The sequence below is a fragment of the Dendrobates tinctorius genome, unplaced genomic scaffold, assembly GCF_039654945.1.
Source record: "Dendrobates tinctorius isolate UK_male_01 unplaced genomic scaffold, ASM3965494v1 ptg000039l, whole genome shotgun sequence".
NCBI lineage: Eukaryota > Metazoa > Chordata > Amphibia > Anura > Dendrobatidae > Dendrobates > Dendrobates tinctorius.
In genome coordinates this window covers 7,204,528-7,276,616 of record NW_027361707.1, presented here as the reverse complement: position 1 = coordinate 7,276,616, position 72,089 = coordinate 7,204,528, and the positions used below count along the sequence as shown (strand labels likewise).

At 47.5% G+C, this 72,089-nt stretch overlaps 1 protein-coding gene across 1 annotated transcript; it reads right to left on the bottom strand.

Moving 5' to 3' along the window:
• Positions 1 to 13,112: 13,112 nt before the first annotated feature.
• LOC141088403 (NELL2-interacting cell ontogeny regulator 1-like) lies at positions 13,113 to 54,729 on the bottom strand. The gene is made up of 4 exons (XM_073574446.1): positions 54,558 to 54,729; positions 33,490 to 33,640; positions 23,405 to 23,493; positions 13,113 to 13,587 (listed from the first exon to the last, which is right to left on the bottom strand). Exons 2-4 carry the CDS (start codon positions 33,611 to 33,613, stop codon positions 13,516 to 13,518), a joined length of 285 nt encoding a protein of 94 aa, XP_073430547.1. The 5' UTR covers positions 33,614 to 33,640; positions 54,558 to 54,729; the 3' UTR covers positions 13,113 to 13,515.
• Positions 54,730 to 72,089: the final 17,360 nt, after the last annotated feature.

Here is a 72,089-nt window from a genome sequence, read left to right as displayed (position 1 = left end):
TCTTCGTATGCCCTTTGCATGCGCCTGGCCTTCCTAGCCTCCTGTTTGTGCCTCAGCCGTGCCCACCTGCTTGTGCCTCAGCCGTGCTCGTCAGTCAGTGACAGCTGTGTCACCTGCCATGCCTCAGCCGGGTTCACTGGAGTCTTGCCCGTCTGTCAGTGCCGCAGCCCGATTAGCTAGCCAGTGCCCCAGCCGTGCTCTCTGTGCTCCCTTGCACCTCACGCTGTTTCTGCACTGCGCTCTACGTGCTTTCTAAAGCACACGCAGGCCCTCGCCTGCTCCCTGGCATACCTCCCCATGCTTCTGTAAAAGTACGCGCAGGCCTTGCCATGTACCCTGTCGTGCCCTCTTGCACGCACAGGGCCTTAACCCTGTTCTCGCACCCTGACCCTGGCGTGCCTCCCTGCACACGCAGGACTCTGCCTTGAACCTGGCCCTGGCGTGTCTCTCTGCATGCGCAGGACTCTGCCTCGAACCTTGACCCTGGCGTGCTGCTCTGCACGCGCAGGACTCTGCCTTGAACCTGACCCTGGCATGCCTCTCTGCATGCGCAGGACTGCCTTGAACCTGACCCTGGCATGCCTTTCTGCATGCGCAGGACTCTGCCTTGAACTCTGACCTTGGCGTGTCTCTATTCACGCACCTTGTTTGTATGTTGTACCTGTCCCTGGCGTGCCCTCTGCAAGTGCAGGCCTCCGTCCTTGAATCTGACCCTGGCGTGTCTCCTAGCACGCACCCTGCCTCGTATCCTGGTTTGCCTGCCAGATTCCCGAAGCCTGCCGACTGCTGCCAGAGGTCTGGAACCAGATGACTGCGGCCTGATGTCCGGAGCTGATGTCCGCAGCCTGATGCCTGGATCCTGTCAGTCATTGCCTGTAGTCCGGAGTCCGATGCCATCGCACCCTGTCTTGGACCTTGGCGTGTCTCCTTGCACGCACTCTGCCTTGGACTCTAGCGTGTCCTAGCATGCATCCTTCCTAGGAACTCTGGTGTGACCCCCTAACACGTACCCTGCCCTGGACCCTGGTATGTTTTCTGCACGTGTTATGTCTGGAACATTTGGCGTGCCCTTGCACTCATCCTGCTGTGTTTCACTGTTTGTGCCCTGCACCTGATTCCCTGTTTATGCCTTGCACCCGTTTGCTGAAGAAACCCTGTGACTTCGCTTTATGTTTCGCATCCTGTCCGTCCTGTTGCCAGACACTCAATAGTGTCTCCCTGAGCCGGCCGTCTGGTCCAGCTGCCGTGGTGGCTCACCCCCTTGGTCTTGCCCCTGACACTCCCTGTACAGGGGGTGGGTTCTCACTAGGTCAGCTCGCCCTAGATGGGTGGGTGCCACGGCCCAGAGGGTCCACTCTAAAAAGGAAAAACGACTCAGCATAAGCTGATGCTCATCACAATTACATATCCCCTTCTTATCTGCGGATTATAGAGCAGGAGAGGCTTGACCAGATGCAGGCGTAAGGCACAGGAGAGGCAGCGACCTGGCCGTGTGCAGCACCATGCGTGCCGCAGGCATTGTGCAAATTGCAATCCACTGCAGGGGGGAGGCAAAGGTTTTTTTTCCCTTCTCAGATGCTTCCAATGGCTTCCAGCCTGGCCGCTCAATGTTTCTGAGTCTCCTTAACATAGTATTACAGGGTGGGCCATTTATATGGATACACCTAAATAAAATGGGAATGGTTGATGATATCAACTTCCTGTTTGTGGCACATTAGTATATGGGAGGGGGGAAACTTTTGAAGATGGGTGGTGACCATGGCGGCCATTTTGAAGTCGGCCATTTTGGATTCAACTTTATTTTTTTCAAAGGGAAGAGGGTCATGTGACACATCAAACGTATTGAGAATTTCTCAAGAAAAACAATGGTGTGATTGGTTTTAACGTATCTTTATTCTTTCATGAGTTATTTACGAGTTTATGACCACTTATAAAATGTGTTCAAAGTGCTGCCCATTGTGTTGGATTGTCAATGCAACCCTCTACTCCCACTCTTGACACACTGATAGCAACACCACAGAAGAAATGCTAGCACAGGCTTCCAGTATCCATTGTTTCAGATGCTGCACATCTCGTATCTTCACAGCATAGACAATTGCCTTCAGATGACCCCAAAGATAAAAGTCTAAGGGGGTCAGATCGGGAAACCTTGGCGGCCATTCAACTGGCCTACGACGACCAATCCACTTTCCAGGTAACTGTTCATGTAGGAATGCTCGGACCTGCCACCCATAATTGATGGTATGGTGTGGTATATGGGGTACAAAGATAGTGGGGCCATTCTTCATCAATGGAAACCTCAATGCCTCTGGATATCTGAAATTGCTCCATGATAATGTGTTGCCCTCTTTATGCATTGAAGATGGCATGTTCCCTGAGTGTTTCCAGCAATATGGTGCTTCACCACATTATGGGTGTCGGGTCCGAGCATTCCTACAAGGAATCTGACCCCCTTAGACTAGCATCTCTTCTGCGGTCTTGCTATCAATGTGTCAAGACGCTCAAAGTTGTCTCATATACCCATTTAAAAAATTTAAGCTTTATTACAAAAAATACAAAATTAATGACACTAAAATTAGTATTGCATCATACCCAAAGGAATGAACACCCTGGGGAGGTGCCAATCCCTACAATGGCCTGTGTGTCCCTTCCTGTCAGCGGAGGTTGGAGCCCTAGGACCTGCGCATTTGGCCCCCCCACTCCACGACGACTCTCCCTGCTACCCCTATAGGGCCCTATAGTGGCAGGGGTGTGATAAGAAGTTGAAACACTAGGGGAGAAAGAGTAAGATGGTTCAAATCAAATCTTCTTGGCTTATTTTCAAAGATACTGCTCTACTAGATTAGACTGTCAAAATTTAATAGATTCTTCTTTCTTTGACCCTATCCTAGATGAATCTTCTTAGTACCTATAGTGGTGAAGATCTAATGTATTTGATATTCTATTCAGGGACTAAGATATTGTTTGGTAAAGTCCTCCAGCAGTATAAAATTTATGGGGACAGGTATAACCTCTATTAAGAGACCAGATATAAATAAGCCAAATCTCACCAAGCATGTGGCACACAGGTCACTGACCCTAAACCCGTGAAAAAAATTCACCTGAACCGTATTGTATGTAACAGTCCAAAAAAAAAAAGAAAACAAATGTCCACAGCAATCTATAGCATATAGATATAAAGATATGATTTGTATGAGGTTACACAATTCACAACACACAAGGGTTAGGTAACCCAGTCATAAAAAATAGAAGGGGATGTTCATATAGTTCACACCACAAAAGAAAAATTAGTTTTAAAACAGATCAGCGGTAGTACTACAGATGGACTCTAGATATAAAGGTCCCATTTGTATGTAATCATGCGGTTCATGGCACAAAACAATTCAGTAGCCCACCCTTAGCTCCAGAGGTTTATCTGTAATGGCACAGTTCATTATATGAACAAATCAGTACTACAATGAGCAAGAAAACAAACATGGCTCCAAAAATAAACTCAACGCGTTTCCCCTCTTCCGAGCTTCATCAGGAGTAATAAGATGAAATGGAGTACTTAGCTTTTGTGTGTAATAATGAGAGATGCAGTGCATAAGCCTGGGACAGTCCCCTCTAATGGTATGATGCATGGAGCTTGTGATCACTGACCACCATTTTATAAAGTGCCGAGAGTGAATCAGCTGGTGTAACGTGTGTCAGCCGATTAATTAGCATACGCATCAGATGGTTATTCGCTATGTTTTGCTTCCGGTTTCGGGAGGTTGAGGGCAACACGATGTATATATCTTAAACCGGAAGTATACAAGCCGGCTTGTCGCGCATTGATCCTTCCAAGGGGAGGTGTATATACCATAGTGGTATACACTGCGTATGCGCTAAATTGTCAGCGCCATGCCACTTTGAAGTGCGCAGGACCAGAATTGCGTCCTCCCTCTGCCCATAGCAGTCTCATATGAGGACTCACTCCGCGAACTGCGCATGTCCGATACACTCTGCATAGCGCTATACAAGCCGGATCACCGCGCATTGATCCTGCCAATGGGAGATTTATATACCCTAGAGGCACCACTGCGCATGAGCTAAATTGTCAGCGTCATGCCGCTTTGAAGTGCGCAGGACCAGAATTACGTCCTCCCTATGCCCATAGCCATCTCATATGAGGACGCACTCCGCGAACTGCGCATGTCCGGTACACTCTGCATAGCGCTATCCTGACAACGGAGGTGCGCATGTTCGGACATACATCTATCCATATCCATGGCCAAAATAGAATTCACAATGTGAACTGCGCATGCCTGTCATCTCTATATCGCCTATAAACCATGCACACACAGTATTCTGATAAACCACAACAAAGAGTCATACAAATGCCCCATTGGTGCCCAGGGAAAACTAATATTTGTCTTTTGGGCGTATGTTCTATGTAGATATAATAAATATATTAAATCGAATTATAGAAATAATGCACCCCATACTCAATACCGATATTTTTGGCATTTCGTTTATTCTGATATTTTTCACAAAGATTGAGCCACAATTGGCTTAGTATTATGGTGGGGATACCTAACAGTGGGACAATTTAATACATGATTTAACTAAGTAGAAGACTCTTGTTTAGAAAATATAGCCATTCTTATAACATGAAGTCTCAAGGCAGACCAGATCACTCATTGTACTCCAAAATAACAAAAAAATTAATCCTTCCCAACATGATATCTGTGGAAACATTAGATGTAGTATACCTATAGTAAGGGCAGATATATCCATGATAGCCACTTCAGGCCGATGATCATGGGGCGGAAAACAAATATCTTAAGATCCAGTAGGGTAAGGCAACAGTGGAAGCAACAGACCTATATCAGATCGTGCATTTAAAGGAAACAGTTGAATTGTATTTGTTCATTGAGGCCCTTTGGAGATACCGTCTCCAGTCTATGGATCCACCTTAATTCCTTTTGTAGGATTTTCTTGTTCCAGTCACCACGACGTATTGATGGAGTGATCACTTCAATGACACAAAAAGAAAATGAACCCAGATTATCCAGATGTATCTCTCTGATGTGTCTGGAAATTGGGGTATCCCTGGTGTGAGTATGTCACCCACATGATCACCGATCCATCTCCTTAGTTCTCTCTTAGTTTTGCCCACATAATTAAGTGGGCATGAACATTTAAGTAGGTAAATCACCCCACTCGTCTTGCAATTGGCAAAATGTCTGTTCTGATAAACTATGCCTGTAGATATACTGCAGAATTCTTTCCCAACCTCAATAAACCTACAAAAGGAGCAGCCTCCACACCTAAAGGTTCCCACAGACCTACTATCTAACCAGGTGTTCTTTTTCGGTAATGGAGTATAGAGGCTGTGCACTAATTGATCCCCAATGGATCTACCTCTTCTGTAGGTAATGGCAGGTTTATACAGTAAAAAGTCACAGATCTCGCTATCAGCTTTCAAGATTCCCCAATATTTGCTGATTATCCTACGTACTTCCTATGAACGTCTGTCGTAGTTACCAATAATATGTGTAAATTTATTTCTCTTTTTGCTTAGGGTGTAAAAGATTGCTCCTCGTGCATGACTCTACCTCTTTAAAGGCATCCTTGAGAACCCTCTCTGGATACCCTCTTTCAAGAAACCTACTCTTCAGTTCTTTGGCTTGTCTATAAAAGCCCGATGGTTTTGAGCAGTTTCTCTTGATCCTGAGATACTGCCCTTTGGGAATGCCTTTACGTAGACTTAATGGATGGTTGCTCCCCCAATCTAACAGATTGTTGGTTGAGGATGGTTTCCTGAATATTGTGGTCTCCAATATTCCATCAACTCCTTTCTGTATGTTAATATCCAGGAAATTGATGGATCTAGAGTCAGCCTCTGAAGTGAATCTGAGACCCAGATCATTCTGGTTGAGATCTTGCAGAAAATTGTTAAAAGAGGACATATCCCCCACCCAAAAAATCAAAATGTTGTCTATGTGGCACCCCCAGAATTATATTTGGGGGCACCACCAGGCTGCCTGATCATCTGCAAAGACGACAGTGTCCTCCCACCAGCCCAGGAGCAAGTTGGCATACGTGGGCTGCTCATAGCGGTGCCCCTGAGCTGTTGGTAATACATGCCGTCAAATAGGAAGTAGTTATGTGTCAACAGAAATTCAAGCAAGGTTGTTGTGAATTTGCTTTCTGGCCTACCTCTGGTTACTTGTGAAGGTAGTGGACCTGGTTGTATTGACAGAGGGGTTGCAAGTTCTCTTTCCGGGCTCCCTCTGGTGGTTACTGGAGGTAATGGAGCTGATCTAATTAACAGAGGCCTGCCACCTGATAATGAGTAGGATGACTGGAGATCTGGAGTTTCTGACTGGATTTAAGACAGCCGACTCCCTCTATCCCTGCTGGTGATTTTTTCCTGCCTCCTGAAGTCTTAGTTTCCAGCTCAGTCCCTGCATGCTCAGCTAAGTGTTCTTTTGCTATTGTTCACCTTTGATCTGGTTTTGTCTAATTCAGTTTTGTGTGTTCAGCCAGCTCCGGCTGGGGCTGTGCTGAATTTCCATCCTTATGTTACTGCTTGTGCCAGTTTGTTTTTGTCCCTTATTAGATTGGCCTCTTTTTGCTCTGCTTTCAGAATATACCAGAGTGCTGAAAAACTAGGCAAAGTCTAGTGACTTCAGTATTTTTCTATCAGAAGTGTTGGGCATTTTTTGAACCAGGGTTTTTTGCATGTTGCAGACAGAGTCTTTCCTTTCCTGTCCTGTCTAGTTAGTGTGGGCCCCATCGCTTGCTCAGTCTATTTTCCTACCTGCGTTTGTGTTTTCATCTTGTCTCACCGACAGTATATGTTTGGGGGCCATCTATTCCTTTGGGGTCTGCTCTGGGGCAGTTTAGATTTCCCCTTTCTTGCTTTTGGCTTATTTAGTTCTCCGGCTGTGTCGAGGCATCTAGGATCATCGTAGGTACGCTCCATGGCTACTGCTAGTCGTGTGGATAGGATCAGGGGTCTGCAATCCGCTTAGTTACCAAATTCTCTGGTTTTCTGTGGCTTAGCTTGGTCTTGCTTTCCTCCTCGTTGACACAATTATAACACAAGGTGCAAATAAACTCACTATGTGCATTGCAATGTACTCCCCTGGACTTCAGGAAATATTCAACTGCTTTCAATCCCATATTGTGGGGAATACTACTGTATAAGGCCTCCACATCAATAGAGGCCAAAAGTACATTGTCATCAAGGGACCTATCTTCGATCTTGAGTAACAGATCTGGTGTCCCTAATATATGATGGTAGGGCTGTTACAAATTTGCTTAGTACTCTGTCTATATAGATACCACAATTTTGAGAAATTGAATCATTGCCTGAGACAATGGGGCGTCCTTTGAGGGGGGACAGCCCCTTATGTACTTTTGGTAAAGCATAGAAAATGGGGATGGTAGGTGTCTTTTGAAACATGAATATCTTTTCATTTTTTGAAATGATACCAGATTTTAACGCTTCATTTAATATAGCCTCAAGTTTACCATTAAATTCATCTGTAGGGTCTATCATGTAAAATCCTATTACACATCCCCTTGTAATTGTCTTGATCAAGAATAACTATATTGCCCCCCTTGTCGGATGCCTTAAAGATTAGTTCTCTATTCGATGACAAATTATCCAAGGCCTTTCTTTCTTGTCTTGACAGATTACTGTATTTATTCTGTTCACTACTGTCAAGGGCCTTCAAATCAGCTGTCACCAATTTGGAAAAAATGTCAATACTATTGTGATCCGACAATGGGGGCATCTTAGTACTTCTTGGCTTAAGGTCCGTGAAGGGTCCTAGTCCTTCCAGCCTCTGTCCCTCCTCAAATAGATCAGCAAGTACTCTCATATCTCATAACTCATCTGTGTCAATTCCGAGAGCCAAACACTGGGCTCGGTCATGTATCCTGAAAAATCTCTTCCATTTCAAATTTCTGCAAAATAAGTTAATGTCTTTGATCCATGCAAAATCATCATAGTTACTAGTGGGGAAAAATGAGAAACCTTTCGTTAGAACCTGTTTTTCACATTCATTTAATATTTGGGAGGTCAAATTGATGATTCTATTATCATCATCAATCTGTCTCCTCAATATCTGGGGTTCCCAATGCATTCTCCCAGATGATATGGGGTTCCAAAATTCCTTTCCTCTAAAAAAAATGTTGTCCAACTGAGGAGGCAGTAGAGGAAGGCCCAGATGGTGCATTGTCTGATGCATGAAAATTGGCCCCTCCCCTTCCATAACGTTTCTTTCCTCATCTCCCCTATCTTTCTCGTGATGGCCTGATGTCCCTAACGTAATGACCCCCGGATTCGCTTCTGTCACTATCCGATACGTCTGATGATGATATTTCCGTATTATCTGCTGACCTATAATTAGAGTCCTCTGTCAAATTTGGTGTAGACTTTATTATTTTTAAAATCCCAGTTGTCCCTATTGAACTGTTTCTGTTTCCTCTCTTTGATATCTGCCTGATATTTCTCAACATTAGTCTGTAAAATAGATTCTCTCCTGCCAAAATCAGGATCAGTTTTATATTTAGATATATTGTCAGTTCTGTTAGTCTTTTACTAGTTCTATCAAAGGTCACTTTTTCTTCAATAAGAAAAATTTGCATAAATCTGATAGAACTTCCCACGAGTTCTTTCCGCCAGGCTTGAATCAACTCTGGAGTTCTACTCCTTCGTGCCGGCAGAATATTAATTCGTAGTCCTTTCGGTATGATTTTATTTTTAATATAATTTTCAAAAGATTGAACCTCCCCCCAGGATTTTATATTATCCCTATGGCAGCCAGTTAACTCGTGGAAAAGTTCGCCCAGATCTGGTGATTTGACAGAGCTGCTATTCCCAGTATAATCAGAAAATACGTCTCTGGCATCCAATGCCCAAGTTTCCCTGTTACTAGGACCTGTAAGAAAGCTCACCATATAGAGCAGTGTCTTTGAAGATAAGCCAAGAAGATTTGATTTGAACCATCTTTCTCTTTCTCCCCTAGTGTTTCAACTTCTTATCACACCCCTGCCACTATAGGGCCCTATAGGAGTAGTAGGGAGAGCCGTCGTGGAGTGGGGGGGCCAATTGCGCAGGTCCTAGGGCTCCAACCTCCGCTGACAGGAAGGGACACACAGGCCATTGTAGGGACAGGCACCTCCCCAGGGTGTTCATTCCCTTGGGTATGATGCAATACTAACTTTAGTGTCATTAATTTTGTATTTTTGCAATAAAGCTTTAACTTTTTAAATGGGTATATGAGACAACTGTGAGCCTCTGGATTTTGATCTCGTACCAAAATAATTTTTTGAAAACTGTATATCGATGTGTCAAGAGTGGGAGAAGAGGGTTGCATTGACAATCCAGCACAATGGGCAGCACTTTGAACACATTTTATAAGTGGTCATAAACTTGTAAATAACTCATGAAAGAATAAGGTTACATTAAAACCAAGCACACCACTGTTTTTCTTGTGAAATTCTCAATAGGTTTGATGTGTCACATGACCCTCTTTCCATTGGAAAAAATAAAGTTGGATCCAAAAATGGCCGACTTCAAAATGGCCGCCATGGTCACCACCCATCTTGAAACGTTTCGCCCCTCCCATATACTAATGCGTCACAAACAGGAAGTTGATATCACCAACCATTCCCATTTTATTTAGGTATATCCATATAAATGGCCCACCCTGTACATTCACCATTGCCTTAAAAGAGCAATGATCTTATTTTTGTTTTACATGCAGTCAGTTATTTTCAGCAGTTATATGGTGCACTTATTATCTTGCTTTCTCTAATAATATAATTAATATACAATTATTTCCCTACCAGTGAGGTAGAGTAGACCACTCCGCCGCTATGATGTCCAAGCCAAGAGCGGTCTTGCACTGAACTGCACTCCTTGCTTTCCTTTTAGTATTATTATAAATTTCTGTTTCCTCGCAGTCGAGCAGGCGCCACATGATACCCGTACAGTTGGATCCGGTGGTAAAGAAGAGAGCCACTCTCTGTACTCTGAGCTGTAGGCATCATCCTGGTGCAGGCAGCGTGGGTTACTCAGGAGCAGGAGCGTAATGAGGTGCGCCGTGACGGATCCTGAGTGGGAGGGGGCCCGCAGACTCCAACGCCCACTTCAACTGGATGTGTGTCATCAGACGCACATTCATGTGAAATGTATTATGGCATAGAGACCGGCCGATTCCCTGCACCACAATACATGCCACCGGCCAATCAGAGGCCATTAGCTGACGTCAGCTCGCCCAACATGGACAGCACATGTCACTGACATCACATACAGCCCAAACCGGCATGACAAAGTCGGCTGCCAGCTTCTGTGCAAGCTATAGAAGAGTATGTTGTGGGAGCAGAGGAAGGTACGGTAAGAATAATATATATTTTTTTAAATTTGCTGAAGAAGTACAAGGGATATTATTACTGGAAAGGGTCCAGGATGGGGGATATTATACCAGGAAGGCGCAATGGGGGAATATTGCTATAGAAAAGGGCCCAGGGTGGTGGGGACATTGTTTTAGGATGGGGCCAGGATAAAGGGAATCATTATTATAGGGAGGAATCGTGAAGGGGACATTATTACTGGAAGGGGTCTGGACGGGGACATTAGTACTGGAAGGCGCCAAGGATGGGGGACATTATACCAGAAAGGGGCCCAGGATGTGTGACTGTTGTGAATTCTCTCTCTGGCTTCCCTCTGGTGACTACTGAAGATAGTGGAGCTGGTCAGATTGAGAGTTCTCTTTCTGGGCTCCCTCTGGTAGGTAGTGGAGCTGATCTGATTGACAGAGGCTTGCCACCTGATAATGAGGAAGACGATTGGAGATCTGGGGTTTCTGATTGGGATTTAAGACAGCTGACTCCCTCTATCCCTGCTGGTGATTTTTTTCCTGTGCCGCCTGAGGTCTGATGTCTCCTGCTCTTTCTGTTCAGCTAAGTGGTTCATTTGCTATTCTGTTTGCATTTGATCTCGTTTTGTTTACCTCTGCTTTGTGCAGGTCAGCTAGCTCTGGCTGGGGCTGTGCTGAATCACCGCCCATATGTTACTGCATGTGCCAGTTTGTTTTGTCCCCTTTTATATTGGTCTCTTTTTGCTTTGCTTTCAGAATATACCAGAGTGCTGATATAGTGGGGGGCGAAGTCGTGTGACTTCAGTGTTTTTTGCATCAGACGTGTTGGACTTTTGCAGGGTTTTTTGCGTGATTGCTGACAGTGTCTTTCCTTTCCTGTCCTGTCTAGTCAGTGTGGGCCCCATCATTTGCTCAGTCTATTTTTCTGCCTGCGTTTGTGTTTTCATTTTGTCTCACTGACAATATATGTTTGGGGGCTGTCTATTCCTTTGTGGTCTGCTCCGGGGCAGTTTAGATTTCCCCTTTCTTGCTTTAGGGTTACTTAGCTCTCCGGCTGTGCCGAGGCGTCTAGGATCATCGTAGGTACGCTCCACGACTACTGCTAGTTGTGTGGACAGGATCAGGGGTCTGCATCCACTTAGTTACCAACCTCTCTGGTTTTCTGTGGCGTAGCCTGGGCTTGCTATCCTTCTCGGTGACCCATTCACAACAGGTGACATTGTTATAGGATGGGGGGCTTTAATACAGGAAGGGACCCAAAATGGAGGACATTCATTTTGAAAGGGGCTAGGTGGGGGACATTACAGGAAAGAGACAGAACAGGGGACATTATTACATGGGGGGTGAATGCGCAACATAGAGGGGCCAGAAGACCATGGTGTCTGATTTCAAGTACTGCTCCATTGATCAGAAACACTTCACCTTCATATTAAACAGTGCAGGTTTCTGCTAGCAGTGCAGGGGTTAATCTGTTCAGTTGAGAGCTCCCCTAGCATTTCTGCTTTGATGCTCTCAGCTGTTCAGTGTTGGCCACGCCCCTCTGCTGTATATAATAATCAAGGATTGCCATTGTTAGTTTCATACTGACTAGTTCTGGTGTTGGAGGTGTTGGTTGTTTGAAGAGGCGTTTGGAGTGTTGTTCAGAAGACTGTTGCTTGGTAATTTGTCTGTGTGCATATCCTTATCCTCTCCTATTTGTTTTCTCCTTACTTAATTTCCTGGTATTCCACTCTGTTGTTTGTGAGTGCATATTTGTATGACTGGTATTTACATTTATCCCTGTACGTCTTCCCTTGTTAGTGTGGTTTTGTGTGTTCTTATATTCTACAACTCCCCACTTCCCTGGGTGGGAAAAGGGACAGATAAGGGCTGATTTAGAAGCTCAGCAAGGCATGTGGTCCCGATGTCTTCACCATCAGAAGTAGAGATGAGCGACTTTGCCTTTTTTAGGGTGGAGTCGGGTTTAAAGAAACCCGACATTTATCAAAAGTCGAGTGGAACGAAATCGGCCGACTATAGGGAAAAGTCATGAAACATGAAACCCAATGCAAGTCAATGGGGAGAAAAGTCGGCAGTGAGTGGAAGACTGTAAACAAACCTGGCATGAATTTTACCCCTAGTGGTGGCGAAATCTCTCTCTTCTCTCCCTCTCCCACTCCCGCTATGCTCCGCTTCTCTCATTGGCTGAAAAAAGTCACGTGCAAGCATTCAGCGAAACTCGACTTTGGCGCTTGGGTTGCCGACCGCATGGCTGACTTCACACTGTGGTCGGGTTTCGTTTCATGAAACCCGACTTTGGCGAAAGTCGGCGACTTTTGAATCTGACCGACCTGTTTCGCTCAACTCTAATCTGGGGAGCAGGGGTTGCTTAGGCGTCCCTAGCTTTAGGAATAAGGAAGAGCCTCTAGCCCGGAGATATCCTACAACAGCACCGTGACAGCATGTTTTTATAGGTTTCAGAACGCTACAAGGGCCCATACATCTAACCAATATACAGATGGAGGCCCAGGTCCAAAAATTGCTCAGTGGCCCATCAGACGCTAGCTACACCACTGTTCATGGGGCATTATTTGTTTTAAAATGGAACATAGGGGCCAATATTTATTATTTTAAGAAGGGATTCAGGTCACATTATTGTTAGGTCAGTGGCATAATACTAGCTTTGGCAACACACGCTTTAGTAACGTACTGGTATTTTAATATTGTAACAAATGCCCTTCAGGGCTTATAAATAAAGAGATAATATGGCTGTGTTGAGTCATTCTCCCAATGGCTGTAGGAAAATAAATTTATTTAATCATGGATAACCAGACACAAAGTGATATAAATGACGCGGGCTTGTTATTTCAATAAAATGCAAAATTAATTTAAAAAAATGTGATCACCCCCACCCCACTCCCTCAAAAAATGAGTATTATAATAAAAAAAATCCTGTGATCTTTATTGTGAATTTCTCCCAGCCATAATGTCTCCTTGCACACATGCACAGCTCAGTGTCAGGATGGGTTTGTCATGTGTAGTCATAATTCATGAGTTTAACACTTAGGCTGCCAGCGGGAACTGGGCCACGCTGCAAAGCAATGCATCGCCACACCCGAACCAGCAGCGGAAGAGTAAACGGGGGGTGCTCCTTGGGAAATGTCACTCAACTTCAGCTCAGACCCTCCATAGATAAACAGTCACAGAGGGTTCTCCGCTCCACCTTCAGTAGAAGTGTCTCCGTCTAGAAAAAAAGAAAGAAGACCGACATCATGTGTTGGTAATCACTGATATGGATAAGCTCGAAAGGGCACGAGACAATATTGCAGGATGGTCAGGACTGGGGTCAGATGCTCGGGGGCCTCATTTCCTAGACATCTCCAAGGAAGAAAACCCTACTCTGCTGTCACGTTCCAGACAAATGCTAAATCCACCCAGTATTTATTGCTGTATGGCGGTATTATTTGGATATTGAATTGCAGTATTGTGTGTCAATCATATGACATTATTATAGGAGAATGTTCAGAAATATTATCAGGGTGCTACATATTTTTTGTCAGCCTTATTATGCCAATTCATGTCAAGTATTATGTGGACACTGAATGGAAGTAATATTTCAGCATTGTTTGGCAGTATTTGTAGACACTGAATATTAGTTTCATTTTGGTAGTGAAAGGTAGTATTGTGAGGGATTTATATGACAGTATTACAAGGGAACTATATGGCAGTATTGTATAAGATTTTATGACAGTGTTATAAAGAGACTATATGGCAGTATTGTGTAGGATTTTAAGAGTGTATTGGGTCGCCCTCCCAGGGCTGTGGGGTACTCGGTACCGGGCCGGTATCAGCGGGATGTGTCACAGCAGCGGGGAACCGGTCCGTGGCCCTGGGCTCCCAAGTAATGGGGGAAATGTAATGGTTTGAATGAATAGTTCGTGACGCCACCTGTGGTGTTCGGCAAGTGAGATGTTAGGCCGACGCTGCATGCAGATCTTCTGGGGCTGGTGGTGTGTTGCAGTCATAGAATCATAGAATCATAGAATCGTAGAGTTGGAAGGGACCTCCTGGGCCATCTGGTCCAACCCCCTGCTCAAAGCAGGATTCGCTAAATCATCCCAGTCAGATGTCTGTCCAGCCTCTGTTTGAAGACTTCCATTGAAGGAGAACTCACCACTTCTCGTGGCAGCCTGTTCCACTCATTGATCACTCTAACTGTCAAAAAGTTTTTTCTAATATCTAATCTGTGTCTCCTCCCATTCAGTTTCATCCCATTGCTTCTAGTCTTTCCTTGTGCAAATGAGAATAAAGTTGATCCTTCTACAATGTGACAGCCCTTTAGATATTTGTAGACAGCTATTAAGTCTCCTCTCAGTCTTCTCTTTTGCAAACTAAACAATCCCAAATCCTGCAACCTTTCCTCATAAGACAGGGTTTGCAGACCGGTCACCATTCTGGTCGCTCTTTTCTGAACTTGCTCCAGTTTGTTGATGTCTTTTTTAAAATGTGGTGCCCAAAACTGGACACAATATTCCAGATGAGGTCTGACCAAAGAGGAGTAGAGGGAAATAATGACTTCACGTGATCTAGACTGTATGCTTCTGTTAATGCATCCTAGAATTGCATTTGCCTTTTTTGCTGCTGTATCACACTGTTGACTCATATTCAGTCTGTGATCTATTAGTATACCCAAGTCTTTTTCACATGTGCTGTCACTTAGCCCTATTCCTCCCATTCTATATATGTTTTTTCCATTTTTATTGCCCAGATGTAGTACTTTGCATTTCTCCCTGTTAAAAACCATTCTGTTAGTTGCTGCCCACTTCTCCAGTTTATTTAAATCTTTTTGAATCCTCTCTCTCTCTTCTCTAGTATTAGCTATCCCTCCTAGCTTTGTGTCATCAGCAAATTTAATCAGTTTACCCTCAATTCCTTCATCTAAATCGTTGATAAAGATGTTGAACAATACAGGGCCCAGGACAGAGCCCTGTGGTACCCCACTTGAGACATTCTTCCAACTGGATGTGCAGCCATTTACGACCACTCTTTGGGTCCGATCACTAAGCCAGTTATGAATCCACCTAACAGTTGCCTTGTCCATTCCATACTTAATCATTTTTTCAATAAGGATTGTATGAGAGACTTTGTCAAATGCTTTGCTGAAGTCAAGATAAACTATATCTACAGCATTTCCTTGATCCACCCAATCAGTGATACCGTCATAGAAGGAAATTAAGTTAGTCTGACATGACTTATTAGTTACAAACCCATGCTGACTCTGTTTAATCACTTCATTCTTATCCAGGTATTGACATACATGTTGTTTAATAATTTGTTCAAAGATCTTTCCTGGTATAGAAGTCAGACTCACCGGCCTATAGTTACCTGGGTCCACCTTCTTCCCCTTTTTGAAGATAGGAACAACATTTGCTCTTCTCCAGTCTTCTGGCACTTCTCCTGTTCTCCAAGAATTTTCAAAGATTATAGAGAGGGGTTCAAAAATTTCTTCTGCTATCTCCTTCAGTACTCTGGGGTGTAATTCATCTGGACCTGGAGACTTGAATTCATTTAGGCTAGCTAAGTGTTTCCTCACTATCTTTCTGTTTATAGATATCCTGGATTCTTCTATTCCCTTAATAGGACAGTGAATAACAGTTGATGTTACATTTCCTTTCTGAGAGAAAACAGATGCAAAATAGGAATTTAAAAGTTCAGCCTTCTCAACATCCTGTCTTACCATTTCATCATTTTCATCCTGTAAAAATCCTATAGCATCTTTGACTTTTCTTTTACTTTTGACATATCCCCAAAATCCTTTATTATTGCTTTTGACATCTCTTGCAAGCCTCAATTCATTTTCAGCTTTAGATAATCTGATTTGTGCCCTGCAGGTTCTGCAGACAGCATTATATTCTTCTTTAGATATGCCTCCCTTTTTCCATTTTATAAACATTTTTTTCTTCCTTTTTAGCATGTGCTTAAGTTCTGTGTTCATCCATCCTGGTTTCCTTAACTGCTTCCTATTCTTCCCTCTTTTCGGAATTGTTAACAACTGTGCTTTGAGAATTTCATTTTTCAAGATTTCCCATCCTTCCTGGACATTTTTGTCTTTAAGGATATCCAGCCATTGGATCCCTCCAATTCTCTTTCTGAATCCCTTAAAATCTGCCTTTCTGAAATCTAACCTTGATGTCTGAGTCTTCACAGGTCTTCCGCCTCTAGTTATCCAAAATTCTAAAATAGCATGGTCGCTACCTCCTAGGGTCCCAGCCACTTTTACCTCCTCAACCATTTCCTCCCTGTTTATAAGGATTAGATCCAAGGTAGCAGTTCCCCTTGTTTTCTCCCTTACCTTTTGGAAGATAAAGTTGTCAGCAAGAGAGGATAAGAATTTCCTTGACCTGTTAGTTTTGCCTGAGAGAGATTCCCAACAAATGTCTGGATAGTTGAAATCTCCCATGACAACTATGTCATATTTTTTGGAGAACTTGGCCATTTGATGCATAAAGAGTTCATCCATAGCTTCAGCTTGCACAGGCGGCCTGTAGTAAATGCCTACAATGGTGTCCTTTCCATTGTTCTGTCCTTGTATTCTTACCCAAACAGTTTCCACAGAACTCCCAGTCTCTGAAGCTTCAATCTCTGTGCAGATATACGCGTTTCTAACATACAATGCGACACCCCCTCCTCGTTTATCAAGTCTGTTTCTTGCAAATAAGTTGTATCCTTCTAGTCTTGTATTCCAATCATGTGTATTGTCCCACCAAGTTTCAGTGATTCCAATGACATCATATTTCTTTTCCTGTGTTAGTAGTTCCAATTCTCCTTGTTTGTTGCCCATGCTTTGTGCATTAGTATAGAAACATTTTAGTTTGTGATTGGTTTCTCTTTCTCCAATATTTTTATTAATTAGATTCTTTCGTCTTTGTTCTTCCTTTCCACTTCTAATAGCAGAGTTCTCAATAGCATTTGTCAGGTGTATGGCTTTTTCTGGTCTTTTGCTTCCCTTCCCATGTTGTTCTAGTTTAAAGCTCTCCTTACAAGTGTAGCAAGATGGTGAAGCTCCCCACAGGTGGAGCTGTAGTCCCAGGGCAGTGTAGATGTAGGGGCAGAGGAGAGGCACAAGCAGTGTAGAAGCTGGTACCAAGGTGTAGCGGGGCTGGATGCGTTGGCACAAGAATGAATGGAGGACACCAGGGCTTGCAGTTCCAAAGCTTTACTCAGTCTGTAGTACACACAGGTGCCTGCCTCGGTGCCGTGTCCTCCGGGTCAGGGACTCAGTCAACCTCCAGGCAAGATGGAATGCTCCCTTCCAACGCTCCGCCAACATATGTGCCTTTCTGAACGTCTCCTCTATAGCGCCCTTAAGTGTGAAGTACTCCCAGTACTGAGTTACACTGGAGTGCCTCCTGACAGATGTTCCCAAGAACTCTACTTGTATGGCAGACAGCTGTAGCCTGCTTCGGGGACTCCCTACTCCTGAGTCCCGGCTCACTATCCAAGTTGCTGTTGTGCCCCCAAGTCTTAGATGGGAGTAGTGCATTTACAGCGACTACTCCACCGGTGTATGCTGCATAACCATTAGTGTCCATACAACCTTGGGGACCTGGCCCCGGCCTTGCGCTTAGAACTTCTAGGCAGGGTTCTTCCTCTAACCCACGTCCTCTGTGTTCCCTTTTACTCCTTCGTTCCGTACTAATCTCTCTCTCCTATGGAAGATCAGGTTTCAGTTCAATGTCTTTCTCCTTCTTTCCTTTCCCGTGCCAGCAGACCTGGGTCACTCAGGTCTGCTGCAGCACCTCCTTCCTCCATCCCTCTAATAGGGATCTTTCCTCACTCCTCTCTGAGTGGCTTCGTCTCCCAGACTGACCTGTAATTCTAATCCTTCCCGCTCTTTTATGTATTCTAAACTCCACCCGCCTCCCAGCACGTTTCGTGTTCCAAGCAGGGAACCACCAAAGGTGCTCTGCTACTCTCTAAGCAAGGAGCCGCAATGTGGCTTTGCTGAACTACTCTGTTGTGTGGGGTGCGAGTGTTGGAGCGTGGTCAGGAGCCTCCAACTTACCTGGATGGTGGGGCACCACACCTCAGGAGGAGGTGCAGTACCTCTGTGGTGACTGAGCTTCGGGGGCACCACATACCCCCCGTTAAACACAGCACGTCCGCGGGCTGCAAGGCACACAAAGTTGACAACACAGGAACATACAAAATTTTTGTAATGCTAAACAAACATTTCTTATACTAAACTTGCCAATGTGGGAGGCACTCATTCTTGAATGTTGCAAACAATTCTGAATTAACTATCTAAAATCTTAAGTCAAAAGTGCAATTTTCAGTACAATACGTAATTCAAAGTGCTATTGTCTGTTACTCACGATCACTTCAGTATTCTTCATCAACACATTTCTTTCCATCTTTGGTGCACATTTTCTACTTTCTTTTAACTCTGAGTGACAACCGTGGTGCCTGGTTCATCACCTACATTTTCAATTCTTTATTCTTTATTCAAATCTCTCATCTCTCTACCAAAACATTCCTAATTCTATATAAAAGCCATTTCCTAGTTACCAATACTCTTATAAGACACATCATTAACAAATACTTCACATTAAACTTTCAACAATTCTTGTAAGTGCTGAACACCACTCCCAGCCGGGATCTCTTGCAGTGTCCTCTGATTGGAGTCATACTCCAGATAAGGTAGACCTTATCTTCGAAAACTGTCCATGTAAAACCAAGAGAGGGCACCTAAAGAGGTGCAACTATTTACAATAGCAGTTCTGGACCATTCAGCGTTCATGATCTCCGTAGTTCAAATGGAAAGGCTGCCAACACAACTGGGCAACACTGGAAAAACAAACAAAACTAAACCATGATGGTCAAAAATAGAACAAAAGGCACAACGGTGCAAATAAACCCTCCTGGGTAGCGAGTTATTATTTTCATTTTTTTTTTTTTTTTTAGAAACTTCTTGACTAGTGATTGTTCCCTCCTGGGGTTTCTGGACTGGAACCGCTACCAGATGAGATAAATGCATTGGCAGTCCTCAGGTATTCTTCCTCCAGTGGGGTGAAACGTGCAGCTTTCCGTACCTTTGGCTGTGGGACTGGTACGGCTCCAGCTTGGCACATGGGGCAGTGGGCGGTCTCTGCCTGTAGGTCTTGATGAGATCCTCCGGGACTCGCCTAATGTTCATAGCATACCAGCCTCTCAGGCCTTTGTGTCTGGTGAAGGTCACATGATGTCCCGGGCCCAGGTTTCTGGCAGGGTGTCCTTTTCTCAAATGAGGTTCTACGTCTCTCCGGTTGAAAAACAGATCGGAGATTCGGCTAGGGTCATGGATAAAGCCGAACCCTCTCTCATGATTCACATTCAGGACGTGGCCCCAACCTGCCGCATCTCTGGGACCGTAGTGACCGGCTCTGACCTGTTCCTTCCGGTCCAAATCTGGACCTAGTACCGCAAGCCGGCGCTGCTCCCTCTCCCGGTGTTCAGCTGCCAGTTGCCGGATGGTAGCTTGACAAATAGCCCAGTTCTCATCATCCTCCCGTTTCTCCCGGGACCGATCCAGGCTGGTTTTGCACCACTGCGCCACCGTCAGGGGTTCCTGTTTTTCCCCCCGGGGACAGGCATCCCGGTCCCAGACCAGATCTAGCACGACCTGGCCAGCCGCTGCGACCGCGGTACACCCCAGGGCCTTCCCAGGTGTAGGGGCATCAGAAGTACCTGGAGCCTCCTGGCGGTGTGGTCTCTGGTCCGGTGTAGGCGTAGTGGCGGTGGGCGCTGCCCGGTGGGACACCGGAGACGGCGGTGGAGCTAATGGCGGCTCCGGATCCGCAGGGGTCTCTGGTGGGACCTGCGCGACCGCGTCAGGTCCAGGCGGGAGCTCCTCTTCCTCTGCTTCAGCTCCCTGTGTTGTGTACAACTCCTCCGGTAGTAGCGGCAGGGAGGGAACAAGGTACGCTGCCGGTGGCATGGCAGCGATCGCAGGCTTCACAGGGTCTGCCTGGAAGAGGTCCGGTGCAGCAGCGGCAGGTACCGGTGTCACAGGTACCGCAGGTGTAGGCCCCTTCTGGGTGCGCTGCAGATTCAATGTCCATAGCACTTCCTGCCTCAGTTGCAGGCGGCGCGTCAGCTGGGCAATTTCGTCCTCCAGCTGCTGGAGGTTCATCCTAGAAACAGGGTCTGAGCCTTCAGCCATGGCGCCGGGGAGATTCACCTCCCCGCGCTCTGCAGGCCTCCTTCCCTCTTCTTCCATCATGGCGCTCTGGCGTTCTTCCTGCCTAGGCTTCCTTCCCGCCACTGGCTTCTGCCCCTCCTTCTTGGGGCAGCGTCTTCTTCCAGCGCCTCCATACCAAGCCAGTATACGAACCCCTCGGTGGGTGGGCCATGTGGCTGTCACATAGTAATTCAGGAAGGAGAGGCCCAAGACTGTTCGCAGTCTTTTCCTAGGACCTCCCATATCGTCACGCCCTTCTTCTCCGTCCAGCGGCCATTTTAATGTTCATTTTACAGTCTATTAATTGGGTCTTCTGCACATTCTCAAAAGTTTTAAGTCCAACAAATCTTAGGCACACAAAACCCGATGGCATCGGGTCTCGTCATCCTGTTCGTGACGCCAAGTTGGGTCGCCCTCCCAGGGCTGTGGGGTACTCGGTACCGGGCCGGTATCAGCGGGATGTGTCACAGCAGCGGGGACCCGGTCCGTGGCCCTGGGCACCCAAGTAATGGGGGAAATGTAATGGTTTGAATAAATAGTTTGTGACGCCACTTGTGGTGTTCGGCAAGTGAGATGTTAGGCCGACGCTGCATGCAGATCCTCTGGGGCTGGTGGTGTGTTGCAGCCAAGATGGTGAAGCTCCCCACAGGTGGAGCTGTAGCCCCAGGGCAGTGTCGATGTGGGGGCAGAGGAGAGGCACAAGCGGTGTAGAAGCTGGTACCCAGGTGTAGCGGGGCTGGATGCGTTGGTGCAAGAATGAATGGAGGACACCAGGGCTTGCAGGTCCAAAGCTTTACTCACAGTCTGTAGTACACACAGGTGCCTGCCTCCGTGCCGTGTCCTCCGGGTCAGGGACTCAGTCAACCTCCAGGCAAGATGGAATGCTCCCTTCCAACGCTCCGCCAACATGTGCCTTTCTGAAAGTCTCCTCTATAGCGCCCTTAAGTGTGAAGTACTCCCAGTACTGAGTTACACTGGAGTGCCTCCTGACAGATGTTCCCAAGAACTCTACTTGTACGGCAGACAGCTGTATCCTGCTTCGGGGACTCCCTACTCCTGAGTCCCGGCTCACTATCCAAGTTGCTGTTGTGCCCTCAAGTCTTAGATGGGAGTAGTGCATTTACAGCCCACTACTCCACCGGTGTCTGCTGCAGAACCATTAGTGTCCATACAACCTCGGGGATTGGGCCCCGGCCTTGCGCTTAGAACTAGGCAGGGTTCTTCCTCTAACCCACGTCCTCTGTTCCCTTTTACTCCTTCGTTCCGTACTAATCTCTCTCTCCTATGGAAGATCAGGTTTCAGTTCAATGTCTTTCTCCTTTCCTTTCCCGTGCCAGCAGACCCGGGTCACTCAGGTCTGCTGCAGCACCTCCTTCCTCCATCCCTCTTCCAGGGATCTTCTTTACTCACTCCTCTCTGAGTGGCTTCCTCTCCCAGACTGACCTGTAATTCTAAACCTTCCCGCTCTTTTATGCATTCTCAACTCCACCCGCCTCCCAGCACGTTTCATGTTCCAAGCAGGGAGCCGCAATGTGGCTTTGCTGAACTACTCTGTTGCGTGGGGTGCGAGTGTTGGAGCGTGGTCAGGAGCCTCCAACTTACCTGGATGGTGGGGTACCACACCACAGGAGGAGGTGCAGTACCTCTGTGGCGACTGTTCCTCGGGAGGCCACAGTATTATGTAGATATTTTATGGAAGTGTTACTATGGCATTGTTTAGTGCTATTATTTGGCTCCTGAATGGATGTACTTTATGGACCTTGTGTGGAAGCTTTATTAGGCACTGTTAAGCAGTATATGGGTATGAACAATAAGGCAGAAAGTGCTGAACTTCAAGAGAATCTGTCAGTAGGTTTTTGCTATGTAATTTAAGAGCAGCATGATATAGTTGCAGATGCCCTGATTCAGGCAATGTATTGCTTAGTTTACTGGGTGCAGCAGTTGTGAAACAATCACACCTTTCTCTGCTGTACACCTAGCAGTGCTCTAAACCCTAAGCTCTGTAGAATGAAGCCCACACCACTGATTGGCTGCTTTCTGTGTACACTGTATATTGACAGAAAGCAGCTAATCAGTAGTGGGGGGGGGGTTGGACCAGGAGGCAGGAGACACCTAGTCCTATAGTGATAATATTCTGCTGATAAAACACTGATTTTATTTTATTGAAATAGCAAAACACAGCCCTAGTAAGTGGCACATCATTAGAATCAGGTTGTCAGCCCTTACATCCTGGTACTCTCAGATTACATAGCTAAACTTGCTGACATATAACTTTGCATGCAGTGAGCTCCCTCCACTGGTGGCTGCAGGTAAGTCAGGAGTGGCATTTCTGTGCTAAGCCCTGGTAGACTAGATATCACTTCAACATAGACGTTTCTGCTGTTCAGTGTTGAAGTGGTGAGACAAGACAAAACCCACAGGTTTCAGACCCACGCATGCAATGATTAAACACCTGTGGGTCTAAAACGCGTCTGTATATCCATTTCCTCCCATGGAGTTGTGACATTCCAGATGAGCCATTTTTAGTGGAATTTAATAAAGTAAGTGATTTTATTGAGTCCCTTGGATGCTAGATTTTTTTTTTCACATGATTACAATTTCCCACGGCTCTACCGGCTTTCCGAGCACTGGGCCTTAGAGCGGGTGAGCTGACTCTTTCCTACATTTTTTATCGAAACACATAGATGTGTGATTTCCAACAATCTCCTAAGTTTTTCAGAGTGTTCTTTTATTTTATATCCTTCACAAATATGGGGATTTCCGTGCATAAATAGCTGCATAACGCAACTGGATTTTTATTAGATTAGGTACACAGGTTTTGCTTCATCCATTTGCTACATACCCGAGAGTCCAGGTTGTACGCTGTCTTTTTGAGGTCTTGCAGAGCTCTCTGCATGAATTCAAAGGCATGGCAATCCACACAGGGGCGACCTGAAAAAAATGAATCCCATATCAATAAATTCTCAATATTTGGGCTTCCTAGTTTATATGGATCCCATACTTGTGCCATTTTTTAACTCTTTTTCACAAATCAGGTATAAAAAGTTATCTGCTTCTTCTTTCTATCAGTAAGGGCACCTTTATACGTCCTGATGTTTCCGGTACCGGTTTCCAGTACCGATGATTTTTACTTCCAGGCTTAGTAATGGGGGTTGTGTGACTGACACCTCTCCATCATTAACCCCAGGGCTGATGGCAGCTGTGATTTTTGATAATTCATAGCTGTCATCAATCCCATATATTACCCCAATTGCTACCGCAGCAATCGGCAGGAGCCGGGTAAAGTGCCAGAATTGGCGCATCTAATGTGATGCGCCAATTCTGGGGCAGCTATGGGCTTCTATTTTTTGGCTGGGGATGGGCCATTAACCATGCTGCTCCAGCTCTCTGGAATGCACTTCCCCAGACGATCAGACTGATACCTAGCCCTGACCTATTCAAGCGTGCTTTGAAAACCCATCTCTTCAAACAAGCCTACCACATCAACTACTCAGCAAGCTAACTTTGCCCTGTTCCCTCCTTCCAAATATTCTGAATCTGCACCCTACTATTCATCTGTCTCCACACCCTTCATGCACATGATAACTGCCCTTGATACTTGTCTATTGCACTTAAACACACGGGCTGATGACCGGATCATGCAGCTTTATATGAAAATCCCTATTATAATTGCCAGACCTGAATTAACAAGCATTTCTCTCCAACTGTGTCCCCCCATTTCCTTGTAGATTGTAAGCTTGCGAGCAGGGACCTCACTCCTAATGTCACTGTTTGAATTGTCTTAACTTGTATTGAATTTATTGTCTGTACATGTCCCCGCTTAATTGTAAAGTGCTGCGGAATATGTTGGCGCTATATAAATAAAAATTATTATTATTATTATTATTATTATTATTATTATTATTATTATTATTCCTAGCTTGACAATAGAAGCCCTCAGCTGTCTGCTTTAACTGCTCTGGTTTTAACATATAGGGGAACCCCACGCAGATTTTTTTATTTAATTATTTATTTAACGTGCTGACTACAACTATCATCAGCATCGCCTGGTCTCGCTGATCTCAGGGAGACCAGGTGAGGATGATGACAGCTGTAGTCAGCACCCAGCGCCAGAGAACAGCGGTAGCTGTACTGCTTTCCCCAACCGCCGAAACATTTCATTTCGGTACGAGTCACACGGATGTCATCCATGTGTCATCAGTCTGCCCGTGTGCTGCACACATGCTGCTGGTAAAAAAAGGACATGTCTGTGGGATTTTTAACATGGACACACGGTCCATGCGAAAAACCTGATATGTGCGCACCACCACAGAATACAATCACTAACTTGTATTTTTAATGCAATTTTGCAAAAAATCATAATTCACACAATTTTATTTTACCAAATTATACCCATTTTTCGATACTGAATATTTGCTTACTTATATTATTTTTGGCAGCTGAGAGTTGTTATCCTGGGATTCATGGAAGAACTGTATCTCCTCCATATTTTACAGACTTCTGGTTTATGACTTTTTAGTTAAAACTCCCATTAATTTTTTTCATCCTTACCCTAAACCTAACCCCTAAATGTTAGTGTACTGTAGTGCAGTGTGATAATATGCTCACCGATGCCTTCTTCGCTGGTTTCCAGCACCGTTCTGCTCCTCTTCTCGGTGATGTCACAGCTCGGCAGACTACTCGGATCACATGTGACCCAGAAGTGGGTTTTAGGCTATGTGCACACGTAGTTTTAGGTGCTGCGGATTTTTCCCTGCGGATTTGGGAAAATCCGCAGGTAAATCCGCAGGTCAAAAGACCTGCGGTTTACCTGCGGATTAGCTTGCGGTTTAGCCCTGCGGTTTCACAGCTCTACAATGGAGAATGTGTGAAACCGCAGCGGAATCCGCACAAAGAATTGACATGCTGCGGATTTGAACCCGCAGCAAATCCGCGCGGAAAAATCTGCAGCATGTGCACAGCGTTTTTCAGTTTACCATTGAAAACAATGGTACTGTACAACGCAGCTAAATCTGCTGCGGACCCGCAGGGCCTGAAACGCTGCGGATCCGCAGCAGAATCCACAACGTGTGCACATGGCCTTACATTGTGAGTTTATAGATGCTCCATAGACTTACACTGTAAGACCGGAGTCACACTACCGTATAACACGGCCGAGTGCAATCCGATAAAACAATGCATAGCACTCAGCCCAGTGTTACTCTATTGGCAACTGGGGCAACTCAGATCTGTGATTATTTTCTGATCCCGAATTCTGGCTCACACACTGAGACAGAGCATAGAGTGACCTGGAGAGTTTTGGCTCACACACTAAGACAAAGCATAGAGTGACCCGGAGAGTTTCGGCTCACACAATGAGACAGCACGAAGTGACCTGGAGAGTTCCGGCTCACATACTAAGACAAAGAACAGAGTGACCTAGAGAGTTCCGGCTCACACACTGAGACAGAGCACGAAAGTGACCCGGAGAGTTTCGGCTCACACACTGAGACAAAGCATAGAGTGACCTGGAGAGTTCTGGCTCACACACTGAGACAGAGCATGAAAGTGACCCGGAAAGATCCGGCTCACACACTGAGACAGAGCACGAAAGTGACCCAGAGAGTTCCGGCTCACACACTGAGACAGAGCACGAAAGTGACCTGGAGAGTTCCGGCTCACACATTGAGTCAAAGCATAGAGTGACCTGGAGAGTTCCGGCTCACACATTGAGTCAAAGCATAGAGTGACCTGGAGAGTTCCGGCTCACACACTGAGACAGTGCACAGAATGACCAGGAGAGTTCCGGCTCACACACTGAGACAAAGCACAGAGTGATTCGGAGAGTTCCGGCTCACATACTGAGACAAAGCATAGAGTGACTTGGAGAGTTCCGGTTCACACACTGATACAGAACACGAAAATGACCGAGAGTTCCGGCTCACACACTGCGACAAAGCATAGAGTGACCTGGAGAGTTCCAGCTCACACACTGAGACAGTGCACAGAATGACCCGGAGAGTTCCGGCTCACACACTGAAACAAAGCACAGAGTGATTCGGAGAGTTCCGGCTCACATACTGAGACAAAGCATAGAGTGACTTGGAGAGTTCCGGGTCACACACTGATACAGAACACGAAAATAACCGAGATTTCTGGCTCACACACTGCGACAAAGCATAGAGTGACCTGGAGAGTTCCGGCTCACACACTGAGACAAAGCACAGAGTGACTTGGAGGGTTTCGGCTCACACACTGAGACAGTGAACAGAATGACCCGGAGAGTTCCGGCTCACACACGGAGACAGAGCACAAAGTGACCTGGAGAGCTCCGGCTCACACACTGAGACAAAGCATAGAGTGACCTGGAGAGTTCCGTCTCACACACTGTTAGCAACGGTGGAATGCACTAAATAAAAATAAATAATAAAGTGCGTTCGCCGCTCGGGGTCCACCGTGCAGTAGGTGTTACACCTCTGCTAGGTAATGACAGAGGAGCAATATGGCGGTATGATGCGCACGGGTTCAACTTCACTCTGAGGAAGAACCTGGTTAAGGTTCGAAACGCGTCAGGCGTGGGGGTCTGTTTTCCCCTTTATGGTTTTATCATGAAATTATGTGAATAAAACTTATCGTGGATTTTATCAAGTCTCCAGTGCCGGATCTTCCTTCTCTCTTCATGTTCACCCGGAGTGCGCAGAACGGGCTCTGTTCACACACAGAGGTGCCGCAACAAAAACATACAAAATGCTGAACCTGTTAGATACACAGGCCTCAGGTAAATGCACACACGGTATCTGGTCACAGGGGCAGGACCAAAGACAGAGGAGCTGCGTCCCTCTAGACCTACCGTGTGTGTGGCGTCGCTTCTGCGAACGCCAAGAAGGGCTGCAACTGCAGCGCGGCGTAGGACACTGCCGCTCGATGACAAAGCCAGAAAGCAAGCCCAATGTCGGACACTAGCGTAGCGGTGCGGTGTGCACAGTGGCTTAAGGCTTGCCACTGACTGGCGCTGACTAGTAAACTAATTCCATATCAAAATGCGTAATATCAGAGGAAAGGGGTTTTATAATGAGTCAGTTACCAGAGCCATACATCCATCACCATTCACACATAGCAAGTATAGTCTATACTAGCGCATGTCCGAACGGTCATGCGCGCTTTTTATAGCCGTGCAGGATCTTCCAGATCTCCGAGATGGAACAATGAGATCTGGAGCAGGACCTGGGCACATGACTCCTGATCTCCAATGGGAGATCGTCTCATGAGCATGCCCAGTATGAGCACAGAGGGACTTAGTCTCTGGAGCGGTCTGCTGCAAAGTAATCTTCTCTGCAGTAGATAGACAGCAGGAGACCGCAGAATGTGAGGCTCTGGATTCCTGCAGAGCAGATGCAGAAACCTGATGCCTAACATTACCCCCCTCCTAGGGCCCCCTCCCCTCTGAGCCTTCCAATCCACCACCTTGTGCCCATTAGAGGCATAGGCCTCAGACTCGTCCGAAGGCAAGTCTGATGTCCCGGTAGGTGACACGGAAAACCAGGACACGTGGAAGGTATCAGAGGCGGCAAGATCGCCAGGTTTAAGAAGGGTCACGTGGGAGACAACGGGCGCGGCAAAGCCGCTCGGAGCATAAGTTGAAATAGAACGCCGTAGTGTGACAGCAGACGTCTCCACTCTCTGCTTAAGGAGGCTAACCCGAGCTCATGAGGCGCATGCCTGAATATATTTTTTAATGTCCCGAGCCCTGTGCGGCCACCAATACGACCCCGCCAGGAGTTTTGTGGTCTGCATGTAGCCACAGTGACCACCCACACTGGACGCGTGTGCCGACGCGAGGACCTTCGGCCGAAGGTGGGGAGGGACAAAGGTCTTGCCCGGCGGCACAGAGTTTGGTCATTGCGGGACACTGTTGTCCTGAGAAACAGCGCGTTGACAATGGTAACCGCAAATGGTGTTTTGCGCCGGACGCGCCTCGAGAACGGTGCAAGACACCTCCATGGGCTCTGGGAGTGGAGTCTCTGGCTCGGGTGGTTCCAGAGGCTCAAAAAAGTTGGGAGCAGAGGTAACCTTCCGTTTGGATTGAGCACGCTCCAGACCGCGCTCCGAAAAACGGAGATCAATGCGGGTGGAAATGGCAATCAGCTCTTCCAAACTTGCAGGAACCTCTCTGGTAGAGAGAGCATCCTTAACATGCTCCGCCAAACCTCTCCAAAACACAGGGATGAGGGCTTTATCAGACCACTCCAGCTCGGAAGCCAGTGCCCGAAAATGAACGGCATGCTGACTAACCGAGAGGGATCCCTGAGTCAAAGAGAATAGCTGAAGAGAGGTGTCATGCGTGACCCGTGGTCCCAGGAAGACCTGCTTAATAGCTGTTAGAAACTGAGCAGCGGTCCGAACCTTTGGGTCATCACGCTCCCATAGTGGCGTAGCCCACTCCAACGATTTGCCCGACAGAAGGGAAACAATAATCCCCACCTTGGCCCGTTCCGTAGGGAATCATGCAGCCAGTAACTCCTGCTGGATAGAGCACTGGCTGACGAAACCCCTACAGGAGGCGCCACCGCCAGAAAATTTATCGGGCAACGGGAGGCGGGTAACTGTCGGGGCATGGGAGGACGTGAACATACGTGAAACCCCTCTGCGATCGCCTGTACAGCAGCCTCCGAAGACTTTGCCGCTGCGATAACACTCTCAAGAGTAGCCAACCGGCCCTCTAGCTGGCAAATGCACTGAAGGAGTTGCTGCTGATCTGCCATTACTAGCCAGACCCTGGCGCTAGTATAATGTTAGAAACGGCGGAACGCACTAAATAAAAATAAATAATAAAGTGTGTTCGCCGCTCGGGGTCCACCGTGCAGTAGGTGTTACAGAGGAGCTAGGTAATGACAGAGGAGCAATATGGCGGTATGATGCACACGGGTTCAACTTCACCCGGAGCGTGCACAGCGGGCTCTGTTCACACACAGAGGCGCCGCAACAAAAACATACAAAATGCTGAACCTGTTAGAGACACAGGCCTCAGGTAAATGCACACACGGTATCTGGTCACAGGAGCAGGACCAAAGACAGAGGAGCTGCGTTCCTCTAGACCTACCATGTGTGCGGCGTCGCTTCTGCAAACGCCAAGAAGGGCTGCAGCGCGGCGTAGGGCACGGCCGCTCGACGACAAAGCCAGAAAGCAAGCGCAATGTCGGACGCTAGCGTAGCGGTGCGGTGTGCACAGTGGCTTAAGGCTTGCCACTGACTGGCGCTGACTGCTAAACTAATTCCCTATCCACATGCGTAATATCAGAGGGAAGGGGTTTTATAATGAGTCAGTCACCAGAGCCATACATCCGTCACCATTCACACATAGCAAGTATAGTCTGTACTAGCGCATGGCCGAACGGTCATGCGCGCTTTTTATAGCCGTGCGGGACTTTCCAGATCTCCGAGATGGACCAATGAGATCTGGAGCAGGACCTGGGCACATGACTCCTGATCTCCAATGCGAATCGTCTCATGAGCATGCCCAGTATGAGCACAGAGGAACTTAGTCTCTGGAGCGGTCTGCTGCAAAGTAATCTTCTCTGCAGTAGATAGACAGCAGGAGACCGCAGAATGTGAGGCTCTGGATTCCTGCAGAGCAGATGCAGAAACCTGACGCCTAACACACACTGAGACAAAGCATAGAGTGACCCGGAGAGTTCTGGCTCACACACTGAGACAAAGCACAGAGTGGCTTGGAGAGTTCCGGCTCACACACTGAGACAAAGCATAGAGTGACCTGAAGAGTTCCGGCTCACACACTGAGACAGAGCACAGAGTGACCCGGAGAGTTCCGGCTCACATACTGAGACAAACCATAGAGTGACCTGAAGAGTTCTGGCTCACACATTGAGACAAAGCATAGAGTGACCTGAAGAGTTCCGGCTCACACATTGAGACAAAGCATTGAGTGACCTGAAGAGTTCCGGCTCACATACTGAGACAAAGCATAGAATGACCTGAAGAGTTCTGGATCACATGCTGAGACAAAGCATAGAGTGACATGGAGAGTTCCGGCTCACACACTGAGACAAAGCATAGAGTGACCTGAAGAGTTCCGGCTCACACACTGAGACAAAGCATAGAGTGACATGGAGAGTTCCGGCTCACACACTGAGACAGAGCACAGAGTGACCTGAAGAGTTCCGGCTCACACACTGAGACAAAGCATAGAGTGACCTGAAGAGTTCCGGCTCACACACTGAGACAAAGCATAGAGTGACCTGAAGAGTTCCGGCTCACACACTGAGACAAAGCATAGAGTGACCTGAAGAGTTCCGGCTCACACACTGAGGCAAAGCATAGAGTGACCTGAAGAGTTCCGGCTCACACACTGAGACAAAGCATAGAGTGACCTGAAGAGTTCCGGCTCACACACTGAGACAAAGCATAGAGTGACCTGAAGAGTTCCGGCTCACACACTGAGGCAAAGCATAGAGTGGCCTGGAGAGTCTACAGAGGAGTGATGTCACTGAGAAGAGGAGCAGGACAGCTCCTATTAATAGATATTAATTAAATATTAATACACTAACACAACTCAACACTAACATTTACACAAGTTTATGGAGTGAAAAAAAACTAACGGGATGGCTCCTTTAAATAAATAGTCATAAAATACAATTAAAATGGCACAGTAGTCTATAAAATATGAGCGGAATACAGTTATTCCATGTATCCCAGAATAACTATTCTATGCAGCCAAAAAATAGTCTGTAAATAGAAGTATAGCATATTATATTAAATGATATTAACTGCAAGAGGATGCAATAAGTCCATGAAACTTCATACACAGAAAAATACATAAATACATCCAAATTCAAAACAGGGAGTTGGACAGTAGAACACAACGTACAAACCTAATTCATGGATAGGAAAATAAAGTAACCTGGAGCCGGAGAGAACCCAATTCCCCAGGGAATTCCTTCATCAGCATTTTCACCTCTCAGTAAGTATAGCGCAAGGGTGGGCAATTACATTTCTCGAGGCCATATGAGAGGCCATGGCTGTTGGGGAGAGCTAAGCTTAATTCTGACCAATAATAATATTTCCATGTTATTTTATATTAATATTAATTTAAGCGCTTAATATAGTATGTTGGACCCCACACATGTATGATGACCCCATAACCTCCACACAGTATGATGGGTCCAGCAGCCTCCAAACTAGTATGATAGCCCAACAGCTCTCATACAGTATGATGGCCCCACAGTCCCCCCCCAAATAGTATGGTGGTCCTCACAGCCCCATACACAATATGATGCTCCCACAGCAACCCCAACCCAGTATGATATCCCCACAACCTCTCACACAGTATGATGTCCCCTGCATTCTTCACACATAGTATGAAGACTGCCACAGTTTCACACACGGTAAGGTGGTTCCACAGCACTCCACACACACACACAGCACTTTGGCCCCACAGCATCAAATAGAGTATGATACCATAGCTCCCCACACAGTCATATGATCCCTTACAGCTCCCCACACAGTATGATGGCCCCTCAACCCCCTACACACAAGCCCCCAGAAAGTATTATGTCCCCACGGATCTCTAGCAAGTGTGATCCCCCACAGACTCCCACACAGTATAATGACACCACAGCCCCCCACACACACAGTATGCTGCGTCCACAGCCTCCCACAGCATAATACCCAACAGACCCCCCCACACACTCAGTAAGATGGCCCTCACAGCACCCCATCACTGTATGATGGCCCCCACACAGTAAGAAGTGCCTACATATTCTACACAGGACTTGTTGAAGCGCAGTTAGTGCGAAACGGCTATCGTCCGTTCATCCTGCCCTCCACACTTCTCCCCGGCTCCATGTTTTTAAACATATGAATTAAAAGTCTTTTCGCAAGAACGGTGAGTGCCACCTACATTTGCTTTTCCATGAACTACATATTCCTCCCACAAGTGACAATAAAAACAGAAGTATTACTCTTATTGCCTCATTTTCCTGGTACGCTGCTCCGTTTTTTTTTTTTTTTCAGTGTGTGGACTGAGACTTTGTGCAGCAACACGTGATCTAGAGACTTCATGGCTCTTGCTGCGCTGAGTCTCAGTTACAAATTCTGAATGTGTAAAGAGGGAGCCGGCAACTCTCTCCTCCACCATTGTGATGCTGTCACCCCAGATCTGCAATATGTGAATGAGGTCAAAACTAGATGTCAACTCTGGTCTGCTCTCATCACGCTATAAAAAAAAGATGACCAAAAAAGAAAATCACCTCTATATTATGCAAAACAAGGGTGAGAGACGCTCTTCATAAGCACTCTCCGACAGATGAGGATGCAGAACGGAGGATCTCCTACTACTAAAGGCAGGGGCGGACACAGACAGAAGAGGGCCCCTGTACAAGACCACCATATGGGCCCTTTGCAGTCTGATAGCTCCGATAATGCACAATTTCACCTGCTTTGGCGGTGTTAGCGGCCCCCTTACTGATTGTCTGCAGCGCTCACGTGACATAGGGCTTGTTCAGACGTCTGATTTTCACGTACGAGCGCCATCCGTGGTTTCCACTAATCGCACTCATACCCGTGATAATCTATGGGGCCGTCCGCATGTCGGTGATTTTTCGCGGACTGATCGGTCAGCGGAAAATCGCGGCGACATGCCCTGTTTTGATCCGAGCATTGCAAGTCTGTGGCTCCATGAAAAAAAATAAGACCACACTCGAATGACATCCGAGTGCGTCCGATTTTCAAGGACCGTCAGAAAGGAGAACGTGGAGAACCTTTTTTTTCTCCCGTCCACGTTCGGAAAAAAAACGGATGACACTCAGACCAAATTCTGATCCAAACAATAATCGGTTCGTTTTTCTCGTGCGTGAAATAAACAGTAATAAAATAAATGCACCAATAAAATAATAGAAATGTACATGAAATAACCCCCGCAGGAGCACGTACTTTCTGGTGGGATGGTGGTGCCCGACAGCTCCTCGGCCAGGACGAGCCTGGAGAACGGCAGACCTATCGTTATCATCAGAAGGAACAGGGCATAGATCCGGCTTGTTGTGTTTCTATACGACATTGTGCGTTATCTGTGTTTCCTGTCCCCCTGGAATGAAGCAGAACGATTTATCTTGTTAAACACGGAGAGAAAGCGAATAAACAGAGCTGCCACCTCTGCAAAGCATGCGATTAATAATAACGTGGCTACCCGGGCTCCATTAATAATGTATCTCGTGGCCATTTGTAAGATCCGAGGCTGCGGCTGCAGATACCTGAAAGTCTATGTTAAAGTATCTCATTTTCTATGTAGGTCAGTTACGGATATTAGTAGAAAGAATGGTTGGCAAATCTGGTCTCTATGTCCTGAAAATAGCTGAATAGAATCATATCATAAGGGATGTGGACACTTTTTTTTTTTCTTAAATCCCTGTATTTTTGTAAAAAATATAAATTTTGCATTCGGGTTTCATTAAAAATTGAACATGGTTTGCCTTCTATAGCCTGTGTGTTGCGCTGTCTTGCTGGCTGCAGAATGAGTTAACTGAAAATCCATCAGTGAGCTGGTTCTGACCGGTGTCTTCACAACGCTTATTTTCTGTCTGATTTATGATCGTAAAGTGCAGCTCAGCTTTCATGTGGTCATTAATTTTCAGATAACTCATTCTGCAGCCAAGTCTGTAGGCTATAGAAGGCAACGGTTTAGGAAAGCATTGCCACCCTACATCCATTTCCAAATATATCTCACTCAGCCAACCAGTGCCCTGTTTAGTGAGGCTGTACTAGGCCATAGGCCGTAAAAGGGAGGCCGGCATGACAGGGTAGAGAGGGAAGTAGATACGGAGGTGGTTGGTGTATAGAACATTGAATAGGGGGTTAATTTTCTGGGCTGGCATGGATGGGCTGGGCTAAGTTGAGGGTCGGTCACATGGGTTGGGGGGGAGGGGGCACAGGCTGTTCGTATAAAAAGGGGAAGCCATTTTAGAGGGACAACCATTTTGGGTACACATTGGCAGCAATAGGAATCTGAGGTACCTGTCATTATGGAGATCGAGTCCGTTCTCCAGATGCTGAGGGATGCCGCGGGTTCCCGGGGCGCAGGATGGTTGCAGTCTTCTGTCCAGGATCTGCTCCAAGGGGTGGCGGGGTCCCCTCAACCCCAACTAGAGGAACGTCGGCCACGGAGATCTAGGCCTCCGGTGCGCCTTAGTCTTGAGCCCACCCCTCGGGTCCGGCGCCGTATTAGGAGCCCCTCCAGGGACCCTCCGGTACAAGCTGCGAGCTGCAGGGCTGGCGCACGCAGACAAAGAATCGGGAGGAATCCTGCTGGTCGGCGGGGCCTGCCACGGGGGGGGAGTATCGGCTCCCCCTCCTTCTCATGACACAGCAGGGAATATGGATCCGGGTCCTGGTATGGCGGGGCCTCACCATGGAACGGGCCCCGCTCTGCGTGGGAGAGGAGACACAGCGGGTCGGCGGGGGGCCTGCGGCACAGGCCTCTCGGCGTGGATCCAGCACAGGAGTGAGGAGTCGTAGCCCCGCCCACCGGCCGAGAGCACAGGCCGCCCGAGGTAATGAGACCGATGGCCGGGGCGGCGGGGCTGCAGGCTGACGCAGCGACCGCTCTGCAAACACAGCCGGAGGTACCGGGGGAACGGGGGCCAGTATCTCTGGTGCTCCACGGCGGCAGTTGTAGCTCCGCCCACCTGCTCACAGCGGGGAGCACGTCTTCGCCGGCTGCATGTCAGTTGCCAGAACCCCCGGGGGGGAGAGAGCTCCGGGGCTGTTACCATTTGGGGAGTATGGGGGGTTTAGGGGTTGGAAGTCAGCAGCCCCCTGTGCATATGGGGGAGGCTAGCAGGGATTGGAGTGACCACGGGAACGCTGGGGTGCCTGGAGTGGGCAGGCAGCACTTGGCCGTCCAAGGGGGGGGTGAACGGTACCAGGTGCAACATGACAGCTCTATAGGAGCTCAGCAGCACGGGCAGCATTTGGCTGGCCTGGGAGAGGGAGGGGAGAGAGGCTATGGTGGATGCAGCAGCTCTGGAGTAGATCAGGGGTACGGTCGGCAGCCAGCTGCCTTAGGGGGGAGGGACGCCTGGGGCAGCGCGGGGTTTTGCAGCGCAGGGGGTCCCTGGGAGTATATCCAGCAGCGGCAAGCATCTCCGTGGAGAAGAGGAAACGGGCAGCAATTAGCTGGCTCCTCGGAACTCGGTCCAGTCCATGTCGTCGCAGAGGGGTGCGTCTCGGCAGGATTCGTTGGAGGACAGCGACCGGCAAAACGAGCCAACGATCGGCCCAGGGACGGGTGCGGTCTCTTCTCGCCTGGACCATGGATCTTCGGCTGCTGGGACCACAGCACCCAGGCAGCTAGGTGAGGCGTATACTGAGCATAATGTTAACCCTTCTTTGTCTTTACGTGATAGTAGGGGTAATGTCGGCTTAGCAGGGGAAGGGAATATGGGGGCTGGGTCCTTTTTACACACCCTACGTGAGCTAGTTCGGTCTTGGGACTTGAGTAATGTGCCGGGTGGGGTTTCTCCAACGTCAGCTTGGCTGGGTGGTGATAGGGAATCGGGGAGCCAGGGTCGACCAATAGGGTCAACTTTGCCAGGCTCATTAGCGGTGGATAGCAACTCAGCAGCTATCGGCGGGGGGGTTAGGGGTGCAGAGTTCAGGGGCTACACCGTTAAACGTAGCTGAGAAAGAGAAAGATGAAGACGTACGTATCGGCGATGCGGCAAAAGGGGAAGTTTACGTTTGTTTCGAGGGCCCCCTAGGTACGCATCTGAAGCCCGAGGTTAAGGAAAAGATCTGGAAGGGTGAATACGTTGAGATATTCTCCCTGCTTCCTTTAGAACGTTTCAATCTGGATAGAGTGAGAAGGGAAGACAGTAAGAGGGAGGATGAGGATAGGAGGAGATTTCGTCTAATTCCCAGAACCTTTTCGAATTGGTTGCAAGCGTTCGCGATACTGGCTATTGTGTTAGGGGAGAAGGCCCCGGACAATTGTTCAGGCCTATTCTGTTATATGGATGCAATTGGAGAAGCGTACAGGGTTTACGGAGGGCAGGGTTGGTTGCGGTACGATGAACAGTTTCGCCAAAGGAAAGCGGTTAGACCAAGCATTCGTTGGTAGCATAAGGACATAGCTTTGTGGATGAGGGTGATGGTTCCGACTAGGGTGGGACAAAGTTATCAGGGGTTTCAAGGAGGCACCGGGGGTCCAGGACAGTCCGGACACTCGGTGTCAATGCAAAAGGGACTGTGCTTCTCCTTTAATGATGGTTCCTGCAGATTTGGAACAAAATGTAAGTTTACACATGAGTGTTCCTCGTGTGGGGGAAGTCATGGGGCATCGAAATGCTTCAAAGCTGGAAAAAACCGGGGTTCAGAAGGTACTGAAAAAAGGAGTGACTCCGGTCCGTCTGGAAGAGATGGAGCACTTTCTAAATGAGTACCCTGATAGGCCTGCAGCGTTGTTATTAAGGGATGGTTTTAGGGATGGTTTTAAGATTCCTAGCGTTGATGTTGAGTTTCAATTGTCTACCAAAAATCTGAAATCTGCACTTCAGTTTCCCGAGGTGGTGTCCGAAAAGTTATCTAAGGAAGTTTCGCTGGGTAGGATGGCAGGCCCCTTTGATTCAGTTCCGTTAGATAATCTGCGAGTTTCTCCATTGGGTGTCGTTCCAAAAAAGGAACCTAACAAGTTTAAGCTCATTCATCACCTCTCGTTTCCGAAGGGTTCTTCGGTAAACAACGGCATAGACCCGCAGCTGTGTTCGGTGGTGTATACATCCTTCGACGCTGCTTTGTATTGGGTTCGTGCTTGCGGAAAAGGTTCATGGCTGGCAAAAACGGATATTGAATCGGCTTTCCGGTTGTTGCCAGTCCACCCAGATAGTATGCACCTTCTTGGTTGTTTTTGGAATGGGGGTTTCTACGTGGATCGTTGTTTGCCTATGGGCTGGTCACTATCATGTTCTTACTTTGAGGCTTTCAGCACGTTTTTGGAGTGGACAGTAAAGGAAGTGTCGGGCCTGAAGTCATGTATTCATTATCTTGATGACTTCTTATTCATTGGCCCGGCGCAGAGTACCAACTGTTCGTTGTTGTTGCGTACCATGGAGAGTTTGGCTAACGTTTTGGAGTTCCATTGGCACAGGAAAAAACCGTAGGCCCGGCTACCTCTTTGAGTTTCCTGGGCATTGAAATTGACTCGCTAAACATGGAGTGCAGGTTGCCAGTGGAGAAGGTGGCGGAAATGAGGGCAGAGGTTCACCGGGTCAGCAGTTTCAAGAAAGCAACTTTACGGGAGGTGCAGTCCCTGCTGGGCAAGTTGAATTTTGCTTGCCGTATTATGCCCATGGGGAGGGCCTTTTGTCGCAGGTTGTCTTTGGCGACGGTTGGGGTTCGATCCCCGAACCACTATATCAGACTAAAAAAGGAAGTTCGCGATGATTTGAAAGTGTGGGCCTTGTTCCTTGATTCCTACAATGGTAGGTCCATGTGGATTGCACCGGTTGTGCCGGCCGAGGAGCTGGGTCTTTTGGTGGGCTTATCGGATGGCAATGGTTTTTGTACATTCTTCCAGGGGGAATGGCTAAGGGAAGTCTGGCCAAAAACATGGAATGAGTTGGGTTTGTCATCTAGCCAGGTGGTGCGAGAGATATTTCCCATAATTGTCGCGTTGTCACTATGGGGGTCGAGAATTCAGAACAAAAAGATTTGCTTCAGATGTGAGTCAGTGGGCACGGGTAGGGCCCTGAAATCCTTGTCTTCCTGTTAGCGCGGGTGGTCAGGAGCGGGAACTCCGAGAGTGGACCCTCTGGACCGTGGCACCGAGGGGCCCCGGGCGAGCTGCCAGGTGGAACCGACCCCTATACAGGGACCGTTAGGAGCAGGCCCAGGGGTTCGAGTACCACGGTAGCCGGTACCGAGAGGGGCGGCTCAGGATGGACCGGAGTAAGACTGAGACTGGAGTTGGACGGCAGGAGCACTGAAGACAGGACTGGAGTAGGACGGCAGGAACACAAGGCAGGGCTGGAGTAGGACGACAGGAACACTGAAGGCAGGACTGGAGTAGGTCGGCAGGAACACAAGGCAGGACTGGAGTAGGACGACAGGAACACTGAAGGCAGGAGTGGAGTAGGTTGGCAGGAACACAAGGCAGGACTGGAATAGGTCGGCAGGAACACAGGTAGCGGGACTGAGAAGCTGCTGTGAGGAGCAGCCGAGACAGGAACTGCAGCAGCAGTGTGTGCACGATGGAGCGAGGCCAGAGTGTCAGGAAACACAACGATCAGGTGCCTCCCTCAGGGGGAAGCGGCCTGATATGGCCCCGTCTGGTCAGCCATTGGTGCACAGGTGCTTCCGGGTTAGGGCACAGCCGGAGCATAAGAAGCAGGAAGGAGGCACGGCCGCGGCCTATGGCGCATGCGCATAGCATGCAGGGAAGGCATCGGTCGCGGACCTGTCTCAGGTGACCGCCGCGGCCGTCGGGTGGAGAGAGGCTGCGGCGTGGGAGCGGAGGGCGACTGCGGCGTGGGAGCGGAGGCCGGGTGAGTATGGCGGAGCGGTGTAACAGTACCCCCTCCCCTAAGCCGCCCCCCCCGGAGGTTAACAAGAAACCTCTTGAGGATACGGGGAGCATTAATATTCTCCCGAGGCTCCCAGGATCTCTCCTCAGGACCAAAGCCCTTCCAATCAACGAGAAAGAAAGTCCTACCTCTAACCCTTTTCACAGCGAGGATGTCCTGTACTTCAAAAATGTTGTCGGCCCCCACCGGCTGAGGACCAAGATCAAGCGAGGAGTGGAAACGATTCAGCACCACAGGCTTCAGGAGAGAGACGTGAAAGGTGTTCGGGATCCGGAGCGAAGCAGGCAACCTCAATTTGTAGGCAACTTCGTTAATACGTCCCAGAATTTCAAACGGACCAATGTAGCGTGGACCCAACTTGTAAGAGGGCAGTTTTAGTCGGACGAATTTGGAGGAGAGCCAGACCTTGTCGCCAACACGATACGGAGGAGAATCCAACCTCTTTTTGTCAGCATAGTTCTTCATATGATCAGCGGATCTCTTGAGTGAAGTGTTGGTCTCAGCCCAAATCTTAGAAAATTCCGAGGACAAGGCATTGGCCGCGGGTACCTCAGAGGCAGGGGTTATCGGAAGAGGAACACCAGGATGTCTGCCAAAAACAATGAAAAACGGAGACTTGGCCGAAGACTCACCAGCATGGTTGTTATAAGCGAACTCTGCCCAGGGGAGTAAGTTGACCCAATCGTTCTGGTGGGCGTTAGAGAAGTGGCGTAAGTATCCCGTAAGCGTCTGGTTGGTACGCTCTACTTGTCCGTTGGACTGTGGATGGTAGGCCGAGGAGAAGTCGAGGGAAACGTTCATGAGCTTACAAAGCGAACGCCAGAACTTGGAGGTAAACTGAACCCCTCGGTCAGACACAATGCGTCGAGGTAGACCATGAAGCCTGAAGACTTGATGAATGAAGATTTTGGCCAGCTCTGGCGCTGAGGGAAGACCCGGCAGAGGGATGAAGTGAGCCATCTTGGAAAAACGATCCACCACCACCAGGATGACTGTGCAGCCCGCAGAGCAGGGTAGATCGGTGATGAAATCCATGGCGATGTTCTCCCAAGGAACCGTAGGGACAGGCAACGGAAGCAACAAGCCGGACGGAGATCTCCGTGGCACCTTGTTTTTTGCACAGGATGGACAAGAAGCCACAAAGTCGAGTACATCTTGGCGAAGTGAGGGCCACCAGTAGTGACGTTTGATAAGGTCAAGAGTCTTCTTAGTTCTGGCATGGCCGGCCAGTTTGGAGGAGTGCCCCCATAGAAGAACCTTTTGCTTGAGATTCTCTGGCACAAGCGTCTTGCCAGGCGGAGGAGTAAGCCAGTTCACTGGAGCCACGGTGATGATCCTAGTGGGATCAATGATATGTGACGGTTCCTCCGTGGATTCGTGTGGTTGGAAGACCCTGGACAGGGCGTCGGCTTTGGAATTCTTGTTGCCGGGACGGAATCGAAGCTCGAAATCAAATCGGGCAAAAAATAAAGACCATCTGGCCTGGCGAGGGTTTAGTCTCTGGGCAGACTGGAGATAGGCCAGATTCTTGTGGTCCGAGAAGATGACAAAAGGATGTACAGCTCCTTCCAGGAGGTGGCGCCATTCCTCCAAGGCCAACTTGATAGCCAAAAGTTCCCGGTCACCGATCGAGTAGTTACACTCGGATGGAGAAAAGGCCTTCGAGAAGAAGCCACAAGGGTGCAGGCGACCGGAGACGGTTCTCTGGGACAACACCGCCCCGGCACCAGTCGAGGAAGCGTCCACCTCGAGTACAAAAGGTCGATCGCTCTCAGGGCGATGCAGGACCGGAGCCGTGGAGAAAGCCCGTTTTAGGGTCAGAAAGGCCTGCTCTGCCTCAGGAGACCAATCCTTGGAAGTAGACCCTTTACGGGTGAGCACAGAAATGGGTCTTGTGATCGCGGAGAAGTGGGAGACAAATTGCCGGTAATAGTTGGCGAATCCGAGGAATCGTTGTATCGCCTTTAATCCGACGGGGCGAGGCCATTTGAGGATGGCAGACAACTTCTCGGGGTCCATCCTTAGACCAGCGTCGGAGATAATGTATCCCAGAAATGGCAGAGAGGTCTGTTCGAAGAGACATTTCTCGATCTTTGCATACAGACGGTTCTCCCGAAGCCGCTGAAGCACCAGGCGGACACTCTTTCTGTGGGACGAGAGGTCCGGCGAGAAGACGAGGATGTCGTCTAAGTACATGACCACACAGGAGTACAAGAGGTCCCGGAAGATCTCGTTGACGAACTCTTGAAAGACTGCAGGAGCATTGCAAAGACCGAAGGGCATGACCAGGTACTCGTAATGGCCATCTCGAGTGTTGAAAGCGGTCTTCCACTCGTCACCTGCACGGATACGGACCAGATTGTAGGCTCCTCTGAGGTCCAGCTTGGTAAAGACCCGAGCCCCTCTGAGACGGTCAAACAGTTCTGGAATGAGTGGAAGAGGGTACCTGTTCTTGATGGTAATCTCATTCAAGCCCCTATAGTCAATGCATGACCGAAGAGTCCCGTTCTTCTTTTTGACGAAGAAGAACCCGGCTCCTGCGGGCGAAGAGGATTTCCGTATAAAGCCTTTGGCGAGGTTCTCTCGGACGTACTCAGACATGGCGGTGGTCTCCACGGGAGACAGAGGGTAGATTCTGCCCCTTGGAGGGGTTGAACCAGAAACAAGTTCAATTGGGCAGTCAAACGGCCGGTGTGGAGGGAGGGCCTCCGCTTCCTTCTTATCAAAAACATCGGCGTAGGAGCTGTAAGCTGGAGGAAGACCCGGGAGGTCTGGAGGTGACCGTGGAGCGGCCGCCAGGCGGACAGGAATCAGACAGCGAGCTTGGCACGGGTGCCCCCAGCGGAGTATCTCCCCAGAAGACCAGTCGAGAACAGGCTGATGAGTCCTTAACCATGGAAGACCGAGTAGAATGGCGTGAGAGAGCTTAGGTAAAACGTAAAAGGCTATCTTCTCTCGATGTAAGGCTCCGATTTGCAATTCCACCTCTTCAGTGACTAAGGTGACGGACACCTGTAGCGGTTTGCCATCCACGGTGGCAATCTGAATTGGGTTAGGTAGAGTGACTACAGGAATTCGGTATTTGTCTACCTCCTCCGGCCGAATGAAGTTACCCACTGAGCCCGAATCCACGTAGGCCACCTCGGAACCACGCCTCCCTCCTGAAACCAAAAGCACAGAAATCGTAAGGGGTTGAGAGGAATCATCATCATCACCTAGGAAGGCCTCTCTTACCTGACCTAGGTGGAGTCGTTTCCCTGTCTCTTAGGACAGGTGCGGATATAGTGTGACGAATGGCCGCAATAGAGGCACAGACCTTGTGCCCGTCTCTCTCTCTGACGTAACTTGGCCAACCTGAGATGATCTATCTGCATGGGCTCACCCGAAGAGAGGGAAGAAGATCCGACTGAACGTGAGCTGGCCGACTGAGTGAAAGGAGAAACTGACCTGGAGGAGCGCCTGTCTCTCACTGACTCCCGAGCGCGCTCCAGGAAGCGCAGGTCAATGCGGGTAGCCAGCGAGATAAGGTCCTCTAAGGTGGACGGGGTATCTCGACCTGCGAGTTCATCCTTTATTTTACTAGAAAGACCGCGCCAGAATGCCCCCACCAAAGCTGCGTTATTCCAGCCGAGCTCGGAGGAAATAGTGCGAAAGCGAATAGCGTACTGTCCGACCGTGAGAGAGCCCTGGTGTAAGTTAAAGAGTGACTCAGTGAGAGAGGCTAACCGGCCCGGCTCATCGAAAACCTTACGAAACGTATCCAGGAAAACCGGGAGACTCGAAACGACCGGGTCGTCACGTTCCCAGAGCGGGTTTACCCAAGAAAGGGCCTCTCCCTCCAGATGGGACATGACGAAGGCCACTTTGGCCCGGTCCGAGGGGTATTGCTGCAGCAGCCATTCAAAGTGGAGACTACACTGATTTAAGAACCCCCTACAGAGCTTGGGATCCCCAGTGAAACGAGGCGGCTTGGCGAGGCGGGGCGTCGGAGGAGCAGTAGACGCAGGGGGAGGTGTCGGCACTGCAGCGGCAGCCTGGAGGGCCGACAAGCGACTATCAAAGGAGGCCATGTAGGACAAAATGTGGGTTTGAGTATCTTGCTGCTGACCCAGCTCCTGTTGGAGACTGGCCAGCTGAGTGGCATTTCCAGGATCGGCCACCTGTAAGGCCGACAAACGGGTGTCCATCGACTTCATGATTGACATAATGCGCCCCTGATTCTCCCGTAGGAATAGCAACTCTTTCTGGGTAGCAGCCGTAGTACCGGCGGAGTCCATGGCCTGATCGTACTGTTAGCGCGGGTGGTCAGGAGCGGGAACTCCGAGAGTGGACCCTCTGGACCGTGGCACCGAGGGGCCCCGGGGGCGAGCTGCCAGGTGGAACCGACCCCTATACAGGGACCGTTAGGAGCAGGCCCAGGGGTTCGAGTACCACGGTAGCCGGTACCGAGAGGGGCGGCTCAGGATGGACCGGAGTAAGACTGAGACTGGAGTTGGACGGCAGGAGCACTGAAGACAGGACTGGAGTAGGACGGCAGGAACACAAGGCAGGGCTGGAGTAGGACGACAGGAACACTGAAGGCAGGACTGGAGTAGGTCGGCAGAAACACAAGGCAGGACTGGAGTAGGACGACAGGAACACTGAAGGCAGGTGTGGAGTAGGTCGGCAGGAACACAAGGCAGGACTGGAATAGGTCGGCAGGAACACAGGTAGCGGGACTGAGAAGCTGCTGTGAGGAGCAGCCGAGACAGGAACTGCAGCAGCAGTGTGTGCACGATGGAGCGAGGCCAGAGTGTCAGGAAACACAACGATCAGGCGCCTCCCTCAGGGGGAAGCGGCCTGATATGGCCCCGTCTGGTCAGCCATTGGTGCACAGGTGCTTCCGGGTTAGGGCACAGCCGGAGCATAAGAAGCAGGAAGGAGGCGCGGCCGCGGCCTATGGCGCATGCGCATAGCATGCAGGGAAGGCATCGGTCGCGGACCTGTCTCAGGAGACCGCCGCGGCCGTCGGGTGGAGAGAGGCTGCGGCGTGGGAGCGGAGGGCGACTGCGGCGTGGGAGCGGAGGCCGGGTGAGTATGGCGGAGCGGTGTAACACTTCCTCAGAAGGAGCTGTCGTGAGAATGCTCCAACATTTGGTTTGGTTAGGCTTAAGCAATAATTTGTGGATCATTTCGGAGGTTGTTTCTGAGGTCAAGTTTCCTATCCTTGATGCTCTTTTTGCTTCACAGTGGGATCGTTTTCGAGAACTGGCCCCACAATCGTCGTTAGGGGGGTTGAGGTGTCCCGCGGAGTTATGGAACCTCCCGTTGGCGCGGTAAGGGATTTGCTATCCAGATCATTGTCGGAAGGAACTTGGTCCCATTACAGGAAATCTTGGAGCATTTGGGAAGAATGGAAGTCTTCCCTGAACGATGAGATGGATGAGGAAAGTAAGCTATTGATGCTGGTGGGGCACGGTTGGGAGTCAGGTTGGTCGGTGCCAAAAATTAATAATTTCATGTCTGGCTTGGCGTTCGGCTTTAAATTTAGAGGCTTGCCGGATTTGCCGAAGAATTTTTTAGTACAACAAGCGTTAAAAGGTTGGAGGAAAGGCTGGAAGTCGGTGGATGGGAGACGGCCTGTATCGTACGAGATATTGTTAATTTTGGAAGGCCAGTTAGGTTTGGTCTGTTTTTCTCAGTGGGAAAGGGCTCTATTCAGAGCAGCGTTTTCTTTGGCCTTTTTCGGGGATTTTCGGATTGGGGAGTTGGTTAGTCCATCAAAGAAAAGGAAAGGTGGCCTTTTGAGGCATGATGTTGACGTCTATGGGGATAGATTAGTTATATTCATTCGAAGGTCAAAAACGGATAAAATGGGTAAAGGTTGCAAAACTGTTCTGTTCAAGGTTGGGGGTTCCCCCATGTGTCCGGTTACATGTGTAAAAAAAATTTTGGGCGATGTGGGCGTTCCGGATTCTCCTCTTTTGGTTCATGAGGATGGTTCGTTTTTGTCGCGCTATCAGTTTGTAACAGTTTTTCGGGCGTGCTTGGAAAAAGGGGGCATTCCGTCCAAAAACTTTAGTGGCCATTCCTTTCGCATCGGAGCGGCCACGGAAGCGGCGAAAAGAGGCTTGGGCGAAGAGGTGGTTAAGAGGATTGGGCGTTGGGAATCGGCGCGGTTTCGCTCATACGTTCGCCCTACTTTGGTGTAAACACGGCGGTGGCTTGTTGTAGTTGATACTTGTTGTTGTTTCTTTTCAGAGTCCGCACATCTCCTCTGTTGGATCATGGGGCACTCATTCGTTTTCTGGGCAGCACTGAGAGCGGCAGTTCGACCGGACGGGAGACAGCTGGGTGTGCCTCGTGATGCAGCCGTCGTGAGATGGATCGGAAAGCGGGGCATGGTCTGGAGACAGCTCCTTCCAGAATTCCACAGATTCGCAAGACTGGATCGCCACCCAGAGTTACTGGTCATACACTTAGGGGGTAACGATCTGCGAAAGCGGCCATGCCGCGAATTGATCACCGACATTAAATTTGACATGCTGCGACTGTGGGCGATGTTCCCTAGGTTACTGATAATTTGGTCGGATATTATCCCGAGAAAAGTATGGCATGGGGCTCGGTCTGTTCAAGGCATTAATAGGGCCAGAATTAAAGTGAATAGGGCGGTGGCTCGTTTTATGGCACGAAACGGTGCGATCGTGGTGCGTCATTTGGATCTGGAGTCGGGACAAGGGGAGTTCTGGAGAAAGGACGGAGTTCATCTCAATGCTGTGGGGTTGGACATGTGGTGTCTAGCGGTGCAAGAAGGCATTGAAAAAGGTTTGCAGGTGTGGAGGGACACAAATGTTTGAGGCGAGGGTCAAAACATTTGTGTTGTTGGCGCAGGGGGGGTCCTCGAAGTTGGTGAGGCTGGACGCCCTGGGGGGGGACCGGAATGGGGTCCTGGACTCCCTCCAGAGCGGGCTTAAGTGGACGACCATTTTAGGTATCCCGAGGACGGGAGAAGGATCTGGGAGAGACTAATGGTTCTGGACAGGCGGGTTGTTCTGGTGCCTCTGAGCTGGTGCTTTACGGCTGGAGGTAAAGAACTCGACCTGGGGCCATACGGGATGGTTAACATCTTGGAATTTTGGTTTCGGGCTTCGAGGACCGCCCCCTCTCGGTTGTGATTTAATGTAATGTTTGTTTTATGTTAAATAAATGGCTTGCTGTGGCCAAATTATCCAACATCCTTGGCTTGGGTCTTTATTTATTATAAGGGGGGGTAATGAGACGGTTGAGGTAAAGGGGCTGGGGTTACGGATTCAGGTATAGGATCTACGAGGAATCTCGAATACCCCCTTTGTCATGCACTGATGAAAGGGAAGAGCCTCGAAACAGTTTTCTGTAGATAGCAAGCTTTCTCTTTTTAAATCTATCCTTACTCATGTTGCAGGGCTTATAAAAGGTTTCGGCATTAACGTTTACGGTGGTTATCTCCAATCGGTGGCACAAGTGAGATTGCTTTGTTTCTTCTGGTGGGGAGCTAATTTGTATATTCTTTTTCTAAAGGAGTATTGTGCGTGGCCTGAAAGACTCCCTATGCCTGCTGGTGCTCTCCACAAGGAGAAACCTTAACCTCCAAGAAACACCATCACTTTTATAGTGCAGTGGGGATCATAACCATAAAAATTTGGAAAAACAGTGTAATCAGACACTGCTAGTGTTGTTTGAGACAACAGCAAAGACATAGTCATGACAAGATATACCTGGCACAAATACAACGTACAGAAATGATTCATCAGGTTGTGTACAGAGTTTGCAATTGTGTATTCACAAGAGTAAGATTTTTTTATACTGGAGATTTATTTTAAGCATTATATTTTATCAGTTATGTTTTTAAAGTACTGAATGGGCTATCAACCTAGTGTTTTTTGATTGATTTTATTAGATCCATAGAGCAAGAGATGCCATATAAATTCACAGGTTGTAATAGGTATAAAGGGTACCGTGGTGGGGGTTACAAACAGGCCCTGACATTTTAAATGTGAAAAGCTCCTATACCTTTTAAGAATAAACCAGTATTATAAATGAAGCATAATTTTTGGGCCTTATACATTTTATGGTGGAGCGCAGAAGCTTTAAATTACGGTTCTGTCAAATCATTTACCCAATTGTTATGTTTTTGAAGAGTGGGAGAAGACCAGTGTTCCCAAAGGAAAGGTGTAACTTGAAAGTACTGAGCCCAGATGTAAAATCTGTAACAACAGTGGCCTGATCTAGGGCTATAACTATGATGGGTGTAGGGGTTACAGTTGCATCCAGACCCTGGAGTTTAAAGGGGCCCAAAAGGTCCCTTAGGCCCATACAGGAAGACTAAAGGGATTGGTCGGGCAGTCCACATTTGCAGTGATGTCTTTTGACATTGCTGCTTTAATAAGTAAACTAGCAGAAGCAATTTAGGTCTCTAGCTGTCAGCACCAGCTGGAGACCTTAAACAGAAGAAAGAAGTGGTTTATTACTGCTACTCTCTTCTTTGCAATCTGTTTAGCATTCAATAAGCACTGTTTGGTGTATGAAAAAATCGACTATGCCAATGGTTCTGATGATCAGATGATCGTTGTATGTCTGCCGGGTACAGCAGCGCTCCTGGTTCTTAGCAGACTTCTGTAACTACTGTCAGATGTTTCACTGTAACTTGGGCTTCTATGGGTGTCCCAGTTACAGTGAAAAATGAACCAATACAAAATAGGATACTCTTTCCTCCTGAGATTTTCTATGAACATTTTATAATGAATATATATATATATATATATATATATATATATATATATATATATATATATATATATATATATATATATATATATAAAAAAATACTCATATATCCCTCCCTAAAAAAAAAAGTTGAATATTTAGTGTAGGAAAAAACCCTGTAAATACATGATCTAAAACCAAAAAACTACATAGTTTAGGTATCACACACTAGTAACAGCCTGAAGAATTAATTCAACAGGATATTTAGTGTAATATATGAACAGTATAAAATTTATTTTAGAAAACCATACAAAAATGAAAACTTATTTGCTACATATTCAAGTAGAAAAATAAAATTCTATAAATTACACACTAATTTACATGAACTCCTTCATCGTGGTGGAATTAGTATAATCTCTATACTGTGATTGTGGAAAAAATGAAAAATGTTACCCCCTGGAAATACAGAAAGGCAAAAACTCAAAAGATTTGGGATGTCACTAAACCCCTCCTCATCTGTGACCCCTTCCTCAGCTGCTTGTCTGCCTCCGCTTACTTCTGTCCTTCCACCCTTTGCCAGTTCCTTACTTTACTGGATGCCGAAAATGCAGTTGGCAGAGAGAAAATGGCAGAGGAAAAACTTGGAGTGGGTTCCCTACTTCTGGTGGACCCATGGTAGCCCACCCCAATGATAAGAACACCCATCAAACTTTAGAAGCTTCCATGTAGATGTTTTATCCATCATATTTCTATATCATACAGAGGATCAAAGTGAAATTCATGAAATATGGCTCAGACAAATCCCACAAATCTGATAATCTGACAGCCGTTTCCCGCACAGAACTGTCCTATAATCTGACCAGGAGCGATAACCTGAGCGCAGATAGCTAATTAGAAGATTCCACTGATTAGAGAAAAGCGACGAGAGGATTAATTTACAATTAGATTTTGTACATTGCTTTTCACTGAGATTTTTATCTTTTTAGGACGCAGAGGATTTTACATTTTTTCCGACTCCCTTTCTCTGAGTTATACCTCTTTTTTTTTTTCAACGATGTTATCATGTAATGTCTTGTTTTACGTTTCAGGGTTTATCTCTTTAATTATTTAATTTCTTTTTTTTATTATTCAATTTTCACCATTATTTTTATGTTAATCACTGTACACTATACATGTATTGTAATGTTTCTAATGATTAAGGCTGCTTTCACACATCCGGTGGTTTTGTTCCGGCGGCGTGTGGTGGAAAGCCGGACCGCCGGATCAGGCCTGCAGCGGTGACACCAGATGCAGATGCGGCGCCTGATCCGGCTTGGAAAACATTTAAAGGAGCCACACCGGGGACGAGAGAGGCGGCGGTATGCGGGAGGGAGAGAGAGAGATACGCGCGCGCGCCGGGCACTTGTGGGTTAAACCTCACAATGTCCGCGCATGCGCTGTAGAAAAAGCCGTTCCGGCGCTGCAAAAAAACATTGCAGGCAACGTTTTTTGCTGATGCCGGACGGCGCAGGTTTGCTGGTTTCTGGCTTAAAACTGAGGCGCCGCATGTCCTTCTGACACGATGCGGCGATCATTAAATTTTATGTGCCAAGACCGGATCCGGTTTTCACACTTTTTGCCGCATCGTGCCGGATTCAAAAAGCCAGATGTGTGAAAGCAGCCTAAGTGGAAAACTAATTTTTATGATTTTAGTAAAAACGACTGTTTATTAAAAAATAATTCTCAATGCTTTTTTTTATTTTTACTACATTTAAGTTTCAGTTTATTTTTTTTTTATTTATTTTTACTACGTTTAGGTTTTAATTTACCGTAATTTTTTATTTTATTTATTTTTTTGGACGCACTGAATTATCCATGTTTCCTATTGCATTTCTGACTATGAATTGCACTGACAGCTAGAAGGACAAGACATACCGTACTTCAGGTTTGGCTCAATAAGGATTCACAAAAAAAAAGGAGTAAGGGTAAATGTTAGGCCAAACGCTGTCCCTTATAAATCGCAGCCTCGATGTCAGCCAGCTGATGTAATTTTTTACGTTGCTGTTATTCTCAGAAGCAACGTTCTGATTATTGCTTTATTATGGAGTTCAATGTAGAACTGTAGTCAGTCAGCTCTTTTTCAACCTTTAATGTCACCCATAATCTGTACAAATATATTAAAAAATGAACTTAAATCATTTTGGAGGTGAAAAATAAAAATTGCGAGACTAAAATAATGTGGTTGCATAAGTTTAAACACCCATTTATAATTGGGGATGTGCCAATCAAATTTGACCTCATGTTACATGGTAGTCAGTGCACAGCTGCCATCATTTACAGGGATTCTGATTAACCCCATATACAGTTTACCTGTTCTAGGAGGATTTTCCTAACATTTTTCTAGGTTGCATTTTACAGCAAAAGCCATGGTCTGTAAACAGCTTACAACACAGCAAAGGGATCTCATTGTTGAAAGTTATCAGTGAGGATAAGGGTACAAAAATATGTCCAAAGCATTATATGTATCATGAATCACTGTGAACACATCATCAAGAAGTGGCCTACGTTTGGCACAACAATGTCATAACCAAGAACTGGACATCCCTAAAAAATGATGAATAGATAAGAAGAAATTTGGTCTGAGATGCCACCAAGAATCCAACAGCAACATTAAAGGTGCTGCAGGAATTTCTGGCTTGTACTGGTTGTGTACAGTATGTGATACCAAAATCCCATATTCCTCATATGTCTGGCCTGTGAGGTAGGGTGGCAAGACAAAGTATTTTCTTACAAAGAAAACATCTAAGCCTATGTTTTGCCACAACCTACATAAACTCTGCCTAAAACATGTAGGAAAACGTGTCACGGTCTGATGAGAACAAGGTTGAAATTTTTGGACATAATTCCAATTGTATGTTTGGCGCAAAGCCAACTCTATGCATGACAAAAAGAACACCATACTCACAGTAATGTATGGTGGAGAAAGCATTTTGCTTCTATGTTATTTTTCGGCAGTTTGAACTGGCGCTTTAAAAAAGGTGGAGGGAATTATGAACAATTCCAAATATCACTCAATGTTGCAACAAAACTTTAGGCCTCTGCTAAAAAGCTGAAGATGAAGAGGAAATTCACCTTTCAGAGCAAAAATGATGGTAATCAACTTCCAAATCAATAAAAGAATGGCTTCACCACAAAAAAATCAAGGTTTTGAAACGGCCCTGCCACAGCCCTGTTGTCATGCTGTGACAATCTTCACTAAGGAAGGGGGCCTCAATCTGTCCCTGGAACTGGGACCCTAACTATCCCTGTCCTTTGAAGTCCCTTGGGTACTCTTGAAGGTAGAGAGGCCCGAGTCTCCAACCTTACTACGGAAAATTGAAAGAGGACAATGAGGAAAACATACATCCAAAATCAGCACGCAACAATCTCCAGCAGCAACAATGATCTCCAATTCAGAACAGCGTCTCCAAGGAGCTAGGAAGCAAAACTTTCACTGGCAATGCAGAGAAGGTCTGGTCAGGTTTAATAGAGAGAGGTAATAATGACCAGATCAGAAGCAGCTGAATTGGAGCTGCAAGTTTCTTACAAGACTAGAAAGGGTCATTAACCTCTTCAGCACCAAAGGAAACAAAATCCATTTAATATGCAACACAAACACACAGGCTAAAGGGAAGATCTGCGATTGACAATACATAGTGAACTTATAACTCCAGATCTCCAAGGAGGATATGACAGGAAGGACCATGGGTCTGAGCTCACCAAGCATCCATCGTATTGGATCCTGCCTCACTATCCACTAGGACAGTAATGGTCTCAGTTTCCATACCTGTAAGCACTTCTGCAGGTAGGATAAACTGAAACACACCTGCGGAGAAGATATATACGCCCAGGTTGTAATCCTCCCAATGAATTGACTCTTTTTGCCATAGTAGAAGCACCCCCCTCGTTTTGCAGCGAACTGCAAGAGACCCATAATGGGGGGAAGCAACTGCATAGGTTGTTCAGAGCACACAGGGAGAACTTCCGATTTAGTAAGTACCACAGGGAGTCAGGTCACTACAGGTCTATCCCTGAGGCGTCTATAGATACATGTGGAAATAGCCAGGGCAGCCTCCATCGACACTGGAGTTTCGTACAGTGCTAGTGCATCCTTTAACCGTTCAGACAGGCCCTTACAAAACTGACTCCTAAGGGTAGGATCATTCCACTATGTGTCAGTGGCCGATCTACGGAATTCTGAACGAAATTCCTCTGCTGGTCAGTCTCCCTGCTGGATCTTACAAGGTTTAGACTCCACAAGGGAGGCATAATCCGAGTCATCATAAATGAAGCCAAATCCATCCATCAACTGGAGTGACAATGAGCTGGATAGGAGTGAGAAGGCCCAGGATGAGGGTCTCCTTGTAGAAGGGAGAAGGCAATCCCCACCCTCTATACCTCAGTCTCAGATAACTGAGGTCAAAGTCAGAAATAGAGCTTGCAGGCTTCCCGGAATGCAACAAATTTATCTCGACCCCCAGAAAACCTATCTGGGAGCGCCAATTTAGGTTCCGGTTCAGCTGCCTGTTGTGATGAGACCTTAGACCGTAGGTCAGACAGCTCAAAAGACAGACTCCGCAGTTGTCTCGAAAGGTTAGCAACGGGATCCATGTCAAGATCCAGAAAAAAGTGGGGCCAGTAAAAATGTTAAGCTGTGACGGTCTTTGGTAAGGAAGGGGGGTCTCAAACTGTCCTTGGAACTGGAACCTTAACTATTCCTATCGCGGGGATACTTAAAGGTAGAGAGCTTTCACTGGCAATGAAGAGAAGGTCTGCCCAGGTTTTATAAGGAGAAGTAATGACCAGATCAGAAGCAGCTGAACTGGAGCAGCAAGTTTCTGACCAGAATAGAAAGGGTCTTTAACCTCTTCAGCACCAAAGAAAACCAAATCCATTTACTATAGGACACAAACACACAGGCTAAATGGAAGATCTGCGATTCACAATACGCAGTGATCTTCTAACCCCAGGTCTCCCAGGAGGACGTGACACACTTGTGACACCAGTCCTGAATGCAACTGAAAATCTGAGGTGACCTGAAGAGGGCGCTGTACACAGGAGAGGTGTTGACATTAAGTCCACATTCACACGTTCAGTATTTGGTCAGTATTTTACATCAGTATTTGTAAGCCAAAACCAGGAGAGGAACAATCAGAGGAAAAGTATAATAGAAACTCGTCACCACTTCTGTATTATCACCCACTCCTGGTTTTGGCTTACAAATACTGATGTAAAATACTGACCAAATACTGAACGTGTGAACGTGGCCCAAAGGTGGAAAAGTTCTGAAATGATTCTTCTTGGTATGATTTTTTTTTTAAATGTCAAAAACCTGGCGTATTAACAGGGGTGTGTAGACTTTTTAGATCCATTAAATATGGCTATGAAATGGATTTTAGATGACAGACAGCGCACTGACCCTGTGGCCCTTAATGCTGCCATACACATTAGACTAACGTCATAGAGACCCAATGTCAGAGGGATTAGCAGAAAATCTAAAGTCTTGCTGCAACCCAAGAGGTAATGAGGCCTATGTCTCCCTCCTAAGCAGGTGGAATTGTGCATTATGAGGAGCTATTGGACTGCAAAGGGCCCATATATTGTTCATGCACAGTGGCTGTCTGTGACTGCCAGTGGATAGATATAAGAGACAGTATATAGAAGGATGCATAGACAGACAGATGGATGGATGGATGGATAGATAGATAGATAATATATAGATGGATAATAGATAGATGGATAATAGATAGTTGATAGATAGATAATAGATAGATAGATGATAGATAATAGATATCGTAAATAAATATTAGATAATAGATAGATAATAGATTAATAATAGATAATAGATATATAATAGATGATACATAACAGATAGATAATAGATAGATAGATAATAGATAGCTAATAGATTATAGATATTGTATATAATAGATAGCTGATAGATAATAGATAAATAAATATTAGATAATAGATGGATAATAGATTAATGATAGATAAATAGATAGATATATAATAGATGATACATAACAGATAGATAGATAGATAGATAGATAATGGATAAATAGATAATAGATAGCTATGGGATAGATAGATAATAGATAGATGATAGGTAATAGAATATCTGGATGCCTGTAGATCTCATTCTGTATAGTCAGTGCGTCTCTCACAGCCCAGAGTCCAGTCTTACACCACTATATAAAACCTATAGCTCTTCTGCTCATTCCTCTTTAATGAGGTGCAATGTTCCCCGTATGCCATGAATCTATAGCGTGCCCTTTAGCCACCGCAGAGCATCCCTGAGCCGCCGCGCTTTCTGCCGCTCCGGCAGTCAAAAAATTTCCCTAATCCCATTTAATAAAGGATGCGGCTGAGCTGAGTTTGCAGCGTGGTTGCCAGCGCTGTGTTTGTCACATGGTAATATTTTTTTACCCACCATATAATTGGCAATAGACTAATGATTTACTGAATGACATGACAAATTCAGCTCAGCTACATCGGCCTCCATACACAGCGCATACATTACCGGTGACGTCACCCCCCTCGTCTGCAGCTGACGGCAGCTCGGGGTGATGGTGACATTAGTAATCCCCCCCATGGCCACAATATAAGGCGTCGGCATGCAATCCCAATGATTTGCTAAATCTCTGGACTTGGTCAGCAATGGGTGACGGCCGGCATGCATTGTACCTGTCCCCTGCTTTTCTTTTGTCTTCTGGGTATCAGAAATGGCCGCTCCGATCTCCTAGCAGCTCAGCATTTGTGAGCAAGTGCTGCGTGCGCAGTGAACTAGGTGATGCTTGTTACCATGGCGAGCTGTCATAGCAACCGAGCAGTCTCCGCAATGGTGCTCCGAAGACAACTGACATGATGGAGGGTGAGGGCTGCCGGGGCTGAATATCCGATCTGCAGCGCGATGTCGTCCCACCGCCTGTCAGTCACAAACATTTATGTAGTTTTTTTTTTTTGTTAAAGGGATTGTAGGAGGCAGATGATTGAAAAATGCGATCACATAGACGTTTATTGAGATTGCTGCGTCCTCTTGTTACATCTGATGGAGTCATCCTAGGATTTTAGTAATAGGCAGTTAAAAGGATGTTTCATCCTCCGCCGTCCCCACAAAATAAACAATCAGTTGTTTGATGACGCAGTTTTAATTAATTTTAAAATTTTCATCATTCACAATTGGTGATGTCACAGCTCACCACCTCCTGTACAATGACTGATAACACCTCTATATGCAGTAAATAACACAGGATCCACCATTCACAATTGGTGACTTCACAGCTCACCTCCTCCTCCTCCTGTACAATGACTTATAACACCTCTACATACAGTAAATAACACAGGATCCACCATTCACAATAGGTGAGATACAGTCATATGTTAAAGTTTGGGCACCCCTATTAATGTTACCCTTTTTTCTTTATAACAATTTTGATTTTTGCAACAGCTATTTCAGTTTCATATATCTAATAACTGATGGACTCAGTTATATTTCTGGATTCAAATGAGGTTTATTGTACTAACAGAAAATGTGCAATCTGCATTTAAACAAAATTTGACCGGTGCAAAAGTATGGGCACCTCAACATAAAAGAGACATTAATATTTTGTAGATCCTCCTTTTGCAAAAATAACAGCCTCTAGTCGCTTCCTGTAGCTATTAATGAGTTCCTGGATCCTGGATGAAGGTATTTGTGACCATTCCTGTTTACAAAACAATTCCAGTTCAGTTAAGTTTGAAGGCCGCCGAGCATGGACAGCCCGCTTCAAATCATCCCACAGATGTTCAATGATATTCAGGTCTGGGGATTGGGATGGCCATTCCAGAACATTGTAATTGTTCCTCTGCATGAATGCCTGAGTAGATTTGGAGCGGTGTTTTGGATCATTGTCTTGCTGAAATATCCATCCCCTGCGTAACTTCAACTTCGTCACTGATTCTTGCACATTATTGTCAAGAATCTGCTGATACTGAGTGGAATCCATGTGACCCTCAACTTTAACAAGATTCCCGGTGCCGGCATTGGCCACACAGCCCCAAAGCATGATGGAACCTCCACCAAATTTTACTGTGGGTAGCAAGTGTTTTTCTTGGAATGCTGTGTTTTTGGCCTCCATGCATAACGCCTTTTTGTATGACCAAACAACTCAATCTTTGTTTCATCAGTCCACAGGACCTTCTTCCAAAATGTAACTGGCTTGTCCAAATGTGCTTTTGCATACCTCAGGCGACTCTGCTTGTGGCGTGCTTGCAGAAACAGCTTCTTTCACATCACTCTCCCATACAGCTTCTCCATGTGCAAAGTGCGCTGTATTGTTGACCGATGCACAGTGACACCATCTGCAGCAAGATGATGCTGCAGGTCTTTGGAGGTGGTCTGTGGATTGTCCTTGACTGTTCTCACCATTCTTCTTCTCTGCCTTTCTGATATTTTTCTTGGCCTGCCACTTCTGGGCTTAACAAGAACTGTACCTGTGTTCTTCCATTTCCTTACTATGTTCCTCACAGTGGAAACTGACAGGTTAAATCTCTGAGACAACTTTTTGTATCCTTCCCCTGAAAAGCTATGCTGAATAATCTTTGTTTTCAGATCATTTGAGAGTTGTTTTGAGGAGCCCATGATGCCACTCTTCATAGGAGCATCAATAGAAGAACTACTTGCAAGTGGCCACCTTAAATACCTTTTCTCATGATTTGATACACCTGGCTATGAAGTTCAAAGCTCAATGAGGTTACAAAACCAATTTAGTGCTTCAGGAAGTCAGTAAAAAGTAGTTAGGAGTGTTCAAATCAAGAAAATGATAAGGATGCCCATACTTTTGCACCAGTCAAATTTTGTTTAAATGCAGATTGCACTTTTTCTGTTAGTACAATAAACCTCATTTGAATCCAGAAATATAACTGAGTCCATCAGTTATTAGATATATGAAACTGAAATAGCTGGAGCAAAAAACAAAATTATTATAAAGAAAAAAGGTTAACATTAAAAGGGGTGCCCAAACTTTAACATATGACTGTAACAGCTCACCTCTTCCTCCTGTACAATGACTGATAACACCTCTATATACAGTAGATAACACAGGATCCACCATTCATGATAGGTGATGTCCAAATGGTACAACTCCGTACTTCAGCTTGCTGTCTGTCTTCTGCTGCTTTACCATTTTGCTGGATATTTTAATGTGCCTGCTAAAGCTTTGGTATAATTCATTTGTTGCACTGTATTTAATACTTACTGCTTTATATCCGTGACTGGGGCCTCTCTAGATCTTATCAGGTGTAAGGTGATGCAGCATACGGATGCAGCCTGGTCTCCTGCCTTTGATCATCTAACCACCCACTGGTGTGCTAGCCCCAGCTGCCAAATTTTCCCAAACCAGCTCCCACAATCCCTTTCTCCTGACCCTGTAGTGCAGCCTATATATTTAGTAGTTCCTAAGGGGAAGCACGCAGTGAGGGGTGCACGCAGGCATCCCATAAGCAAAGCATCACAGAAGCTAAGCATCAAGAAAACGACAGTTACCCATGACAGTTAATCAGGGCAGGAATCAGGTAACCCATACTTTGCCATGTACTTTATTTCTATCCTCCTGTGCTCCCTTGCCATCCACATTCACCACCCCATCCCCCCTTCATCACGACTCATACACATCAGACCCTCTATACTTCCCTCTCCCATGTACAGCTCCCATGCACTTCTCACCTTCCTGAGAAACCTCAGCCCATCTTGGCCCAACACATCGCAGAAAAAAAACTACTTGCAATTACAACAACTATTTGCTCTTTATTTTCCTACTCCTACTGATTGCAAGGGACATCTCCCCCACCCTGGTCCACCATCTCCCAACCCCAACCCCTACCCTACCTCATATTGAAACCATAATAATCTTATTAATATTACTTGCACTCCCTTATCTCCATCTTTTAATTGTGCCCTCTGGAATCCACAGTCTGTTTGTAACAAGCTTCCTTTCCTGCACAACTACTTTCTGAACAACTCTCTTAATCTGTTGGCCCTCACTGAAACCTGGATTCAGGATTCTGACACTGTCTCCTCTGCTGCCATCTCCCATGGTGGCTTACAATTCTCTCATTCCCTGAGACACACAAACAGACATGGTGGTGGAGTCGGCATACTCCTGTCCCCACAAAGCACTTTCCAGGTCATCCCTCCAGTTCCATCACTTTAATTCCCTTCTTTTGAGGTCTACACCATCAGGCTCTTCCGTCCCCTCTCCCTCAGAGTAGTGGTCATATGCCACGCCCCAGGCTCACCCACCCACTTCCTTGACCACTTTTCTGCCTGGCAGCCGCACTTCATGTCCTCAGAACTACCAACCCTTATCCTGGGAGACTTCAACATCCCCATTAAAAGCCCTACTTCCACATCTGTATCCCAGCTTCTATCACTAACCACCTCTCTAGGCCTCTCGCAGCTCTCAGCCTCTGAGACACAAAAGGATGGTAAGACCCTTGACCTGGTCTTTGTCCGGCTCTGTTCAATCTCCCACCTAAATAACTCCCCGCTTCCACTCTCTGACCACAACATTCTCTCCTTCACGCCCACAAATCCTCGCCCACCCCAGCTCACGCCTACCTACCACACAATCAGAAATCTACAAGCCTTTAACCCTCAGACACTTTCAGACTCCCTACACTCATCACTGTCCCCAATCTCCTCTTTTTCCTGTCCTGATCTGGCTGTTCATCACTACAATGACACTCTTAGAAGCACCCTTGACCTAGTAGCGCCCCTCACCCTCAGAACCCCCAAGCACAGAATAAAACAGCCCTGGCTCACACCGCATACTCAACTTCTTCAGCGATGCTCTAGGAGTGCTGAACGCCTATGGAGAAAAATCCGCACACCAGAAGACTTCATCCACTTCAAATTCATGTTAAGAACCTATAACGCTGCCCTTCACCTCGCCAAACAGACCTTCTTCACCACTCTGATCTCACTAGCCAACAACCCCAAGAAACTTTTTGACACTTTTCACTCCCTCCTCAGGCCAAAAGCACAAGCCCCTATCACAGACATTTTGCTGATGACCTGGCCTCCCACTTTACAGAAAAAATAAATAATATCCATCAGGAAATCTGCTCCCAACCACCAAGTGCTGTGCCCCCATCCCTTCCTGCATCTCCCCTAGCTCACTTTCCACATTTGATACCATCACAGAAGAAGTCTCCAGACTCCTCTCTTCCTCTCGTCCGACCACATGCACTACTGACCCCATTCGCTCACATCTCCTCCAGTCTCTCTCCAGTTGTCACAACTCACCAAACTACAATCTTTAATCTCTCCCTCTCCTTGGGCATTTTCCCATCCTCCTTCTCACATGCCATCGTTACTCCATTACTAAAGAAACCCACTCTCGACCCATCCTGCACAAATAACTACAGACCAGTTTCCAATCTCCCCTTCATCTCTAAACTTTTGGAGCGCCTAGTTTACTCCCGCCTTACCAGTTACCTCTCCACTCACTCCCTCCTAGACCCTTCACAGTCCGGCTTCCGCCCCCTACATTCGACTGAAACTGCACTCAAAGTGACCAATGACCTTCGGACAGCAAAATGTAATGATCACCACTCTCTGCTCATTCTTCTTGACCTATCTGCAGCTTTCGACACTGTTGACCACCATCTCCTACTCTCTAGGCTCCAGTCACTAGACATTAAGGACTCTGCTCTCTCCTGGTTCTCTTCCTATCTCTCTGACCGCTCCTTCAGTGTTCTGTTCTCTGGCTCCACTTCATCTCCTCTTCCTCTCGCTGTCGGGGTACCTCAGGGCTCAGTCCTTGGCCCCCTTCTCTTCTCTCTCTACACGGCCCCAATTGGACAGACCATCAGCAGATTTGGCTTTCAGTACCATCTTTATGCTGATGACACACAACTATATACGTCATTTCCAGACATTACCCCCCGCTGTACTACAGAACGCTAGTGACTGTCTGTCCGCAGTCTCCAACATCATGTCCGTTCTCTATCTGAAACTCAACCTCTGCAAAACTGAACTTCTTCTGCTCCCGCCGTATGCTAACCTCCCTAAATCTGACATTTCCCTCTCGTGGGTGGCACTATAATAACACCCCGGCAGCAGGCGCGCTGTCTGGGTCTTATGTTTGACACTAATCTCTCCTTCACATCCCATATACAATCTCTTGCCCGCTCTTGCCGCTTACACCTAAAGAACATCTCTAGAATCCGACCTTTTCTCACCATGGAAACAACAAAAATCCTCACTGTAGCACTGATCGACTCCCGCCTGGATTACTGCAACGCTCTATTAATTGGCCTCCCCGTTACTCGATTATCCCCTCTCCAGTCCATACTTAATGCAGCAGCCAGGGTCATCTATCTGGCTAATCGGTACTCGGACGCATCTGCTCTTCGCCAGTCCTTACATTGGCTGCCCATTCATTATAGGATCCAATTCAAAGTACTTGTTCTCACCCACAAAGCTCTCCACAGTGCAGCACCCCCCTACATCTCCTCCCTCATTTCTGTCTATCGGCCTAGCCGATTGCTGCGCTCTGCAAACGACTTTCGACTAACCTCTGCACTAATCCGTACCTCCCACTCCCGCCTCCAAGACTTCTCCTGCGCTGCGCCAATCCTCTGGAATGCTCTACCCCAAGAAATTAGGACTATCCACAATTTGCACAGTTTCAGGCGCTCCCTCAAAACACATTTGTTCAGAGCGGCCTATCACGTTCACTAATCAAAATCATTCTATGTGTAAGTGCATGAGTAGCCCATTCACTATCTCCATCTATCCCTCACTCCCTCAAGATGGCTGGACCATCATTGTAAATACACCATTGTAAATACACGCTTGTACTTTGTATCTCCCCCACCTCATTGTAGATTGTAAGCTCTCACGAGCAGGGTCGTCTTATTTTGCTTTAATTATTGTATTGTTAACGTTGTTACTTATGACTTGTGTTTTGAAACTGTTAAACTGTAAAGCGCTGCGGAATATGTTGGCGCTATATAAATAAAGATTATTATTATATGTCACCGCTCACCTCCTCCTCCTCCTGTACAATGACTGATAATTCCACTATATACAGTAGATAACACAGGATTCACAATATGTGATGTCACAGCTCCCCTCCTCCTCCTCCTGTGCAATGACTGATAACACCTCTACATATCTATAATAATAAATGCCCTAAGCAGCTTCTGGTTGTAACAACTTCCGTCCAGTTGTAACCGGTGACGTCACCGCACACCTCTTTCCATGTTAACCCTCAACACACACACTCCTCTCACTTTTCACCATCTCCACTCACGTCCACTCACTCTTTCACTCCACATACGACCCTTTCTCTCACTCCGTCTCTCATACTCACGCCGTCATCGCCGCTGATCCACGATCCCCGACATCTTCTTCCGCCGGCGCCATCCTGGATCCAGACGTCCTCGACGCCGGCGACATGTTCTTGCGGTGACGCCATTTTGGATCGGCGAAATCCCGCGATATTCAAGATGGCGTCGCCGCAAGAACATGTCGCCGGCGTGGACGACGTCGGGATCCAAAATGGCGTCGGCGAAACCTCGCGAGATTTCGCCGACGCCATTTTGGATCCCAACGGCATCCACGCCAGCGACATGTTCCTGCGGCGACACGATTTTGGATCTGCGAAATCCCGCGATACTCAAGATGGCGTCGCCGCAAGAATATGTCGCCGGCGAGGACGACGTCGGGATCCAAAATGGCGTCGGCGAAATCTCGCAAGATTTCGCTGATGCCATTTTGGATCCCGACGTCGTCCACGCCGGCGACATGTTCTTGCGGCGACGCCATCTTGACTATCGCGGGATTTCACGATACTCAAGATGGCGTCGCCGCAAGAACATGTCGCCGGCGTGGACAATGTCTGGATCCAGGATGGCGCCAGCGGAAGAAGATGTCGGGGATCGTGGAGCAGCGGCGATGACGGCGTGAGTATGAGAGACGGAGTGAGAGAAGGGGTCGTATGTGGAGTGAAGGAGTGAGTGGAGATGGTGAAAGGTGAGAGGAGTGTGTGTGTTGAGGGTTAACATGGCAAGAGGTGTGATGCTATCGCATCCTCCCGATGCGATAGCATCGGGCCATAATCTAGTAGAAGATAAATGAGGGGCTTTGCAGGGAATATAAATGAGGGGCTGTGGTGGGGGCATATAATGAGAAGCTGTGCAGGAAGGGGCATACAATCAGGGGGCTATCCAGGGGAGCATAAAATGAGGGGTTGTGCATGGGGAGCATAAATTGTGGGGCTGTGTACGGGGGGGGCAAAAAAATGAGGGGCTATACATGGCGCATAAATTGAGGGCCTGTGCAGGGGGACTGGGGGAAGTATAAAATGAGTGGCTGTACTGAATGGCTTTAAATGAGGGGGGCTATGGGGGCATGGAATGCAGGACAATGCAGGAGGACATGAAATGAGGGACTGCAGGGGGGCATAAAAAGAGGGATTGTGCAAGGAGGCATGAAATGAGTGACAGTGCGGGGGACATGAAATGAGGGGCAGTGGAGGAGGACATGAAATGAGGGGCAGTGGAAGGGGACATGAAATGAGGGGCTGTGGGTGGACAGCGAATGAAGGGCTGTGCTGAGGGCAGCAAGTGAAGGACTGGCAGGGGGACAGCAAAGTATATGAGGATCTGTGTTGACCATACTCTATTTGAGGCTGTAGAGGACATTATACTGGGGGCTGTGGTGACTGGATAGGGGGCTGTGGTGAATATCATACTGTTTGGAGTGCTGTTTGCGGGCTATACTACTGTATGGAGTGCTGTGGGAGCCAATATACACATGCCTGCGCAATCTGGACCCCATGGTATGACGCATCCACCCAGGAGATCGCGGTATGCGCAAGCACTAAAAGGATACCGCGATCTCCGGCACAACACCTTACCGATCCAGTGTTGCTGCTGCCGCGGGGTCTTGCGTCTTGCTGTGATGTCTGAAGAGGGAGTGTTGTGGTGACGGACACGGCGCATGCGCAGTCCGCGCTTTCTGATGCCATTTTGTAGAAGACACATTGCAGTGTCTTAACACTACAGTGTAAAAAATAGTAGAAAAGAGAACGGCACTCACCGGGTAGTGTAGTTAAGGCTTTATTATAAAAGCATATCAATGGGAGAACGGGTGCAAAAAGGAAATAGCAACGACGATCGTTTCGCGCTGCAAAGGCGCTTCCACAGGTTACATGGTGAGCTGCAGCCGGCCAAGGAGGAAATACTTATTTTTCCTGAATTTCTCCTATTAGTGTGCTTCCATCCGTATCCAGCTAGATTGGTTGCAAACACTATATAGGAGTAGACAGAGGAGCCTTTCTGCTGGCTTGTGCCCTGCAGCCCCAGCCAGATTAGTATTAGCCTATTTTTTGTAGCCTCATCTATTGCATTGTAGGTTACCTTCCTGCATTGTAATAGCTACAAAAAGTTTGTGATACTATCGCTTTTACATCGTTGATCACATCCTTTTTTGTGTGTGAAAAAAAGACACGTAAAAAAAGTTCACCAAACACTCCACTTGACAGTTGTGTAGGCCACATTAGCTCATATTAAAGTGTAGTCCACACTTTATAAAATTAGTGTTTCTTACCTGTTAGCAGCTGTTCAGGAATAAGCACACTAAGCCCTTAGTACTTTTCTGCCTATCTTTATCAGTCTACCAAGATGAAAAAGGCAGGGAGTAAGGCATGTGGTCGTGGGCGTGGAGCTTCAGCGGGGAGAGGACGTGGGGATTCTGCAGGGAGAGGACGTGCGGATTCTGCAGGGAGAGGACGTGGGGATTTTGTGCCTGCTGCGGGCAACAGTGACTCAGCATCCCCCAGTTTTCCCAGGGAACAGTCCTTTATGCGCAGCTTTGTAGGAGCTCGCTGTACCCCACTGCTGCGGGAGGAACAAATTGAAGCTGTAGTCGGATGGATGGCAGCTAACGCATCGACTTCGATTACTTCCACATCCTTTCAGGTCCAGAGCACTGAAGAACAACCATCTGTCTCTTCACCACCTGCCAAATTGCCCAGGCAGTCAGAGAGAACCTGGACAGGAGCCATCACAGTCTCTACTTCTGTTCTCTGAATCTGTTGGCTTGGAAAGAGGGGGACAGCCAAGCAGCATTCTAGAATGTGAAGAAGAGGGAGTATGCAGTGATGCGCAACAGCTTTGTCTCTCTGAATCTGAAGAGGCGGGTGGGCCAGTGCCTATGGTCAGCACACCTCAGTACGCATCTGATGATGAGACTCAGGTGCCACTTTCTGGTGCGTACTGTGCTGGCGAGACTACCGAGGAGAAGCAGGTGTTTGAAGAGGGTAGTGTAGATGATGAGGTCCTTGACCCATAATGGCGTGAGGAACAGGAAGGTGGTGGGAGCAGCTCTGAGGAAGAGATTCCCCAAACTGCCAAAATAGGAGGGAGAGGGAGGGGGCAGACTTGGTTGCCTGTAGCCTCCACTTCAGCACCCATTAGGAGCATTCCTCTTCCAAAACCCAAAAAGGGCGCTCCCAGGACTTGCAGTGCGTGGTCCTTTTTTGACACAGTTGCAGATGACATTTGCTTTGTCAAATGCAAGCTGTGTAATCAGAAAGTCAAAAGAGGGAAAAGTGTCAGCAACCTCAATACCACAAATATGTGGAAACGTGCAGACCAAGCACGTGGTGGAGTTACAAAGACACACTGAAGATGTAGGCCAACCTACAGCACCACCTACCACCTCTTCAGCTCGTATTGTAGCCTCTTCCTCCAGCTCCCACACAGCTGGTTCGGCTTCCTCACAGGATCGCCATGGAAGAACCTCTGGCACTGTTGTACAGAGACCCAGTGTAATTCCACCCACAGCACCACGTTCCCTGTCATCCTCACACTCCCAGGCCACTCTACAGCCATCAATAGCACAGGCATGGGAAAAAAGGCGGCCAAACTCGGCAAACCATCCCCGAGCACAGGCTCTGAATGCTGGCACTGCAAAACTACTGTCCCTTGAAATGCTCTCATTCAGGCTGGTGGAGACTGACACCTTCCGTAACTTCATGACATTGGCAGTCCCACAATACAACGTGCCCAGCCGCTTTTATTTCAGCAGGCAAGCCGTCCCTGCCCTGCAAAAGCATGTGAAGGGAAAAATTAAACATGCGCTACTAAACGCCATCAGTAGCAAGGTCCACCTGACCACCGATGTGTGGACCAGTAGCCATGGACAGGGACGATACCTTTCCCTCACTGCCCATTGGGTAAATGTTGTGGAGTCGGGTACAGATCTTGAGAGTGGCGCTGTACATGTTCTGCCAACTCCAAGGATTGCAGGAATCCAATCTGTACACATTGACTCCTCCTCATCCTCCAGTTCCTCTGAATCAGCGCTGCAGGAGCCGTCACGGTCTACCTCCACATGGACCCGTGAACGCTTACCTGTTACGACCGATATGAGCACAGCCATGGCCAAACGTCAACAGGCCATACTGAAATTAATTTCTTTGGGGAATCGAAGCCACACAGCGCAAGAGCTCTGGAATGCCATCAAGCAGGAGAGCGACGTGTGGTTTGTGCCAGCGAATCTCCAGCCAGGCTTGGTAGTGTGTGACAATGGCTGAAATCTGGTGGCAGCTCTGGACCTAGGCAACCTCACTCACATCCCATGTCTGGCACATGTGCTCAACTTGGTCGTGCAGAGTTTTTTGAGGGACTATCCGGATCTTGTTGCACTGCTGCACAAGATCCGCATAGAGTGCGCTCACTTGCGGCCTTCCAGCATGGCAAGATCGCGCATTGTAGCTCTTGTAGCTTCTGCTACCCATCTGGGTTCCAGAACCGTCTGCTGGTTCTCGGCAGTGTCTTTGGCATGGGTACTCCCTCCTGCCCAGCCTGGTGCCAGCACGCTGGCTGTTTCCGGGTAGTGTCAACGTCACTTTGCCACCAATACGTTGTCCTGTCGTGTTGCGGTCGGGTTAGCCTACTCTATGGTGCCTACAGTTTAGGTGCTTCCTATGTGGGCTGTGGGATCTGGCAATAAAGGCTGGTTCCGTAGTGCCAATAGGACAAGCACCCCCTGTAGGACTGTGGGTTTCGGTAACTGCGGTCGGCTCGCGGCCTTGCAACTTTGTTTTTCATGGGTACCTTCTGCTACCCATCCGGGTTCTAGTACCGTCAGCTGGTTCTCGGCAGTGCCTTTGGCTTAGGTGCCTCCTTCTCAGTATCCGAGTTCCAGCAACGTCTGCTGGTCCTTGGTAGTGCTTTCTAGCACAGGTACCTCCTGCTTAGTAACCAGGTTCCAGTACCATCAGCTGGTCCTCGGTAGTGCCATTGGCTCTTGTTCCTTCTGCTGCCCCTCCGGGTTCCAGCACCGTCAGCTGGTCCTCGGTAGTTCCATTGGCTCTTGTAGCTTCTGCTACCCATCCGGGTTCCAGTACCGTCAGCTGGTTCTCGGCAGTGCCTTTGGCTTAGGTGCCTCCTTCTTGGTATCCTAGTTCCAGCACTGTCTGCTGGTCCTTGGTAGTGCTTTCTAGCACAGGTACCTCCTGCTTAGTAACCAGGTTCCAGTACCATCAGCTGGTCCTCGGTAGTGCCATTGGCTCTTGTTCCTTCTGCTGCCCCTCCGGGTTCCAACACCGTCAGCTGGTCCTCGGTAGTTCCATTGTCTCTTGTAGCTTCTGCTACCCATCCGGGTTCCAGCACCGTCAGCTGGTTCTCGGCAGTGTCTTTGGCACGGGTACTCCCTCCTGCCCAGCCTGGTTCCAGCACGCCTGCTGTTTCCGGGTAGTGTCAACGTCACTTTGCCACCAATACGTTGTCCTGTCGTGTTGCGGTCGGGTTAGCCGACTCTATGGTGCCTGCAGTTTAGGTGCTTCCTATGTGGGCTGCGTGATCTGGCAATAAAGACTGGTTCCGTAGTGCCAATAGGACAAGCACCCCCTGTAGGACTGTGGGTTTCGGTAACAGCGGCCGGCTCGTGGCCTTGCAACTTTGTTTTTTATGGGTACCTTCTGCTACCCATCCGGGTTCCAGAACCGTCAGCTGGTTCTCGGTAGTTCCATTGGCTCTTATAGTTTCTGCTACCCATCCGGGTTCCAGTACCGTCAGCTGGTTCTCGGCAGTGCCTATGGCTTAGGTGCCTCCTTCTCGGTATCCGAGTTCCAGCAACGTCTGCTGTTCCTTGGTAGTGCTTTCTTTTTTTTTTTTTAAACCAGTTATTTTTATTTAGGTTTCAAAAGATTTTAAACAATAAACAGTGGATATCAATATACATGTAACAATTCACATATCTTGTAGTAATACAATCAAAGCCATCCCCCCTCCCCCAATACTCCTTATGCCGGGTATACTTGAGAGTCTTAGCAATCATATCACCGCCATCCAGGCGGACCATATTTTTTCAAAAGTGCTTTCACCATGCCTTCGCCTGTAAATGCTTTCCTCTAAATGCATTACCGTTAGAGTTGAGCGATACCGTCCGATACTTCAAAGTATCGGATCGGAATGGATCGGCCGATCTTAAAAAAAAGTATCGGTATCGCCGATTCCGATACCGGAAGTCCCATTCAAGTCTATGGGACTTCCGGTATCGGAATAAGAAAAACCCTATTTTTGCCTTGTACAGCCTCTCTAATTTTTTTTTTTTTTTTTTTTTTTTTTTACATTCAACACATTAGCCGGATGATGGGACTACTACTGTCCCATCATTGGCTAATGTGTCAATAACTGTCATGGTAGCTGGCATCGCCCGATGGGACTTGTAGTCCCATCGGACGATGCCTGCACAGACCCCCGAAGCCTGCACAGACCACCGGCAGGCCGGCACAGCCCCCCGGCAGGCCGGCACAGCCCCCCGGAGCCTGCACAGACCACCGGCAGGCCGGCACAGCCCCCCGGCAGGCCGGCACAGCCCCCCGGAGCCTGCACAGACCACCGGCAGGCCGGCACAGCCCCCCGGAGCCCGCACAGACCACAGATACCCGATACTTGCGGTATCGGAATGCTCAACACTAATTACCGTACGTGTCTGAGCAATAAATTCCCTCCTAGTGGGGGGTTCCGAATCCTTCCATTTTCGTGCTATTAGTTTGCGTGCCACATACAGCAACCTCGCTATTGCCACTTTGTAATGTTCTGAGACAGGTATCCCATCCACCTCCCCCAAAACACACAGCACTGGATTCCTGTCGAGCGTACATGCATAAGCTCTCTCAATTTTGTTGATAACGACCAGCCAGTATGCCACCAGCCGCGGACACGACCATAACATATGTAACAGTCCGGCCTGGTCTGTGCCACATCTAGGGCAGCTAGAGTCTCCCCTCAAGCCCGCCTTGAATAGGACCAGCGGTGTTTTGTATGTTCTATGTATTACATATAATTGGAGAAGCCGTGCCTGCTCGCTTAGAGAGATCTTCGGGACATATTCAAGAATAGTCTCCCATTGTTCTGTTGTGAGGGTACCCACCTCCCTCTCCCATTTACTCTTTGCAGTGAGGTGATTGTCCCCCAGATAGGAGTATAGTAGATCATGATATATGCTCGATATAACTCCCCTCGTCCCTCCTTTCATACACACAAATTCTAGTACAATGTCGCCCTGAACCGTCATGGCTCCCAATCTACACTGTGCCCTCCAAGCATGTCGAAGCATATAGTATTGAAACCCCCATACCGAAGGCAAATCAAATTCCTCTCTCAATGTCTCAAAGGTCTTCAGGTCCGTTCCACTCTGCAGCTGGCACACATATCTTACTCCTTTCGCCTTCCAATTGCCCATTTGACGCAGCTTATTAAGTTCCGGCAGATGCTCATTGTCCCACACCGGTGAGTACCTAGTCAGCTCATCCACCCCTCTGATCATTTTAATGGTGTCCCATTTGGTAGTGCTTTCTAGCACAGGTACCTCCTGCTTAGTAACCGGGTTCCAGTACCATCAGCTGGTCCTCAGTAGTGCCATTGGCTCTTGTTCCTTCTGCTACCCATTCGGGTTCCAGTACTGTCAGCTGGTTCTCGGCAGTTCCTCGGCCTTCTTGTACCTTCTGCTACATTTCCAAGTTCAAGCATTTTGAAATGGTTTTTGGTAATCACTCTGGATCTCCCTGACGACGACCCTGAAGACGACGACCCTGAAGATCACCCCAAAGAAGAGGACGACCCCGAAGACGACCACCCTGAAGAAGACGACGACCCCAAAGACGACGACCCTGAAGACCACCCCAAAGAAGACCAAAAAGATGACCCTGAAGAAGATGACCAAGAGGACAAAGAACATGAAGACAACCACCAAGATACAGAACAACAAGAGACAGAAGACCAAGAAGCAGAAGAACAAAAAGCAGAAGAACATTAAGCATAAGACTAAAAATCAGAGCAAAAGATATTATCTAAATTATAAGCAGAAGAAGACTAAGCAGTGTATGGGGGTGAGTCCGTTCCTCCTCGTGGTGTCCCTGGAAAATGCCTGCTGCTGCAGGCCAAACTGAACGCGGACAAATCCTGTTGTAACTCTTTTGTGACAGGCAGAACGGAAGGTGTAATCTTCAAACTTTTATAGATAACTACTGGAATGCCTGTCACAAATAAGAATATGATGAAGAAGAAGAATAGGAAGATGAAGAAGTAGAATATGAAGAAGAATAATAGTTGAATAAGAAGAATATGAAGAATGTAAAAAAAAAGAATCGGAAGAAGGTGAAGAAGAAGATGAATAAGGTGAAGAAGAAGTTGATGAAAAAGATGCTGCTGCTGCTGCTGAGGATCATGAAGGAGAAAGTGTGGGAGAAGTAAAAAAGAAGGTGAAGAGCATGGAAGTAGTGAAACATACATATCTGACAAAATATAAAAAAGGTTAACAGTCAATATCTTTGTAACTCCGAACGTCTTAAAAAAAATAAATAAATAATTCCTGCTATTCCATTTGATTGGGCTAAACCTCTATGCCTTTAATGTCTCCTCCACCTCCCCCAATACATTCTACATTATTCTTAGTTGTTTTCCTTCATGTAGAATTAACCTACAAGGAAAGAAAGGGTTTAATTTAATTTCCGATATTTCTGTCCCATTGACTTGCATTGGTTTCCGGTATCGGAATCAGCGATATCCGATACTTTTTGGGTATCGGTCCGATCCAATCCGATCCGATATTTCCTGATATCGGAAGGTATCGCTCAACACTAATCACTGCACAACAACTTAACGATTGGGTATTGACGCGGGGTCTCGCCGTGATGTCAGGAGAGGGCGGGTTGTTGCGCCGGAATTGGGTGAGGGGACCCTGCATACCAGGATAGGGGGGTGAGGGGACCCTGCATACCAGGATAGGGGGGTGAGGGGACCATGCATACCAGGATTGGGGGGTGAGGGGACCATGCATACCAGGATTGGGGGTTGAGAGGACCATGCATATCAGGATTGGGGGGTGAGAGGACCATGCATATCAGGATTGGGGGGTGAGGGGAACATGCATACCAGGATAGGGGGTTGAGAGGGCCATGCATACAAGGATAGGGGGGTGAGAGGAGCATGCATACCAGGATAGGGGGGTGAGAGGATCACGCATACCAGGATAGGAGGGTGCGGGACCATGCATACCTGGATAGGGATGAGGGGGCCATGCATAGCAGGATAGGGATGAGGAACCATGCATACCATTGTAGGGATGAGGGGGCCATGCATACCATTCTAGGGATGAGGGGGCCATGCATACCAGGATAGGGATGAGGGGCCATGCATACCAGGATAGGGATGAAGGGGTGCCATGTATACCAGGATAGGGATGAAGGGGTGCCATGCATACCAGGATAGGGATGAGGGGGCCATGCATAGCAGGATAGGGATGAGGAACCATGCATACCATTATAGGGATGAGGGGGCCATGCATACCAGGATAGGGATGAGGGGCCATGCATACCAGGATAGGGATGAGGGGGCCATGCATACCATTATAGGGATGAGGGGGCCATGCATAGCAGGATAGGGTTGAAGGGGTGCCATGCATACCAGGATAGGAGGGGGGCAGCACATACCAGGATGGGAGACCATATACCAATAAAAATGCTTGCCACCCATGCGTAGAGGTTCATAGCTAGTACTATATACTGTATATGGGGGCTGTGATTGTGACCATTCTATATATTGGTGGCTTGCTGTGGATATAAAACCATATGGGTGGTTGTGGTGTGGAGTGGCCTGTAGGGAGACAGTGTGAAAAGTGGTTGGCAGCACAGTAGGCAATATGAGGTCATAGTGTGAAGAGGGGGCAAAGAATGGATATAGGGAGTGGACAGGGTGAGATGGAGGCACAGTATGGAGAGAAGATAGCATGATGGGGGACAGTGTGGAGATATAGAAAGTGTTCATAAGAGCGGATGGTGTTATAGCTGATAATGGCAGACAGTGTGGAGGCCATATACCATGGGAGGCTTTTTTAGGTTACAGTATGGACTGATATTTTCAGGCATATAGCATTCTAATAACACTCATTTTTAAGGGCACTTTGCTGCAAAAGTCCGGAGAAGAGGGAGGTCTGCAGAGATGAGCTGTGGTCTGGATGTGAAAAGTTATCAAGGCATCTAGACAAGATGGAGATGAAAATAGAAGACCCCTGAGAAGAAGTCATCCTAAGGTTCCTGTATGGTCCACAGTCTGATGATGGCTGTTAATGACAACTCCCAGTATCTCCTTACCATTGTTAAGAACATACTGGCAGTGGTAGGTGTGAAGGAAATATATAATCCATAGGGGGAAAGTATAACAGTAGTAACATTACATCTAGTTGACAAACCAGTGAAACTCAATATACCGGTATTGCAAGCACAAAGGGACTTTCCCTGGAGGTGTCAAACAAGGCACCTCAGCCCCTGGACCCTGAGCTTCAAAGGGAAACAAATGGTCTGTAACTAGACAGAATATTTCCTATTGACTGTATAGAGAGAAATGCAAGGCAATAAATTAGACCATCATCCAGTCAAAAACAGCGACTTTTAAATGGGCCAATCTGGTTCAACCTGGAAATATGAACCTATGGTCAGGATTATCTGGGTGGCACACAACAAAGTTGATCACATGTGGGGGCTGCCGATGCTGCTTGTGATCCTTAATTCATTTTCTCCTTCTGATAGGTGTTTCTGCTATTTCTCCCTTTTTATTTTATAACTGTTTTGCATAATTGTGTGTCATTCTATTTTTATCTTTTATTGTAAGCACTGTATAGTTTTATTTTAAAGATTAAAATATTTAATGAGTTTT

What these genes read in the sequence shown, in the direction of transcription:
- LOC141088403 (XM_073574446.1), bottom strand. Translation starts at nt 33,613, where the DNA reads ATGTCGTATAGAAACACAACAAGCCGGATCTATGCCCTGTTCCTTCTG. An exon ending in CACCACCATCCCACCAGAAA is followed by an intron (nt 23,494 to 33,489) that starts GTACGTGCTCCT and finishes CATTTTTTTCAG; the next exon opens with GTCGCCCCTGTGTGGATTGC. An exon ending in CGTACAACCTGGACTCTCGG is followed by an intron (nt 13,588 to 23,404) that starts GTATGTAGCAAA and finishes CTTTTTTTCTAG; the next exon opens with ACGGAGACACTTCTACTGAA.